The following is a 72,089-nucleotide window of genomic DNA, read 5'->3' as shown; positions in this document are numbered from 1 at the left end:
GTGTGTTTTGGAAGTAGTAAAAAACTACATCACTTACAAAAAAATACAAAAACAATTGCAGCTACAAAATTTAAGGATTATAGACTTAACAATAGACACCTAATTACAAACTATAAACAAGCAGAAAGCCGAACTACAAATTTGAAGCACTAAAGCTATTCACCAGCCATTTATAACTTTTTTACAATGCTGCTTGTCATTTTCTGGCGTTCACAAGTATTTATAGCCACATATTCAAACTAGTCAATCTATTTACCAGCCATAGATAGGACTTTCCACCTGTGGGGGCAAGAGATGAAGGTCTTTACAGTGCTGCTTGTCATAAACACGTGTCCCAGGTGTTCCTCCGGTACATAATCTCAGGAACTCGTTCCCTGTGAGACAATAGTGAGCAAACGCTAAGCCTCCATCTGCTAGTTCTGAAAGATTAGGCATTGATGCTGACTTGCCAATGAGCTTTCCCTTATCTCTACTTGATTTTGCACCATCCTTTTCCTTGTTCAGGATTTGGTCAAGCTCAGAATATTCCATAAATCTTTGAGTTGCAGCTTCCCAAGAAAGCTGATATCTTTGTTCAGGTGTGAGAGGATAAGGCTCATTTGCTAACGCTTCTTTTACTTTTGCTACAAAGTCTTCAGGTGTCTTGTAAGTCAAACAATTGGGAAATGATGTGAAGAACTCGTTTGATGGATGATCAGCACAAACTACAAATTTTCCCATGGCAAGTGCCTCTGCCGTAGCTGTGCACAGCACATCACTCATGCTAGGATTTATAAAGACTTTGTACCTTCAATGAAGTAAATAAACAATGTAAAAAGAAACGGAATCAAATTTAATACTATAAAAACAAGTTCTGTATTAGTGTATGGGTACATAAAGCATGAGCAATTATCATGTGTAGGTGAAGGTTCCTTTATACATACATGAAAAGAACTGTTTTGGAAATCAATTTTATTAACATAAAATTGATTCACTGTATGAAGATAGGACACAATGAAGGAAAACTTGGTTCCATGTTGTAATAAATGCAACTTAAAAGTTTATTTCCCAAAATCGTGTGGTATGTTTCAGAACGATGTGGGGAATCTTCAAATGAATGTATTGTAATTTAAAAGTATTCAAATTGTTCTTACCTGTGAAGAGAATCATCTGCGTGATCTCTTCCTTTCTGAAAGTTGAGATTCAAATCCAACCTTCTAGCTGCACTCTGAACTTCATGAGCATCCTCTCCATTCCCAAATACATCTAACTTGAAGCCATCAAGGTCAGCCTTATGCTTTCCTAATAAATCTATCAACTCCTTATATCCCTTTGCCCATACCATCTTTCCCAAGAAATATGCCCCATTTGTGAAAGCCTTCTGCCCTAGCTCCCTCTCTTCAGCAATCATTTCTCCGATTTTTAAGAACTTGGGATTCACACCATGAACATTGCAAATTACAGACTTAGGTAAATCCTGAGTAGCAGCCGAGAGACGAAGAACCTGAATATAAATCATAAATAATTTAGTCCCTTTTGTCTTGTTCAGTTCTCTTTTCATAATAAAAATCCATGACAAACTTATCAACCAAAACACAGTAATCATTTCTAAATATCTAATTATCTCCCAAGTTAATTCAACCTTAAATGCCATGATATAAAATTAACATACCTTATCACAGTACGCTCTTGTAACCCAGTTGTTGATGTGTTTCACAAAGAACGCCTGGAGTGCCCCGTTTTTCTCCCTCTTGATGTATTCTAAGTAATTTGTGTGCACAATGCCAACAACATGGTTGAATTTATCCGTCCAGCGCCTCCCATGATGATACCAATTCAAATGCTCTGGTTCTTCCAGGATAGCAATGTCAGCATCCCTGGATGGTATAAATTGAGAAGTATCTCCAGCGGGCATTATACTACGTCTTTCCTTTGAAAACTACACCCGAGAAGGACGAAGTGTTAGAATGGACAATAGTGATATGAAACTTGATAGAATATAGCTAGCTACCAAGCAATTCTTACGTGGTGCAATGCCTATAGACACAACCAATCAAAAGCTTAAGATGTTATTACATTAAATTAAACAAGGACTCTCCCTTTTTAACATGATTTGAATATATTTTGACCTTTTAATTGGCTGTGCTTATAGGCAATGTGGTCATGCAAGAATTATTCCACAGCTAACAATATCAGAAAGTTACCTTCCCAGGATAAAAAGATATTTTGAAGTCTGCCTTAAATCCAATCCTTTCCTCAAGCCAGTTACGTATATAACCTTCCTGCTCCTCAGGTGAAGTAAAAGTGAGGTTGCTGGGATAAACTAGTTCCTGATCCGATTCACAAAGCCATGGAACCAGCAGAGTGACTTTCTGTTTTTTAGTTTGTGATAAATATGCAGCTCGAAATAGTGGATTTACTGCTGTTCCCGTCATCCAAGGAAGACTAGCGGTTGTAACTATTGCAACATGTCTTTCATTGTTGGACAAATCATGCTTTGCTTGGTCTGTCCAAAGTCCACCTTCATACCGGTGCCCTGTGCTCTGAAGGACACTAGCTATTCGTAAATCCAATTCATCATTTATGTTTCCATTCTCGAGTAAAGAAGGTTCTTCGCCTGAAAGAGACTGCAGTAGAAATTGGTTCTTGCGTTTGCTATACAAGCTTTCAACTATCTTGTCACATGTATCTGCAAAACAATCACATTTGAACTAATCAACAAAATTGAAGGGCGGATAAAGTAAAACGAACACTTGTAGACTAACTAGAAAGCTGCATCGACGATGGAAAGACATACCGCCTACTCACAAACATTAATGAACAGTATCAGGAAACATTCAATTTTAATATGATAAATGGAGTATAGAAAACAATATTGAAATAATGGGAAAATTTATATGCGAGACGGTGAAGTACATTTTCAAACCAATGGTAGATTTGTAAACTAGGCATCCCCTCTACATAATCCAACAGTTGAAATATAACTGACTAACTAATTATACGGATATCAGATGCTTAATATTTTTATATTAAAGGCTATGTTCTCTGCATTGCTTAAGGTATTTTGAAGAGTAACAAGATGGTCTTGGATTATTGAAATTTATAAGCATTGTTATGTTATACACATTATATACTCTAAACCCAAAAACAAATTTTATGAAATATGAAATTATATAAAGTTATCGACTGATAGATTTTACGAGAAACTGCATGGTAAACAACTATATACTGAGTCGTTTGCAAAATCTACAATGAATTGAAAGTATAAGTTTACTCTGCTAATGTTTTTTTAAGCAAATGAAAATATTAACTCTTTATCACGCGCTTGAAGTTGTTTGAAACCATTGCATTGGTATGTTTCATATAGCTAATATATGGAAATTTAAAAACAATGTATATGCCAGGAGTTAACTGCAAAGATATTCCAGATTCTTAGCTCACATTTTATTATTCTACGAATGGAAAGTAATATAATTGTTGAGAGTCAAAGAAGAAAAGGGTGAGCTAACTTTTTTATTTTTTAAGACAAGAATGTTGAATCAGAAAAACAGTGTCCGTTGCAAGAGAAGATGTTGCTAAGCAGCATACATACTTTTAGATAAGATATGTAAAGCGGGAAAGCAGGGGCTGCATGCATGGCAATGAAATCCAATATAAGTTATGCATAACAAAGTACCTTTGCCGACTCCAATTTGATCCAAAAATGGCCCAGACTGTTTAACAAAGTAGGCCAGAAGTTCGGGTACATCCAGTGGCGGCACTTCCTGCAAAAGATGTGTGGAAATGTTAGCTACAGTCCATTCAACATTCAAATCAAGGTCCCAAGTTTAGAAGATACAAGAATTAGTGTACACGTTGATGACATGTATAGAATTATATCATCCTTCTCATGGAACAAATTGTTTAAATATAGCATTCATATGTCATGCTTGAGCGGTTTAGCCCTTATTTCTTTATCATATCTTACATTCAATATAATTCTATGTCCCAGCTAATTGTTCCGATCCGATGTCAAAATCGAAACATAACATTAAATGAAAAGACTATACTAAATAAATAAAAAAATATGTCTTAATAGAAGAATTTTCATGTCGAAAGGGGCCTAAGGATGCATGGACTGGTGTATTCACTGTATTGTATAAGGTATCAAATGCAAGCGTTATGGCTCATGTGAATTTACAACCTTCCAGCTAGGTACAAGTTTTGCTTTTTTTTTTTTTTTTTTTTTTTCACACAGATGCCCAATATTCGATCGGCATGTTCATATATCAACCAAAAAAAACTAAACAAATTACATAGTAAATACACACCTTTGACTCTTCGGGTTCTTTGTACATCGATCTCTGCAAAAAGTGAAAACGAACATGTGAATTCTTTGAAAGAAAGCACATAACAAAATTATGCACAAAAACACGTTCATAAAAATGAAATAAAACGGAAAACTGAATACTCATCACCAATATCCACATAAAAAACATTTAATAGTACAAAATCGCATGTATGAACTTGACATACAATTCACTAAACATAAACAGAATAACAAATATATGAAGCATAACATCCACATGACCAACCAATAAATCGACTAAAGACACTTCAGCTGCACCAATGAATCATCCCCAAATTATGATTCACAGAAAGATCATGTCAATTATTATTTTTGACAAATCATTCCATTCGTTAAAACAAGCAGCAGTAGGAGCAGCAGCAGCAGCAGCAAACAAACTCAAAAAACAAGTATATTACTACTGATAGCTAATTAGTGTCTAAAGGAACAAAAAAAAATATAAGACTCTGGCCAAGTCAAAATAAGAAAGACTCCCTACCTATGAATCATTACCATAAACACGAACAGCAGACACAACACTAATACACAATTCAAGAAAATAAGAGTGATTGAACGTCAGTGTGTCGAGTGCATGTCAGACCCAAGCATCTTCAATCATAACTTTCGAATCAAATTCTACTTGTAATACCACGCACATGAAAAACCAAAGAAAATATTAATTTTGCTATGCAACAACCAGCTATGAAGCTCAAACACAGACACCAGTAAAAACTTGAAAAAATGAATTAATTGATCTTAAGTGCATGTGTTGAAAGAATGCGCAGTCACTAAACAATATAACTACTTAACTTAAAACCAGAAAATTGTCAAAGGAGGAAGAATTACATACCAAACTTGATTTAAGCTTCTCGAGAAATTCACTGTTCTTGAATCCATCAAAAGAACTACGCTTCTCAAACTCTTTAATCCTCGTTTTCAAAACCCTAATCGGTTCCCAGTCCCTAGTTTCACTCTCACCTTCACCTTCACCTTCACCTTTCAACCCTTCCCAAAACCCCAACCTCCTTCCCTTAACTCCACTCTCAAAATCCACAAACCCTTCCTCCGACACAATAGCGTTCTTAATCGCCGATAAATCAATCCGAATCTTCGCTCTCGGCGTCCACTTCTCCAAAACCTTCTTACTAAAATCCGGCGAAGAATAAGCGCGTCGAATCTCCGACAATTTCGGCTGTAATTTCTTCACGAATTCTATCTCCGCCGCCGGCGGAGACCTCATCGCCGGAACAGAAAACGCCGGTGCGGCAGAATTGAAGAAATTCTCGAGTTCACGGTCGAAGGAGTTTGCTAGGTTTTTGAAAGAGTTTGCTCTATCTTTCATCAAACGTAGATCCGCGTCTGCTGAATCACGAACTTCGCGCCAACCTTTGGAGATGAAGGAGAAAGCGCTTGAAGGTGGATGCTGTGTAGCCATGGCGTTCGTTTCTATTTGGAGTAAGAAGAAAGAAAACACGAAAAGCGAAATGAGTTTGTTTGTGTTAAGAAGAAGAAGATGATGATTGCGACTTGGGAATTTTAACGGCTGAGATTTTTTGTGGAAGATTTGAATTCCCACGTAGGATTAATTTGATTGGATGAGACGGATATGTCACGTGGTGGTAACTAGACGATGTTGGACCACGTGAAATTGTAGATGTTAGCGCCATAATTCTGGAAGGATGGAAGAATATTCGAGTGATATATATACGACTATAATAAGATAAAGAAACACGCGTTTGGTTTATGAAGAAATCGTAGAGGAGGTGGTGGATGGAAGTGAAAGAAAACTACTATTTGGCAGTGGGAATTCCAACACCTATTGTCTGAGTCTCACTGCTTTTGTCCTATATATCAACAATCATCAATCATACTCCGCCCGACTTCAATTATATAACTCAAATACACACACAAAACAAAATAGAGTATATTCTCATTTTAGGTTGTTACTTTTGTTACGTTGAAAATAATGAAATTAAAAAATGTACTATAACATTTTAGGATCCTCTCCGGTCACGGGAGGGTCCAGTGGAATCTCAACCATTGATTTGGTCGACCTAGATTCATTTAAAAGCATAAAAGATCAATTGAATGATTATGATTGAAACTGGACAGCCTGCAGTGGTATTCTCAGAGGAGAGGATCCCTGCCCAACATTTTATGTATATTCTTTTGTTACTTGATTCAATCTCTTTTGTAACCGACCTTCCTTCAAGTTGTTGATTTCGCTCATTAAACACCACACATATGCTTAGTTGTACACCTATGTGTACATCAAATCACTAATTAGGGTCGTGTAGTCTCATGACCTTCTTCATCTTTGTCTTCCTCTATGTCGCTCTCTCTTCACTAATTATGGTGAAATGAATATAAGAGAGGTAGAGATCATGAGACGGTCATCATCCATAAACACATTATCATCTCTATTTCTATCATGTTTGAAAATCACCATGTTTTGCAATACCACGACACCCAATTTCAAATCACCACTAACTCCTCGCGTTTTGAAATATTTCATGCCTCGTCAAATAGTAAGGTGATCGTATTTAACCATTGTCATCACTCGATTTCAAATAAAAAAAAAAACAATAACGTAGGTCCAAGAGACAGCAACATATGTTGTGATCATCGTCCACAGTGAAAAGTTATTAATCAATAAATCCAAAAGAATTAACGAGTTCATCATAGAAGTTGTCTTGTAAAAAAAAAGACCAACAACACCAACCCTAAACAGTGGCAGAATATAAAGAGAAGTAAAGACGAAAAGGGATAAAGAAATTGAATGATTTTGATTTAAAATTACACTTTATTTCAGATACTGAAATAAGGGTTTACTCGACCATAGTAAACCCATCATTTCTGCCCCTGGCTGATGTGGAATTATCATGTGCAACTCACGAGAAAAGTTGGAGAACACATCAACACATTTGGCGGAGGATTAACAAGTGATTAATGATTTTGAGGTAACTAACTAACTAACATAAGAAACATTTTTGGAGTTCTTAATAATTTACTCAATCCATATACTAGTTTGACAATACACGATGCTTTCAGTGAGACAAATAATGTTTGTAGATGTTTAGCATATAAATAGCAATCCCTCTTAGTTCTTCTTCAATGGAAGTAGCTATTAAGCTTTGCATGTTGTGATAAGTTACAAGTATGTTTGTAGAAGTTTTACATCTCAATGGCGAGCTCTCTTATTTCTTCTCCAATGAAAGTAATAACTAATAAGTTATACATGTTTTCAGGCAAAATACCTCCAATTAACGATGCATATGTAATGGTGGAAATCACTTAAGCTACTTCTAAGTAAGAGTGTGTCATTAGCTAATAGGAGCGTCGGAAATGCCCCCTTTTTGTTTGTAGTACAAAAAATAATATAATTTTATTACCTTATTAAACTATTCATTCTTTTTAAAGATTTATCTATCATATTACTTATTTAAATATGTTGACGTGCTAATAAATAATGACAAACACTTCCAAAATTAAATCTATAAGACTATAACTAGGCACAAACTTCATTTAGACCTGGATGTTGTGATAACAAGGACCACAAAGAAAATAAAATGCCGTCTGTGAATTGATTAACTAAGACTAGATGTTGTGATAAGGTACAAGTAATGCGTACAAATAACTGGATGGTCTAGTAACAGTAATAGTGCATGACAAAGCTATTGATACCAACAGCAACGGCAAGGAGAAAAACAACCATCCACGTTTCTCAGCTTTTCAAAACATCTAATAAATTGCGTCAAAATAAATAATTCAATGAAGATGATTATATATTTGGGAAACACCGTACGTAAAGACAACTCCAACCAATGCAAACAAACATCATCGCTCAGATAGATGTGTGTTGACTTGTCTACAAAGCAAGTTTGAATTTCTCCATTTCTTTTGAGAGAAGAAAAGGATAGTATTTAAAAATGTCTATTGCTCCAATTTTATAGGATATCGAAGGGACATAGAGTATTTAAATAGATTGATTTATTTTAAGGAAATAAGAAGATCACATCTTCTCAAAGTTAAATAGAGTCAGATTTTGTAAAGTTTAAATTTGATTTAATAAAAAAAAATTAAGGTTCAAATCTCAAGTATGTCTTTTTTGAAGGAACAGAACTAGTATAACATGTTGCAATGTCTTTAAAGGATCTTGCTAATTAATGCTCTTAGGGCACTAGTTAACGATTCAAAAATAGAAGTAATTTATAAATTTTATGTAAAAAAAAGTTACTTTTTAAATTTTCAATGTATTGACTACATCATTCTCAAGATAAAATTTCCTATGTAAACTTCTTAACATTTCCCGTCTTTAAATAAGTAATTTGACTTGCTAATTTTATTTTAGGGTTCTTACATTGAATTCAACAATATTTTAACTTTTAAAAAGTCAAATTCATCACTTTTCACTATCATGTTGGACTTTTAAAAAGGTCGTGTCATGTTTAAAATAAAACATTTGACAAGTTAATAGGTTTAACTTAGGCTTTAGATTTTTCAACTAAGTTTGACATATTTAAGTAAAGTCTGACTTGACCTGACCAATTCCTACCCCTAGATTTAGGTAGACCGTAGCTCATGTCCACACCCTTGAATGCTTGGCCTATTTTCATTCATATTTGTGACTATAAGGGTGTGTTTGGTTTGCAAAACAGTAAGTACTGGACATAACAGTATAAGATAGAACAGTACAACACAAGGCAGAATAGTGCATGACAAATTTTTTATGGCATTGAGTAATTTGTTGTTTCATACGATTTTTGGGGGGACAAAATACTATTTTGGTATTCTAGACAACTTGTACGTGGGATAAAAAGTTGTGTTGTGGTTTGGTGAGGGACAAAAATATGAGTTTTTGTCATGTCCCTTACCTCCAGTTTGTCCTGTACCTGAAACATTTTTATAAATCAAACACTGGACAACTAGAGTTGTTTTGTCATGTCCTCCATTTTTTAGCAAATCAAACGCACCATAAGGCTTTGTTTGGGAGTTTGGATGGGAAGGGAGAGGAGGGCTTTGGGGGGTTGGAAATATATAGAAAAATGAACAAAAAAATCACATTTTTTGAAAGAACAGTTTTTTAGAAAATGATAAACTAATACTTATGATTAATATACTTTTAATTTTAAGAATATTATAACAACATAGATTGAATTTGAAAAATTCATATAAACCCTCCATAACCACCCAATACAATATTTGAGTTCCCCCAAATGAGGTGAATTTTTTATTATGAGTAAAAAATTAACCTCCAAGACCCTCTCCTCTCAATGTTTCATATTTCTTCCCCTTGCTCCTTCCTTTTTTCCAAAACCCTCCCCTCCCCTCCAAACTCCCAAAAAAAGCCTGAAAGAATTTATCCTCCACCCTCTACCGCCACCATTATCGTACATATGTATGGTTTGCTTCTTCCCCATCATTATTTTTTTTTTGGTAGATAGACGAAATGACAAAGTCATTATAAACTCACACACACACAAGTGGAGGTATTGGGGTTCGAACCCTAGTCATGGCATGCGGCCTAACAATTTCGGCATTTTTGCCACTTGAGCTAGTACTTCTGGATTTCCCCATCATTATATTATCATGCTTTTGTAGACTACCACGAATTTGAACCCACTATATTTTGTGCCCTTGTATTTTTTTTTCTTTCTCGGTTTAGGGCCATTCAGTCAAGTTCTAATTTTCTTTTCTCTTGTAGGATAGGATGATATTTCCCTTTTATCCTTCAATTCTATAGTCCTACTCCTACCATCTCATTGTCAAAAATCTCATTTCACCATTTTTTAAATGATAAATATTTTGGAAAAGTCAAATTTTAAATTTTCTAAAATATATTTATTCAAAAATCGAAACAATTTTTTTCATTATTTTCAAAACGTTTTGAAAAACTCAGTTTTAACTTTTTTTACTCTAAAAATCTCAAACTTTTAAGTTTGCCGGAATCTCTTGAACGTCGGTGTGGGGATGGGAGACTTATGTTTTTTAAATTGTCACCAACGAATTTGAAAGTTTGGTAAATCTGTGAGATAGAAGTTCAAGTTGGACTATTGGAGGTAAGTAGTGAAAATTTTCTATCTTACAATGTGTTATAATAGCTGTTCTCTAAACACCTCAAATTCGATTTTAATGGTGTTGTAATTTTTTATTATCTATTTTTGTTTGTAAAATTTGATTAAATCATAATTTCCGACTAGATTTTTCAATAAAGCGGGCATATATCTTATTATTTTTAGGAGGCAAAAGAAAAATTATCTTTTTCTAAGCCCCTGATTGGTTCTACGGTGAAAACCCATAAACGTACGTTTTGCTCCTTAAAACGTGATTTTAAACTGTTTTGAGATGTTTGGCATGCAGCTAAAAAACGTGATTCTTGCTTTTAAACTCGATTCTGGTGGAAGCTCCATTATGTAGCTTCTGCGTCCGGCTAAGGGGGATGTATTGGATCGAAATTCTAAGAGATTTTAAAAGACTTTTTAATTATGAAAGAGTCTTGTGGTATTCAATCAAGACTCTTTGTAATTTAAAAAAAGTCTTATGGTATTCAATTAAAACTCTTTGTCATTTTAAAAAAGTTCAAAAAATTTCATCACTTAAAAAAAGTCTCATGGTATTCAAAATCATTCAAATTTTGAAGCATTGTTTAATAAATTGGATTTTGATGAATTTTGTCGGATTTTCTAGTGAAATTTTAACAAGAAAAAGTCTTTCATGAAGACATGAGATTTTTTGGGATTGTTTTTCTTTTAAAAGTTTACTATCACTTTATTCTCCCTTCTCGCTCTCTCCTCTCTCTCTCTCCTCTCTTTTCCCCCCTCTCTCTCCCTTCTCTCTCTCCTCTCTTTTCTCCCTCTCTCTCTCTTCCTACCTCTATCTCTCATAAAAAACAAAAATTAAAAAAAAAAAAAAAAAAAGTCTGTATTGAGAATATTACGATAGAGAGTGTGTTGTAATCATTCATTTTCAATGAGTCTTTAAAATTCATAAAATCTTTTGAAATCTTATGATGTAAATCCATTGAAATCCAAATTGAAAATCATAGTCTTTTAAAATCATGAAAGTCATTAAAATCCTCTAAAATCTTTAAAAATCTTTGAGACTTTTTTAATCAAAAATTGTCCTCTAAAATCCTAGTTTCCAGCTTTACCCCTCATATTTTTTGTGAGTTTTACTGTTGCTCTTATCTTCAGGTTTAGAATGAAAGAAAATAAAGACACGGTTTCTAATTAAGCCCATCGTTTTGAGTTAATTATTTTTTATTTTTTTCTTTAATTTTATTAACTTATTTTTCTGAACTGCAGTACATGTCAAAATTGGAAAACGTAATAGAAATATATCATTTTTTTTTCAACACAATTATAACAATTTATTTACTAAAAAAAAGTCAATTTATTTGTTGTAAATTGTATTAAATGGAATATATTTTAAATGCATACTTATAAAAAAAATCCATTTTGGTCATTTACACAGCCAAAATCAATTTTAATCAAAATCAATTCTATAGAATCAATTATATCAAAATCAATTTTATCCACCGCACAACCAAACACACACTAATGAAGGTGTTTTTGTCATGTTCTCGGCCCATATTGTAATAGTTTTGACTATTATTTTTCTCACCTACCCATTTCTCGCGCGCCATGTGAATTTTACAAAAATGTCTATGAGTAACTTGGATTTTAAAATCTGAAATCATTTTTCACTAATTCGAATTTTATAATCCGAAATATGTTTATGTTTATGTATAATCAGCAATCAGAATCTCTCTCATTTCAACACTTTTGAATTTTGCTTTTAAAAACAACCAAAAAATAAAGTAAAAAATGCTAAAAACCTATCAAATAAAATCATAAAAATACAACCAAAAACTTCTAAAAATCAAGAAAAAATTGGATTTTTCTGAGAATATGAAGAAAATAAAATAAAATAAAAAGGCCTAAACGATGGAATTTTGGATTTTTAGGGGCGGAGTCCCGTAAGAAGTCCCTTCTAAGGGAGTCTTGATCCTTGATTTTTCTTCTTCTGATTTTCTGTGAAAATTTCAGAGCAATCGGATCAAGTAGCGCGGATATCGTTCTTTTGATTGGAATAGCTAACAATGACCTAAAATATAAGTATGAGAGTTAGGAATGTTAATATTGTCCAAAAAATGATTATCCATGTTATAAACATGTTTAAAATTTGTGCTGATACAGTTTGGATTATATGTTTTTCCTTGAAAATGGGTGTTTATAGGATGTTCGGATTCTATAATCCGATAAATCAAAGAGCGCACCTATTTTTTGAAGTTTTCGGATTATAAAATTCGAATTGGTGAAAAACTCTTTTTTTTCACCCTATAACAAAGGAAAAACTCAGATTGGATTTTAAAATCTAAAAATCACAAGAGAATTTTCTGAAAAAGCTAGTAAGACGTAGGGTGGAAAAGGTAATAGTCAATAGTTTTTCATAAAAGAGGGCCCAATGTAACATGCATCCAAGAATTTAGCATTTTTTTTGTGGTGAGTATTTAGTATTATTTTGACCTCAAGAAAAAGTATTTTGGTATTAATATATCTATGGGTTAAATATGTTTTTTATTCCTATAAATATGTCAACTTTTTGTTTTAGTCCTTCTAAAAAAATTCTTCAATTTTTAGTCCTCCAAAAGTTTTTTATCTTCATTTTTTATCCCTCTTTTAAAGTAAACTCATATGTAGAATTCATATTTTTGAAGGAAATTTTGCAGAAAAATTTATAATATTATAAGAATCTCTTCCAAAAAGAATTAGATTTTATTAACAAAACATAAATTAAATATGAATTTTTATATTTTTAGCGGTTAAAAATTCATATTTAATTTATGTTTTGATAAAAAAAATCACATTTTTTGTGTGTGATTTTTACAATATTCTACGCTTTTCTATACAATTTCATTAAAAAATACAAAAATTTACTTAAAAATAGGGACCAAAAATAGTGATTGAAAATTTTATAGAGACTAAAAGGTGACGGAAAATTTTAGAGGGACTAAAACCAAAAGTTGGTATATTTATAAGGACCAAAAACATATTTAACCATATATTTATTTAAAAAGTCACTAAATTTATGTTAGGAGGCACGACAATAATTGCTTGGTCACAACTCTAAATAAAATACTCATAGCCATGTATCAAAAAATCGGCAAAGTTTTCTATTCAATGATCAACTTAACTAGAAACTCAGCTTTAATTTGAAAGTAAGCTTCAACTGGATGGATAACTCCAAATATTCCAACCCTCTTCCAATGATTCCTTTCCTTTTGTAGAATTCTAAAGCTCCACCCTTGATGACTTCTAATACATGGTAACGGGTGCTTTTGTAGGGCATGTATTTTTATTCTTCCCGTTTGTGCTTTGTTGAGAAGGAAAGCATACCAATGGCAATCACCGAGATTGAGATCGGTGAATCTCTGAGGAACAGGGGCGGTTTCACCGCCCGGCGATTCCGGGCGGTCGCTCGGGCTCGATCGATAATTTTTACGCATCAGACTTAACCCAAAAGCCAATTAACATACTTACAAAAAGAAAAATTTGGGCAATCTGAAAATTCTCACACGCAAATAGGTCTCTGAATTTTATTTAGCACACTATTGACGGGTTCATCTCTCTTATTTTAACGAGTTAATTGTTCAAATTGACCCTGTAATATACCTTATGTCTGAAAAATGACCCTTAAAAATACAAAACATATATTCTAGCATTGTAACTTGAATTTCTTCTTATTTTTGACCACCCTGTAATATACGTGTAGTCTAAAAATGTGACCTACATGTTGAATTTTTTCATTATTTTTTTCATACATGATTAGCACGTTAAAATATAGCTTTACATAAAAATTAAATTTCTTCGACTAGAGATAAATTAATTATGAATTTTCATTCCTCATAATTATGAATTTCTTAAACAATTTATAATTAATTTGTATCTCGTTTAAAGACTACAAAATTTCACTGTGAAGGTTCTTATCATGTTCTAGTCATACCTACAAAATTAGGGAACTAAATTTGACTTGTGAGTATACGCTTACGCGGAACAAAATTTCAATTTTGCACGTTTTGGTTGAAAAATCATAATAAATTTAAACGACTTCGAAATGCTATGAAACTTTACATATCCTTTTTATGTATTTTTATAGATGTCTCTGCAAATAATGAACTCAAAATTCGATTTATAGGTCGAGATTCCATTGTTTTGTTTTTTGAGCTTTTGATACTTTAAAAATTCATAATTAATTTGTCGTTTGTTGAAAATTTATAAATTTTTTGTGTAAAGCTGTATTTTAACGTTCTTAACTCGCCTCTAACAAATCATGAAAAAATTCAATCTCTCGGTTGTTTTTTTGGACTTCGCGTATATTACAGGGTTATAAATAATAAAATTTTTGAATTACATGGTCAAAATACATGTTATTTAATTACATGGCCAATTTTCAGACTTCACATATATTACATGGTCAATTTTAATTAATAATCCTATTTTAAATTGTAGTTTTATTGACAAAATGATAAACCTCTTTTATTTTAATTTTTTTAATTATTAAAATTTAAAAAAAAAAATTGATTTATGACCGTTGATATAATTTAGGATAAATTTTTCGCCCAGGCTTCATAAATTTTCTGGCTCCGCCACTGCTGAGGAAAGATCATCATTATATATATAGTTGAAACAAATGCTGCACTTGCAACATGGTTTTAATATGAACATGAAAATGAAGAACAATAAGAAAACGAAGAAGAGGAATATGAAGGTTAAGAGATTCACTTGAAGTTATAAATTTGGGTGTCAGCTTAGCATTAAAGGAAGTTAGTGTTCATATGCTAACTAACCCCAATGAATTGTTACTCATTTGTTGAGTTAAGATCCCCTAATTTCTCTCCATTTATGATCTTTTATATTTCTTCTATTTGAAAAGATGAAGACACAAATAAATTTTAAAAAAAATATAAAATGATTGATGATGGTGTGACTCGCTTAAAGATATGACTCTTTGTTTATGTGTCCATCTCTTTCCAAATTGCATACTCCATTTATTTTGTTAAATAAAGAGATCATTACCTCATTTGTCAAATAAAGAGATCATATCATTAAGCTTGTTGCCAATTTTCACTTATTTTATTTTTTTACTATATTAAAAAATTAAATGAAAATTATGGTGGGGTATTTATTATGTAAGAAATAATAGAGAAAATTTTATTTTACAAAAAATACGTTTTTGTCCTAAAATTATAAATAAATAAAAAATGAGGGGAAAATATCGACTATTTATGTGTATTAAAACAAACTAAAACTCGTTATTCTAGAAAAACCAAATAGGTTATTTCAAAAAAAAAAAAAAAAAAACCAATATGTTGGGCTGCTAGCCTCTTTATTATTATCAAAAAAGAAAATGACGGACACAATTGAACCTCATTGTACATGTTTTTACTATATAATATCTATGTTATATGATCGTATCTAAATTTTAAATCTAAATAAACTTGCCCACATCTTTCATTTGAGGGTTTATTAAAAAAAATAAGAAATGACTAATGTTTTGCACATAATGTGTACATGTGTGTATGCGTCACGGTGCGTGCGTGCGTGTCTGTGACTTATAGGTCAAAAAATTCATATTTCACTCAAACTCTCAAAGACGACCCTAAAAATGTGCACATGTGTATATGTTTTTACTATATAATATGTCTAAACTTGCCCACATCTTTCATCTGAGGGTTTATTAAAAAAATAAGTAATGAATAGAACACACAAAATAATATATTTATAAGGATTGAAATAAAATAAAAAAACTTTATTTTTAATTTACAACATCAACTATCCCATTGACAAACATATCATCACTTTAAAATAATGAAATTTGTGTCCATCACTTTCTCTTTTTTAACTTATAAATAGTACTTTCTTTGCTTATATGGATTTATGTATTTAATTATGATCGTAAAAATAATGTATTTAATTCAGTATTTAACTGTTTTAAACTTGTTTTAAAAGTTGTCAAGTATGTATCACATCAATTTCAGATTTAAAATGAGAAAAGTCTCATACCTAAAAAAAATTATTATGATATTATTTATTTATTTTGGTTTGTTCAATATATATATATCTGAATAGACTTCTTTATTTATTTTGGTGCCCTATACATCATTTGCAGGTGCTGGAGGTCTGACTTCTCTTCAGTTTTGCAAGCTGAACATGCTTCGAACTGTTGTCATAATAGGCATCTCCATGATATTGGGCTTTTCTGTGCCTCATTACTTCATGGAGTATAAAGCAGTTCATGGTTTTGGACTAGTCCACACGGGCAAAGGATGGGTATTGATAAGATATATACACTGCTATATTATAATAATAAGATTTAATTTATACGCACTTTATATGTTATAATGAAATTTAACATATCATTGATGTGAAATTGGTAGGATATGAGTAAGTACTATAATGGAGCCACGTATAATGTTTTGGGGTGAACTCAAGCATGCTATAGTTGGGTGATATGGATTCACATCATCGTTAGATATGTTAAATTGAAAATGATGAAAGAATTTAAAAAAAAAATTGGAAGTTGACTAAAGACGCTATTGTTGGTGGTTGGAATTTTGATTGACGAATGAATGCTTAAAAACATATGACACATCTTGCTAATATGTAGAGAAAAGTAACTTATTAATTTGGTAAGAATAATATTTAAATTTCACAATAAAAGAGGATGACAAACATAAAGGTATATTATTGAGACATTGGTGGAGGTGGAAGGAGTATTTTTTTGTGTTTGCTCAGAATATGATGAGAAGCCGGCAAATGAGGGGATTGTCGTTGTTTAATTGCATACTGTAACTACAACGATAACATTGCCTACAATGGAATCATTACCAAGTAACTTGTTCTTGATGTGGGGATTTACAAGCTCTTCATACGTTGGACATAATTAAATCCAACAGGGACAAGATAAAGAGGTGGTGGGTCATATAGGGAAATTATTGTAGTCTTGGTTTATTTGTAGGGTGGGTAGAAATGAAAACTTTCTCAAATTGATGGATTAGAGGGTGTTAGGGGAAATATTATGTATTGTATTGTATTGATGGATTAGAGGGTGTTAGGGGAAATATTATGTCTTGGTTTGTATTTCTAAAAATGATGATTTTTAGTTTATTTTAATACCCATAAATAATAAATTCTACCAAAAAAACTTATGAATAATAAATACATTTACAATTTTCGCACAAAAAAAAAGTGAACATATTTGTAAAATCAAATTTATTCTTATTATTTCCCACACAATAGACCTAATTTTAATGTTCGCTTTAGGCTTCCAAATACATTAGATTAGTTTTGCATGCACGCACGCACACACGCGCGCACGCACATACCCTCATACCCTCACCATGATATGCTAAAAATTAGTATTTAATAATTGTAATACAATTCACTAAACCCTAATTCCAATCCAAACTCAAGTGTTTTTTTTACAAGAAATTTTTCATTGAAGATAAGCAAAATAACATAAGATGTGCAAACCCGCTCCACATTCAACGTACAATTATAGAGATGTAAAGAGAACTGACACCAAGTCAACGTATAAACCACATGAAGAGAAAACCAAGTTGCACCCACACACACGACTCTCCAAAACTTATACAAAACAATAGAAAACCAAATTGCATCCCATTTTTAATAAGATTTGAAATCATTTTGTTCAGTCACGCCTAAAACAATATAACTTAGTATGAAGGAGCTACTAATATTATGTAGAATTAGTTCCCCTAACGCCTGCAACAACAATGCAATACATAAATTTCCCCTAACTCCCTCTAATCCATCAATTTGAGAAAGTTTTTGTTTTTGGGTACAAATAAAACAAGACTACAATAATATCCTTATATGATCCACCACCTCCTTATTTTGTCCCTGTTGGATTTAGATTAAGTCCAACATATGAAGAGCTTGTTAATCACCACATCAAAAAAGAGAACCTTAGTATTGCTAAAAGAAGGGACGGCCCTAGGCATAGGCCGGGGTGCAACGGCTCAAGGCCCATGCTGGTAGGGCCCCCTTTTTTTTTAATGGCGTGGGTGCATATAGAAATATTTGGATTTTGGGAGGTGTGTATAACAAAGTTCACTGAAAGGCCCTAAAATTGACATGATGAAAGACTGGGCCGAAACCTGTTAGTGTTTTTGACCCTTTTGACACGATTTGCTATATAAACCCGCGTATATCACAAAGATTTCTATATACACCCTGCCTATAATCTTTTTTGTTGTTCTTACTAATGTGTCAAAAAAATTATTATCCAATAAATTAGTGATATTTTTTTAGGCTCTTTGTTCCTAATAATGTACCTCACTAATATTGAAAATACTGGTGATATTTATTATCCAAGAAATTGGGATAATTTTATAACAAAACAAATTATATTTTAGTTAAAAATGAGTCTATTAAAAAAATTAATCTTAATCTTATCTTTCAAAGGTTCTCAAAAATTAAATTATACGGTAGTGCTATATGTCGCGATCATGTTTCTCACAAATGTATCGCAAACATAAAATATAGTCGTAGCAAAAAAAAAAAAAAAAACATAAAAAAGGACCCATTTGCCATGCATGGGAAGTGCTACAATAAAAGGAGTAGCGGTCAGGATGGTTTAGGGAAAGTAATTTTAGTTGTAAGCATAATTCTAAACTATATCATTATAATAATGTCAACTTTATTGAAATTAGTAATGTAAAATTATGCGAGCATTCATGAAACTGATGTGAGACACATTTATGATCATGTGGTCCATTCATCTTTTATTATTTTGTTGTTCTTTTTTTTTTTTTATCAATAATTGAGTTTGACATATGATGTTTTGGGGTTCCAGCATAGCTGAGATATAAAATGTCAAAATTAATGTGTGTCTCATCAATTTCAATGAGATAATTTCTTATCATAAGTGTGATAAAAGTATTGATATAAGTTATTAAGTGTGTTAAAATTAACCATTGAAGGTACACATTTAACAATAGTCTAACATTGATTTTGTATCATCATAATGAATTTGGTAGAGATACTTATATCATATAAAAAGAGAAATGATGTACTTCTAGCATACAAAGGAGTTCTTGTATTTGTGATTCCTCTAAAAAGTCTAACACTAATTTTGTATATGTATTATTGTTATGAGTTTAACATTGGAGATTTTTTTATCCAAAAGTTTAAAATTTAATTAATTACGTGTTGATATACTTGTACTTTTTTGGTGTTATTGTTCTTAGGTGTTAAAATTGTAGTTTACTTCATAGGTGCTATTGTTCTTTACTCCTACGATATTTTATTTTGTCCTGATGTTTATGAAGTATTTAATTTATTTTCATATATTATTTAAAAAAAAAACATTTATTTAATTGACAGTGAAAAGAGGAAAAATACGAAATAAAAACCTAATAAAATCTCAATAATAAATTAAAAAGATTTTACGATGTGTTATGTGAGGGGCTCTTTTCTCGTCTAAAGCCTATAAAATTCTAGAAACGGCCTGCCTAAAAGACCCTTAATCCACTCATCAAACTATACAAGGCCTTCCAACTTTTGACCCTTTGTTCCCAATGAATAAAGTAAAGTACTTTCGCTCGCCACCATGCATTAGAAACAAAAGGCGGTGCATTAAATATACGGACCCCCCAACTTTGTCTGCTCACTACAAAGCCAACTTTGCATCGGTAGGGAGAGAGAGACTCACACTCCATTCTTTTTACTTCATTATTGTTCCACCTGTGTGCCTTACCTCACATATATAATCAGAAAAAAATTACTAAATTGCAACATAAAAACAAATTAAGGTGATGAATAGACTGACCCACATTGTTGGTATGTTTGTTACACTATAATGATTAATTAAACATGTAAGTTGTAACTGTAATGATTTGTATCATTAATATATACACGAATTCAAGTACTCAACCAACTATTAGTGGCTTTTGAAGAGGTTGATCATTAGGTACTATATAGTATAATGCTGGTTTCTCAATTTTTGGAAAAAGAAGAAGAATCAAATCTATACAAGGACGATGATATAATAAATTGCTGATACGTATACTTGTTTATTCGGATACAACCCAAAATGTCGAATTAGTTGCAAATACAAAGTATCGAAATGGAAGAAGGATGGGAGCAAATGTTTGAGGAAGCTTCTATATTATTAAAATAAGTTTTACATAGCATTTGATACACAGTTAATATATAGTATATTGTTAAGGGTTGTTGAAGGTTTTTTGTAAAAGAAAAAAGTTGTTAAAGGTTTATGAGATTCTGTTTATTATTAAAATAGTTGTTTTTATATTAGTTAGGGCAAAACTAAACTCAAATAATTTAACGTATCAAATTCAAAACTTATGGATGAAAAAATATGGTTGAGAGACTCAACTAAAGGTGTGGTTATCAACAAGATTAGTTGTTTATTAAGTTGATGGATATTTCACACAAATGGTGTTAAAAAAACATCGGCTTTTCACAACATTGATACATAATTTGATATGCAATTTCAAACAGAACAATACTAAAAGATTTTTTTTTTTTGGGGGAAAATACTAATTGATTTTTGTTAATATAACATAGAACACGAAGAAATTTTAGGTTTAGTCACAAACTAAGTTGCTCTCTTTAAGATTTTGTCTTCTTGATCACGTGGTCATAAGTTCGTTAGTGACTCATACTTATGAAGAAATTAGGCTGGGACTAAAAAATTCATCTTGTGTGTCATGCCATATAGATTTTTCAATGAAGACTAATCTCCAATAAACTATGATGTCAAACTCGTACATATAACATGGTAGTAAAAAAAAATGGAAGGTTGATATCATTTAATAATGTATTTACTAGAAAACTATTGAATATCAAATTACATATGTTTTTACTAAAATCATCTTAGAACATCAAGAAAAAGTGAGAGAAAAATTGTTAAAACTTTGTTTATTTTATGAAAACATTTTCTATTTTTATTTTAAAAAATTTGTGTTTATCTTAACTTACTAATAAGATGTAAGAGTCTTTAAGTGAATCATTATGTAGAGGAAATGAAATGTTAGTCAAAGATGACGAATTTGCCGGCTATCATAGAATTAGATAAGTAGATTTAACTTTCTTGTTATCATGAAGTTTAAAAAAACCATAATTTTTTGAACCTTAATTTTTGGCCTACAAGCTTCTAAATTTGAGGCCTTAAACTTTTGACAATATAAAATTTTTGGTAATATAAAATTTTAACTATAAAAATATTCATTGATAACCTAAAAAATGAGGCAATATGTGATCCCACACCATAAACATGTTTGGTGCCTTCTACTACATGTGATAAGATAAGACTCTCTAAATGATAGAGAAAACAGATAAGAGAACTACGCGTTTGCTCATAATGAAAAGCAAGTAATTACAAACAGAAAAAAGTTTGATTATGACCTTTGTCCATTTCTATAACCAACTAAAACACCGATCACCTTTAATTTAGGAATTAAGAGCTTCATTAATTGAGTAAAAGATCCTCACAATCTCATCTTACTTTCCTTTTCCCTTTACTTACGCAACCATTTGAAAATTTTAAACCAGTTACTTCCTTCTTTAAAAAAAGGTATCAATGTTGGTGTTATAATTCACATATAATAATTGAAATACTCATATTATATATTATACCATTTTTGACCAAGCAATTTAAAAAAGAAATACAGCTGGATTGCATGCAGTCTTGGTGGTGACTTGAATTATGGGAAAGTAACAATTAATTTTTGTAGAATATAAATGAGACACACAATCTTCCATAAATTCCTATTACCACGAGTATTAGATAAATATTATTTCTTTTCTTGTGATTATTACTGGTCTATTTTATGGATATAGAAGAACCAACCTTTCTTATGAAGTGGAAAATAAGAATCACCTTTTGGTCGTATCTGATACCCAGCCCATTTTACCATATTTTGCATCAATTAGAGATATTGTTCCCAATTTGATAATAATATAAATAAGGTTATCATTGATGTAGAAGCCATTAATAATATTTCTGTAAACTAAACTGGTTACACTATTTATTTATTTTTATCAAAAACTGGTTATACTATAGAAACAATGTTATGAGGAAGCACAAATATCTTCATCATTCTTAGAAAGAGAGTGTAGTATAAATGCACTAGCATGTACTATGTGACAACTTTGAGGATGGTCCAAATTCATTATCAAACAAGAAAGGAAATGGGGATTCTAATTTGTCATTTACACCAATACATTGTTAGCTATGCTCCAACACCCATTAATCGATTTTGATTCCCCTTTTTTTTACCAAATCATAAAACCACTACTTCAAAGTTCAACTATTCAATTATATTATATGCCTTATTCTTCATGTATTTTATGTTTTGTTTTGAAATTCAAAATCTCAATGTTGGACTTTTGATACGTAAGCAGGGGCTGTGCATGGCTGTATCACATGTATAATTTGTTTAAAAAAATTGGAAAATGATGACGGTGGACAAAATTGAGTTATTAGTTATTACAGCTATATATATGAAAACTTTGGACGATATATTGTTAAAAGATATTAATGGAGACTGCCTTTAATTGAAATGTACTAAAATTCGTGTAATAGTTCGAATTCAGGTAAATAGTAAAATAGATATTCATGAACAGGTAATGGACCAGTAAAAAAACACTACTAAGGAGTGTTTATTTCAAAGACATTTTCGGAAATACATGGTTAGGAAATGACTATACCCATGTTTGTTATGAGATTGAGAAAAAAATATTTTTAGATATAAAGGTTCCTGGGAATGAAGTAACTTTCCATAACTTTCAATATTCCCATTAATTTTTTCCTATATAAAGAGATGGGAATGTGCATTTCCATGATATTCTGCATAGATTTAAAAAATAAAAATTTTAACTTCCAATTTTTTTTAACAAATATCTAAGAATCAAATTTTTATAATTTCATTCCCGAGTATGTGCGGTAGGTGTTGTTTATGCTATATATTTAAAAATACGACCATTTTTTTTTTTAAGGAATACGACCAACTTTTATTTTCCATTCATTTTGATTATTACTTAAAAAAATGCTCAATCATTTAAAACGACTATGGTTCTTTCTTTTACTTTTTTATTTTATTTTAAAACTACTCCACCATTTCATTGTAAAGTTTTTTTTTTTTAAATGTTAACAAGTGTTTCCGGGGCGCTTTTTAAGACCTTTAAAAGATAACATTTTTTAAAATTCATGTAATCAATGCATTGGAAAATAAATCATTTAACTTTTTTTTATGAAATAATTTTTCCTTTTAGAATGCTTAAAATGTGCACCGGAGGCATTCATTAACAAGACTTTTTTTTTTAACGAGAAAAGGAAAAGAAAAAAGAGAATGAAAGAACAAGGAAAAAAAGAGATCATGTTTAAAATGACATATCAATGTCAAATTTAATACTCCCTCCGATCCTATTTATAAAAAAAAAATTTACTTTTTTAATTCATTTCGTAAATGATGTATTTAGTCTAGACAAGATACATCAATTATTTAATTAATCTAAAAAGTTAAAATTTTCTTATAAATATAACCAAAGGAAATACTAAGAATGAATTAGAGGAGACTCGTATACGTAGAGCATAATCAAAAGGATCTAAGTTGGTAATTCTCATTTTAACTAGAGTATGTCCATTCACAAACAAAATAATAGGGAGATATGATCTAATCTTTCTGTAAAGATTTTAAAAGGTTAAATATGTTTTTGCTTTTTCTAAATTTACAAACTTTTATTTTACAAAAGTTCATGTCAAATGTTCCAAGTGGTAGTCTTTGATGACATGTTATTAATAAGATTTTAAAATATCGTCTTAATAATTTAACTACTTAATCTTTAATCTTTATTAAATTATCAATAACTTCAAATTAAATATTAAATTTTTGAATTAAAGATGAAGCGGTCGAGAACAAATTGATAGAATACATCAATTAAAAATAAATTAAGATTTACAAAAACAAAAAATAATGAATTTGCGAACAAACTCACACAAACATAACAATAAAATGTTTATAAATATGACGAACTTAAAGTGTCTCCAATGCACATGCATCCAAATCTATAGCGTGAAAACGTAAAAGTCATTGTTTAATTTGCACTAGATCGAATCTAATATGTCGATTTAAAACGAGTGTGGACCGTCATAATATTCTTAAGGACCTGAAAGACCTCCAAAAGGGCTTTTAGACCCCTTAAAGAAGCCTTAGCGCCCTTCAAAAAAGCCTTAGGGCCCTAGGCGCACATTATCCATGGCGCCGCCTCGATAATCTCTAGAATCTTATAGAATCCGCCTAAAATACACAAATACTCCTATTGCTTAAGGACCAAGCAACCGAAACCCAAGCTCATAACAGGCTATAAATACCACCCTTGAGAGCATCCTCAAGGCATCCAATAATCAGTCTAAACCCTAGAATACGATACTTAACCATAATATCCCTTATTGTGCTTTTTGCTAGTACAGTGTGAAAACTGCAACAAGAAGGGAAAACAAAATAACAACACCAATATAACAAACAAAACAATGCCTCGCATAAGCCGATGACATCACAATATAAAAACCAAATATATATGAAAATCAAAAACATAAAAACATGCTTATAAAAAAAGATTAGATTGTCCTCACGAGTTTAACTCATTTGGTAGGGACAATGCATATTTTATGTAGGGACCAGGGTTTGAACCCGATCACCACACTTCTTCACATTTAAAACATGAGAACTCCAGACACTAGGTTATTTGACCAACAAAAAAGACTAAATTAAAACAACAATTTAGATAAAAGATTGTGAGAATAATTTTACCTATCAGGGTCTACGGTAGATTTATATGTTGAAGGATTTTGATATTGATCTGTCCGGTGAGGATGGATGAGAGGCAACAATAACAAAATATGCTTCGGCACGGTGATGACGAGTCTTCCCGGTGGGACGAAAGGTGTTTAGAGGCACGTTCAAGGTTTTACAACTCGAGAGTTTACCTCAACTCATTTTGCCTAGGTAAACTCGACCCGTAAACTTGAGTCGAGAACTCGTACGAGATTATCTAAAATAAAAATTATATAAAAATTATTATATGCATGACATATATAAGCTAAAATAATATTGTAAATTGGTCAATAATTCAAAATATGACTTAATTACAAAGGAAAATTATACCAAACTACCATAATAAAACGTAATGTTCAACTTAACACCAAAATACAAAAATTAACGCACACAATCATAAGTTTCTTAAAGTTTCTTAAGTCTCTAAGTTTAAGTCGTTCACAAAACCATCCAAAAAAGCAAGTTTCACAAGTTCGTAAAGTTGTTAATAAAACTATCTAAAAAATAAACTAGTTAATTTCTTCAAAAGGTCAACAGACACCACCACCGCAACCCTAACCGGTGTCGCAATCATCGGCGTCGAAATCTGAATTTCCATCGTCAGAATCGCAACCCTAACTGGTATGTGCTCCCCTATTCATGGATTGAGAACTTAGAGAAGAAAGAAAAGGAAACATTTCATTTATGGAACAACGTGTTACTGTAAACGTTCCAGTCTTTGGGCTTGTAGAAAAGGAATTGAATTTTTTTAGATGTAAACTCATAAAACTCGGTAAACTCAATCGATTTTACCAGAAATCGAGTTTACCTCCGAGTTAACATGATTTTGATACCTAAAAATGTAAACTCGGTAAACTCAGAGAGTTAACACTCGATTTGCGGAACATTGGGCACGTTAGCACTCCAATGCTCAAGTCAATAATGGAACTGAGAAAGTGAGTGTTGTGAAAAGTGAATCATACATTGAGGGTGAAGCAACTTCACCCTTATATAGGCGCGGATTGAGAATAACTGCCTCCGGGTTTTGCGGCATTTGATTAGGAACAGTTAGAGGACACGGGGAGGGTGATCCTCGCACAGGGGAGTGTTTGTATGCTATGCGGTGTATTAAAGTTGATGTGTTCCTTCAGGTGCAGGGTCTTAAGGCGGTGTAAATTTGAGCCACATGTCAACGTGTGATTAGTCTTTTGACCGACCCAAAGAAGATATAATTTTTTTTTTCTTGAATAATAAAGTAAAGATCATTTTTGTGAATCAAAAGTCATTTGCAAACTTTTGTACTTCAACAAAAATAATTCATAGAAAAAATATCATTTCGCTTTTATTTTTTTTTGGAGATCGTTTCATTATTTATAAGTATTATACAAATTTTACATATTTTTTCTGTTCTCTCTCTTACCATCATACAAATATCAACTATTATATTTGAACATTCAGAATTTTTGTGCACTCATTCAATATCACGTTTTTTCTCTGTTAAACTTTTCCCATCACATCTTCAATCCTTATTCCTTATTCTATCACATGACTTTCATTTGTTTTCTCTTTATCAAGGTGTTTAAGAGTTTGTTTTTATGTTGGATAGAAGAAATAATAAACAACAATTGAAACTTACACACAAGTGAAACAATCAAGTTTGAATTCACATTACAACGTCTGATCCCACAATTTTGCATTTTTATTTGTTGAATTATGACTTGTGGCAAATTCTAAGAGTTTTAAGTGTACACAAATCATTTTCGCAAAATATATCAATTATAAGAAATGATATTTGTACAACCATTTTATGACAACTTTATATTATTTTGGTTTTCGTGTCAATTTCTAATTTTCTTTATAAATTTATGGTTGTAGCAAAAATTATCACTTGTTCAAATAACACAACTTTATACCATTCTCCCTTTTTTAAGGTGTAAAATAAATAAATGTTATCGATGTCTATAAGTCCTAACTCAACTGACAAATGCCGAAATTGCAAGGCCGGACGTCGTAACCCAGGTTCAAATCGGAGACTTCCCAGTTGTATGTGAGTTTAATTTCAATGGATTACCACGTCATCTAAGACTAAATAAAAAAAAAATGTTATAGGTGTCCATAAATTATTTTCCATATTATATACCCAAAAATAATTATAAAAAAATACAACATAAGAATTGCTGAGAAAGGAGAGATAATAATTTAATTACATAAAAAATTGGAGAATATAAGATAGATTAGGCAATATTGAGTAAGGTCCACCATTACCACATTACCATTACTAGCAGCAACACCCATTTTTTCATTCATTCTCATCAATACCCTACCCTCTCACTCTCATCCTCACCCCCACCCCCACCCCAAACCAAACCTCCATAATTTACCCCTCAAACTCTTTACTTCTCAGATTCAACTCAACAATGCACTCTTCTTCTCCATCTCATCAACCACACTCTCTTTTTCTTCTCCTTCACTCAGTTCTCACATGAATCACCACCACCATAACAACCATGTACCACACAACACTTCTTCTCTTTCTCTTCCTCCTTTCACCTTCCTTAGTCCTCACAACAACCAACCCAGACGACCTTAAAATCCTCAACGACTTCAAAGACAACCTAGACAACCCAGACATCCTACAATGGCCCAAAAACAACAACGACCCATGTGGTCCACCTGCTTGGAAATTCATCTTCTGCGACGGTGATAGAGTTTCACAGATTCAAACCAAAAACTTGAACCTTTCTGGAACTTTACCTCAAAATCTCAACCAACTAACCCATCTCTTCAACTTGGGTCTTCAAAACAACAAACTTAAAGGTCCTTTACCGTCGCTAAAAGGGTTATCTAATCTCAAATACGCTTTTCTTGATAACAATGAATTCGATTCCATTCCTATGGATTCCTTTCAAGGGTTAACCAGTTTAGACACTCTTGCATTAGATAACAATAATCTCAATGCTTCTAACAATGGTTGGAATTTTCCTTCTTCTTTGCAGGATTCAACTCAGTTAAGAGATTTATCTTGTATCAGTTGTAATTTGGTTGGCCCTTTACCTGATTTTCTTGGAAGAATGAATTCTTTGGTAAATTTGAAGCTTTCTGGTAACAGTTTAACCGGTGAGATTCCAAAGACTCTTAACAATTCAGGGTTGCAAATGCTGTGGTTGAATAACCAGAAAGGTGAGTTGTTATCTGGAAGTATTGATATTGTTGCTACTATGGTTTCTCTTACTAGTTTATGGCTTCATGGTAACCGGTTCACTGGTTCGATTCCGGAGAATATTGGCGACTTGGTTTCTCTTAAAGATCTTAATCTTAATGGAAATGAGCTTGTTGGACTTGTTCCTAGTTCTTTAGGTGATATGGAATTGGATAAGCTTGATTTGAATAATAACCGGTTTATGGGTCCGATACCAAAGTTTAAAGCTTCTAAGGTGTCTTATAGTAACAATGATTTTTGTTTAAATGAAACTGGTGTTCCTTGTTCTTTTGAAGTTATGGCTCTTTTAGGGTTTCTTGGTGGGTTGAATTATCCTTCGAATTTGGTAGATTCATGGAGTGGGAATAACCCTTGTTTAACTTGGTTGGGGATTAAATGCAATGCTGATGGTAAAGTTTCTTTGATTAATATGCAACATTTTAATCTTAGTGGTACTTTAAGTCCTTCTGTTGCGAATTTAGGTTCTTTAGTTCAAATTAAATTGGGAGGTAATCATCTCAATGGCGTTGTACCTAGTAACTGGACTAGCTTGAGGAATCTGAATTTGTTGGATCTGAGTGACAACAATATTTCACCTCCTTTGCCGGTTTTTAGTAATGGATTGAAACCTATGGTTGATGGGAATTCTCTGTTGAATGGTGGAACCGAAGGTCCTTCCCCAGGTAAAAACAGTCCATCAGGTGGATCTGGGAACACTGGTGAAGATATGAAGGGAGGCTCAAATTCAAGTCCAAGTGATTCGGTTGAAACGAAAAAATCAAAAAAGAAAAGCTTGGTTTTGATCGTAGCTCCTATTGCTGGTGTGGCGGTTGCTGCTTTTCTGTTGATACCGCTTTATGCGTATTGTTTCAGGAGGACAAAGGATGGTTTCCAAGCTCCAAGTTCACTCGTAGTTCACCCTAGAGACCCGTCTGATACGGACAGTACCATAAAGATAGCTATTGCTAATAATACCAATGGAACAGGGAGTGGGACTGGGAGTAGAAGCAGCAGTGCAATCGGGGACTCTCATACCATTGAAGCCGGAAATCTTGTGATATCAGTTCAAGTTCTAAGAAACGTGACCAAGAATTTCGCCCCTGAGAATGAGCTCGGCCGCGGTGGGTTTGGAGTTGTTTATAAGGGAGAGTTGGATGATGGAACTAAGATTGCCGTAAAAAGAATGGAAGCAGGTGTGATAACCAATAAAGCCTTGGATGAGTTTCAGGCTGAAATTGCAGTTCTGTCAAAAGTTCGACATCGGCATCTAGTGGGCCTTATAGGTTATTCTATTGAAGGCAATGAGAGGATTCTAGTGTATGAGTATATGCCACAAGGTGCTCTCAGTCAGCATCTTTTTCATTGGAAGAGCTTTGGACTCGAGCCTCTCTCTTGGAAGAGGAGGCTTAATATTGCCTTGGATGTTGCTAGAGGAATGGAGTATCTTCATACTCTAGCTCATCAGAGCTTCATTCATAGAGATCTTAAGTCCTCAAACATTTTGCTTGCCGATGATTTTAGAGCTAAAGTCTCAGATTTTGGATTGGTAAAACTTGCTCCTAATGGTGAAAAATCTGTAGTGACCAAGCTTGCTGGAACCTTTGGATACTTGGCTCCAGAATATGCAGGTAATTTTTTTCTTAAAATTATGTATACTCTTATTTAATTACTCTATACCTCTTTATAGTTTATAACTTTTATATTAATTGTATATGAATTTGTTGGAAATTCCGCCTTAATTGCGGTCCGCCCCTAGTCGCCTAAATTGCGACCTTTGGTTAGCCTTCATTGCAGCCTCCAACACCTTCATTGTGTTGGCTTTGAGGGGGTGGATTTAGTCCCAAATCGGATAGATAGCACTCTTGAGAAGAGTTTATAAAGAGGAGGCAATCCTCACCTTATGAGCCGGTTTTGTAAGGATGAGTTAAGCCCCAAATTTCAACAGAATTGCTTTATACCTACCGAAGTTTCTGCATATGGTTTTCTGAAAATAGTGGTATGCATATAGCCGAAAGAATAAAGTTATGCCTTGTTAATTATTTAAATGTCTTTTTTATTGTATTTTATGTTGAAAGCCACAATCCCCTTTAAAGATCCGTTTATAATTAAGATTCTTTAAAAAAAAAAAAAATCAATAATTTTTTTTTTTTTTTGACAAGACAATAAAAATTATTTAAAATGTGTTAAAAAAATATTTGTATATACAATTAAATACCAAGTAAAAATAATAATTTTAGTTAGAAAAAAATAGTATCTTGGATGGCCACCTCTCCCGCTCATGCTCAGAGCCACATTTGGCATTTAGTAGTAAAAATATTCATATCTGCACTATATATCTATCTTGTACCACTCATTCAACTATTTTTCCCCTGTTACTTCAAGAGCTTTGTTGATTGCGTTTGTAAGCCTTTTGCATGAGCAACTGATTCCTAAGCAAACAAACTTTAATTTACTTTTATGCATCATTTAATATAGTAAAACTTTCATTTCTGCATTTTATATCTGGTATCTTAGACATTGACTTTTTTTATATGTTCAAATGTTATACTAATCCTGGGTTTTTTTTTTTGGTTAAATATATTCAGTGACAGGAAAAATCACTACCAAAGTAGATGTTTTCAGTTTTGGGGTTGTGCTAATGGAGCTGTTGTCTGGAATGATGGCACTTGATGAGAGCAGACCTGAGGAAAGCCAATACTTGGCAGCATGGTTCTGGAATATAAAATCAGATAAGAAGAAACTAATGGCTGCTATTGACCCAACCCTCGACATAAATGAAGAAACATTCGAAAGTGTCTCAATTATTGCTGAGCTAGCTGGACACTGCACGGCCAGAGAACCAAACCAAAGGCCAGAAATGGGTCATGCTGTCAATGTTCTCGCACCACTCGTTGAAAAATGGAAACCGTTTGATGATGACCCCGATGAGTATTCCGGCATCGATTATAGTCTTCCCCTTACCCAAATGGTCAAGGGATGGCAAGAGGCTGAGGGAAAGGACACAAGTTATATGGACCTAGAAGACAGTAAGAGCAGTATCCCTGCAAGACCTACTGGATTTGCAGATTCTTTTACTTCGGCCGATGGCCGGTGAAACAAATGGTTTGTTGCTGTGTTGAGTGTTTCTATTTATTTATTTTTCCTTTCACCTTCTTTTTATCTTTCATTAGGTGTAGATAAGCATGCTTTGCTCTTTCTGTCTAAAAATGCCAAGGCAAAATGTGAGTACCAGTGGTGTAATAGTGGTTGAGTAAGATTTCATATGCACTTGAAATCTCGTGTGTATGCTTTGTATTTTCAACTATGTCTACATTTAAGTGTTGATGGTTGTAGATAGTAGAGCCACAATCAATGAGAATGCTTGTAATTTGTTCATTCATTTATGCCTCAAAGTTCATTGCCATATGTTATTTGGTTACTGTTGATACCTGTTTGTTTTATAAGAAGTTTTCAACCAACTACCTTTATGTGTAAAAAAATACCATTTCTTGAGCACGATGGACAACAGACTGAACTGAAAATGTCATTTCTGCATTTATAAGGTTACTGAAAATGTCATTTATCAAGTAGTTATATGATGTGTACTTTTTTTGCATTAAACTTTGTTTTATTAGAAAAATACATATATTAAATCCCTTCTAATCATAAACTCAATGTATATTTTTGATAGACAATAATGTGTTGTTTAATGTAATTATTACAATGAGTTCAAGCACTATCGATCGTGTGCACCAGTTATAACACTAATATTGGACTCAGGTCACACTCACAAGGTCCCGATATAGCTGTTTATAATAAACATTAAAATTTAACAAATCTTATAACTGACTTTATAGACCATTATTTGTTAGTTAATTATTATTAGTTAGTGTGTGGGTATCGTATCAAAATTTTCTTTCAGAATCATACTAACGTGGCGTATGTAATGTCGACAACGATCTTGACATTGTCCAATGAGTAATTGGTGGACCATGCTTTGCTCGTGATTTCCTCTTACATAAGCAGAAACTAAAACCAAAACCAGCCAGGAAAGGATGTTGTTATTAGATGTGTATGTGTGGATTAATAATCTCACATGGCATAACTTATCACCACATGACATAAGTGGAGTCTTTCTTCATGGAGCTGTCAAGTCAAGTCAAGATAGCCATCAAATAATTTTTTGCCTATCACTTTGGCACTAAACATAAGTTGCATTAGCAAACATAAACAGGTGTGATGATGTGGTGTGGCACAGTGGTTGTTCGTTTTCATTTGGGAAAAATAATGACACCTCAAATTTTATCCAAATGCCAAATATCAAACTCAATTCGTACAATGACCCATTTTTTCCTTCCTCCTCATAAATATAATAAATAATGACTCAGTTTTTTCTTTCCTCATAAATAATCATAATAACTCAATGACTAACTTTTGCCACGCACGTCGACCCAATGACAGCTGGTCGTGCTTGTCAGAAATTCTTGTACGTATTCATGGGTAAATTAAATTATTGATTAATTAATTATGAGGGAGGTGCCAATTAAGGATTAATAAGAGATTGATCAAGAGTCCCTATCATCAAATTAAGAAGAATCTAATTTTCTATTATTCTATTCTATGGAAGTGAGTGGCTGTTTCCCATGAATCACGGTAAAAAGTTTAGTGGCTTGACACTACTGAAAATTTAGGAACAGGTCAATGGTCGGAAAGTTCACTTTGGTGAAAACACTCCGACAAGCTCACTTTTTATTCTAAACAATCGTTTAAAGGAGCACGTGATTCTAGGGGTATTAATAACTTTTTATTAGTTCAAACATGGCAAAATACACCATCATTCTTTAAACAGAATGTTGAAGTTAGGATTTTAGCTTGGATAACAGGTTCTTTCCAAGTAAACAGAATGCTTTTGATCTTTGATCGTTTTAGGTTTATCTGTTCCGTATGCTTTGAAACACATAGCTACTGGAAAAATTCACTGAACAAAACTTTTCATTCTTGAACCAAGAAGACAAGGGGCATAGGATGTAAGTGGCAAGTCAACTGCAATAGAAAGTTAATTGGAACTTCGCTTGATTAAGTTAACTAATGTAAACTGATACAACTTTTGCAATTAAATAATGATAATGTGTTGCTATTGTTTTTGAGCATAAGTCCATCATCATCCTCCATCAGAATCAGAATACTTACATACATTCAAAGGACCACAAAAGCAGCTTTCAATACTAGAGCAGCATTTGCATCCACCACTCTTTTAACTTTTTACATGTGCCTCAGTCCTAGATTCTCAGTTGGCCCCCTTGAACTATTTTCTATTGTACATACATGGATGGAGAAACTAGTAGTAGTTACAAAGAAGATAGAGATGTGTAGGCAGCATCATTCTAAAATCAGAAATATTGCTATGTCATAATAGTGTTTCATATGCTGACAGATCCTTTAAAAATTACAATCAGCTGGCATTTTCATCCAGCATGCATAAAAGGTCATAATGTTCCTATCTTGTACTCTTCTGGTTTTGTTTTGTCCTGTGGCAGGCAATGATCAATGTCAGGGTGAGAATAACTTCCCAGCATCCAAAAAATCAATCTTTCAATCCATGTGATATGCGCCATTTTAAGAGAATAGATGCAGCCACTAGATTTACACAACAGACCATGTGCTAATTCATTTCCTGAAGATTAAAATTAATTAATTATAACTAAGAAATAACAAACATAAAACAAATATCAGATGAATCACTACACCAGTGATAAAGGAGGAAGGGGGAACTATTTATGAAGCAGCGACAAAGACCCGGCACTAACATGTAGACATCAGTGATAATTTGAGAAAATGCAAGTGTCGGACACAGACCACATGTCAGCAACTTGGACACAACTTCAACTTGAAGTGTCGGTGCTACATAAGTAATGCCAATGAAATGGAGAACGTTGCTCCTAGAAGTTCCACAGCAATTATTGCACTTGACTTACCTAAATAATTGTCGGTGTGATCATACTTCCTCGGAGATGCAGCCAATATGATAAGCCATAGTAGTATCTGAATTCTGGTCCTTTGAAGATATGGTTGACAGAATTTTTGAAAAGGAAAACTTCCAATAGGGCCGGTGGACTGGGGCTAACAATAAATTTGATTGCTTATCCATGGCAAGTAGCTTTTTACATTTGCTGTACATCCAAAAAAATTGAGATTAGTAACTGAACCACATGATATAGAAATTTTTGATCTGGAAACTGCAAATCGAACCTGCATGGTCTTGAAAATAAAGTCTGGTAGCTGCAAATCCAGTGCTACAGGGAAAAGGAAAAAAAAAAAACACAGAAAGCTAAGTAACCTCGAGCATGTCAAGAATGATGACTTCTAACCAAAATAGGTATCACGATATGCAAAAGCAAGATAATTTCAGTACCACAAGAGAATACAATGATGTTTCAGCTTGGTTACCAAGAAAATACTGCAGAGCTATCGTTGCATATTCCTGCAGTGTAGGATAAAAAAACTATAATAATCAGAACACTTCAAACAGTCACTCAAAGGATATAAGAAGCTAGCAACAGAGACCATTACCGTAATATGTCTATACACATGATGAACTGAAACCCCCCTTGCATGCACATAGCTTCCACTCTGTTAAAGAAGTACACAGTAAATTGATGTGAAATTCAAGTAAATTTACAATGAAATAAGAAATGAACAAATTAAGTCTTTCTATTATTAAAAATAAGTTATATTAGAAATAAAATAAGTCATAAAAAACAAGGGAAAAAGATATCCTGCAAAACAAGGACAAAACAAAATGAAAGAATGAAACAAAAAATATGGAACCACTCTGTCTAGTCTCTGTAAATCAGAAATGTCAACTCCCTTCAAACAGCCATTAGTAGAGAACCAAAGAACAGTGAAAATTAACAGTGCAAGATGAAATTTAAGTTGTATGGCAGCTGAATTAGATATGGGATTCATACAAGCTTCATTTAGAAAAAGCCAATCGACACTTCAATCAACTAGGGCTTCAAAAGAGAGGAAAGTGAAAATATTTTTAACCACGATGTTACAGGCCTGGCGCCATGATTCAAAATAACTAAAGTCTATGGGAGGAGAAAGAAGAGATGTGAAGCACTAGATCAAAAAATTTCAGAGGGGATAAGAGTTGCAACTTTCTGCCAAGATGGTCATTGAGAGAGAAAGCTACAAGGCATGCATGGCAGTTATGCAGAGTGGAGGTTGGGAAACAGTTAGACTTGGATGAGTAAATACAATCACATTTTCAATTTCTTAATTTTCTGAGATTGTCAGTTACCTGATACATAAGCATCCCAAAACTAACGCCGAGTCATTATTTATAATACGATATCCAGAACAAATAGTTCACACCCCGTAATGAATATTAGGAAAGACAAACCATGGTAAATATAAACATACCTCATCTGGAGAAAAGAAAGCGACAGCATCGGGATCAATGGAACCAGCAGGATGCAAGGATATAACAACTCTGAAGATAGAAGGGCACAGCAATTCTATGACTGCAACCTTCTCTGGAGCAACCATTCCCATTGATCCTAACTTTCGCTTACTAGAACCACGATAGTTATGTTCCTCAGAACTCTCATTTGGTGAAGAGGTGAGTGTGGAAGCACATTTTAACCAGTCCAGCCTTTCAAAAGTTGAAATTTTCACATTTGGCACTTCCTTTTCCAAGGACTGCAGAACATCTGGCAGCGTCCTTAGAAAACTCATTACTTCCTTAGGTTCAAATGTGACTTCTTCAGACCCACAACGTTTCTTTGAATCTGATTCATTAGCTTCAACTCCATCATCAAGATGGGGGAAAAAACGTCTTTTCTGATCAGTAAAAGCTTTGAGAGCTAACCTGAAATCATTCAAAAGCCTAAGTGAGCAGCTAATGTAACATGGGTCAGCAGCATTGAGAAGTCAGTATGATAAATCCGACAAATCCCAAGAGTATTTATTATCTACTGACTAAACTTAACCACCTGAATCAAATCTGAAATAAGAACCTAATTTAATATTACTTAATTCCAATAAAATATGAGACCCTTTCTCGCTTTCTCTTTCCAAAACTTCAACCATGCATAGGCTTATTTGTTGGCCATTCGTGCTCCTTAATAGAATTTCTTTGGCAAAATTACACAATTTGTCCCTTAACTTAATTTCAGCTAATACTTTCGTCCTATATTATCTTTTTTTTTATTAAATCCTTTATGTTATAAAATGTAAACACCATTATCCTTTTTAGATTAAAAACAAAATACATAAAATTCATCAAAAATCCATAAAAATCATCACAAAACTCACAACTTCGTCAAAAAATGCAAAATTTCATCAAAACTTCATCTTCTTCATTTTCTCTCTCGTCAATCAACCTAGCACTCCAACAACATAAAAGGATCTTCATCTTTTTTCACCCTTTCTTCTTCGATTTTCTTTGTTTCTTTTGTTTGGGTACGGAGTTGGAATTTGGTTATGGTTGTTTTTTTCTTTTGGTTATGGCTGATTTTGTTGATGAGTTGGGAATAAATGATTAAGGTTATGTAGAAAATGGACTCATGGGTTTAAGGGATTTTTTCAATTAAATTTGGATTTCTAGAATTGTATGATGAAGATAAAATGGGTTTGTTTATGAGTTTGGTGAGTTTTTTTAATAAAAAAAGAAATAATGATGATGACATTTTATAACATAAAGGATTAAGTCGGAAAAAAAAAAAAAAAGATAAAAGGACGAAAGTATTACTTGAAGTTAAAGAGACAAATTGTGTAATTTTGCCAATTTCTTTCATTTTAAAAAAAAAAATGTATAATCAATCCGGTAAGTGCTTCCTTGAAAAGATCAGCACACATTCATGTGACTGGACCGACTAGAGCTTGAATATGATGTGTGAGCTCGCATCACCCCAAGTGGCATTGTTATTCATGTTCTTATCATATAACCTTGGCCCTTGCATCTAACAATCTACAACACTAACCTAGCATACCTGTACTAATTGTATTTCCACACAACTCAGGCACGTATGAGGCAGTTATCTGGCAGCATAACTTGGCTAAAGCTCATATCATGTATAACTACTGCTTGTTATGAATTCCGGAGGTAATACTACGATTCGAAGAACTAAAATATCCTCTTAACTCTTAAGTATGCGCATATCTTCGTAAAGGAAAAAGAATATTTTCTAACTAAAAATGATTAATTCCATTGGTTCTTTTTTCTTTGGATTTGATTCCTATCCATAACATTCATCAAAATGAACCAACTACAAAAGGGAAAATTGTAAGTTGCTTTGTAGTACCGACACATGTGATTACATTCAATTATGTTATTTTCTTAAATTACTACAACCGTTTAAGAGTTTGAGTCGTGTTCGGTGTCTGCTAGGTATGTTGACAAGGAACCAAAAGAGCGGAAACAAACCTAGTCCTGTCAACGGCAGAAGCTCCAGCTTGACCGGCGAGTTGTCGTTTCCAAGCATAGGCAACAACGGCACCATCTGGACAAACCAGCGGCATATGCAATCCCCAAAAATCCTTCCGTGACCGTGCAGTTTCACTAAGAACTCCAGCTTCTTCAAGCTCCTTTCCTATCAAATCGAAAAAATCAATCAAACAACACCGACGATACCAAAACCCTAATCGCGAAATCAAAATCAATCAAAACGCAACGAAACTGAAAACGCATACCGAGGGATCGAAGGTCTTTAAAATGCTGTTGCATAGAAGCATTCTCTTTGACGAAAACTTGAAGAGGCTTATTGCCTTGATGAGGTTGACCGGCGGCGATGAATAGAGCTTCGAGGAGACGATCAGCGCCAATTCGGATGTCGGCGATGATACGTTCGGCTTGACCGAGTTTGTCCATAGCTAGAGCAACCTGCTTCGGAGGTGCTTCGGCGGTGGAGGAGGGAGGAGGAGTGGGGGTTGAGAAAGTTGCCGCCGTGGCTTGCTGAGTTTGTTGCATTTGCACTGTTTTTGGTGCTGGGGATGGTAGCAAAAAGATAGTGGGATCCTCCTCGGTTAGTATTTTTTCGTACAACTCGGATTGGGCCTTCGTTTAACGGTAAAGGCCCATCAAATAATACAAACTGTAACCACTGCTTAAACTCACTCACTATGACATAAATAAATTTGTACGGTTAACACCTAAAAAAAACAACTCTAAAAATAGATATTAGTATATTTGACACGAGAAATGATATTTGAACAACCATTTTTTAACAATTTTTGTGACAACTTTCTATCTCATACTCGTATTATATTTTTACTTTCTCTCTCTATTGCTTTGGTTTTGTATCAATACCTCTTTTTCTTTGTAAATTTATGGTTGTCATCAAAGTTGTCACCTAAATGGTTGTTCAAATAACACAACTCATTTGACACATATGTATAATGTGTTAAGTTAAATTATGTTTGTTTTATCTCCATAAGATTAGCTCTGGTATGAACAATACATAGTATATGCCGATCAGGGTTCAAACCCCGAACATCTCATTTCTCCACATTTAAAATGTCTGAGCTCCAGTCATTAGGTTATTTAAAAAAAAATTACACTCGTTTTTTTTTTTGTTACAAAATTACACTCGTTTTAGAGAATATGAGTTTACATTTTGCATAACACTTTTTGATCGAATTTTATTTACCTTACAAGTCTCGTCCCTTTGAAAATCAAAAAGTTAACGAAAAAAATAAATACATTATTTTGAGAGGACTTAATTTTTCAAGCCGAAAACTATAGAAAATAAAACATCCAGTTTGAATATTTTTATTTTATTTTTTGTGGTGATCGAAGTTTAAACCCCAGACCTTGCATATGTTATGCATTTCTTTTTTAAATGGGATGTAACAATGAAAAAGAAAAGTTATATGGAAATTTGACATATGCGTTTACAACAAATTAGAAAATTAGATACATGAGAAGCTCTCTCAATATTGTGTTTGGTTTGCAAAACAGCAAGTACTAGATAGAGCAGTACAAGATAGAACAGTACAACACAAGACAGAACAGTACAGGACAAATTTTTTATGGCATTGAGTAATTTTTTGTTTTATACGATTTTTGAGGGACAAAATGCTATTTTGATGTTTTAGACAACTTGTACGTGGGACAAAAAGTTGTGTTGTGGTTTGGTAAGGGACAAAAATATGAGTTTTTGTCCTGTCCCTTGCCTCCAGTTTGTCCTGTACCTGAAACAGTTTTACAAATCAAACACTGGACAACTAGAGTTGTTCTGTCTTGTCCTTCATTTTTTAGCAAATCAAACGCACCCTAGGGTTGTGTTCGACAACTCATGGTTCAAACATAAGTCCAATACCGGCTAAAGCTCATAAACATGTCCAACAAAACCCAAACACTAAATACATTTTCCTTCTCCGTCAAAGAGAGACCTCGAGAGACATGATATTATGTTTTGTAGAATATGTAACACCTTTTGCATCACTCGTTGGATCTTTGCATTTTGGTCTATAAAAGAAGGGACTTCCAACATCCTTCGATGTACGATTCATTCCACGTAAACTCCTTTTTTGCTCAGATACTAAGGTTGTGTTTGGTAACACAAAAAAGTTAGCTTATATCTCTGTTAGATTAGTTTATAAGCTCGTTGGATGAAAACGTGATGTGTTTGGTAAGAAGCTTTTCTCACGAGTTTATAGCTTTTTTTTAGAATCTATTTCCAGTAGCTTTTTAGCTTATGGCTCTGTTTGGTAAAAATAAGTTATAAGCTAGCTAATAGCTGATAAACTAGTTGATAGCTGAAAAGCTAGTTGATAGCTGATAACTTATAGCTAAAAAGCTTGCTTATTAAAAATAATGTGTTTGGTAAAATTAGTTGTTGAAGTGACTGATAAGTATAAAATGACATATTTATTTTTTTTAATATACATATAGACACACACATTTTTTTGTAATGTATTTATTTTTAATATTTTTAATTATAGTTAAATATGTTTTTGGTCCCTATAAATATTCAAACTTTTGGTCTTAGTCTCCATAAAATTATTCTTCGACCTTTAATCCTAAAAAAAATTCACCGACAATTTTGATCTCTGCTTTATGAATCCCAAAAATAAGAGAAAGGTGGAAACAAAATGTGAGCTAGAATATATAAAATTTTAAAACGTACAATAGACTAGTTATTTTTTCCTTTAAAAAAAAATAGGCTAGTTATTTTTTGTGTGGTGTAGAGCAGGTTAGTTATAGCAAAATATAAAGCATTTCCTTAAAAAAAATATATATATATAAAGTGCTCCTAAAAAAAACGTGGTATTTTTTTAAGGGAAAAATGGGGCGGTTATAAAGATGAACATAGGTAGTTGTTTAATTAAAAAAATAATTAATTTTAATTAATAGGGTTAAAGTTGGAAGAAAATATAAAAAGCTACCAGCTATAAGTTAAAGGCCCCGTTTGGATAAACAACTTATATAGATGCTTATAGCATTAGAGTTTACATCATAAGCTCTTATACTTGATAAGCTATTTATGTTTCGATATGTACACTAAAAAGTATTTACATAAATTGAAGTGTTTGGATGTGACATTACATAAGCAATTATTGAAATTTTAAATATTTTTAATTTAACAAAAATATCAGAGAATCGAACCACAATTATCAAGACTTTTTTTGATAAAATTAATCAAGATGTAAAAAACAATATTATAATATATTAATTATAATTATATATATATAGTATAATCAATATTCGTCCTTAAAAAAATATCAAGTTAAGTTTGTTTTTTTTATTCAGTTTTCATTTTGTTATGTAACAAAAAAATAATAAAAATATTCCTTAAAAAAAAAAAAATCTTAGTTACATGTGTTACTTTAGTAAGATAAGTATATAGGAATTTTGTTACTATGCACCGCCAAAGATAACTAATATTATAATTAAAATATATGTTTTGAAAAGTGGATCCGGAGAGAATCGAAGGAGGTTACATAAATTCATAAGTTCTTTGTTAAGCCGGAGGGTAAGCTGAAAATTTAGGCTTATTGAAATTTGCCATAAACAGCTTATGAAACTATGATAAGCTATTTTTATTTATTTACCCAAACACCTTTAAAAAGGCTTATGGGAATAGATAAGCCCACATAAGCTCAAAATAAGCCAATCCAAATGAGGCCAAAAAACTACTTGAAATAGCTTTTCAGAAAACACTATAAGCTCATGAAAAAAGCTTGTTATCAAACACGCCACATTTTCATCTAACGAGCTTATAAGCTAATCCAACAAGCTATAAGCTAGCTTTTTTGTGTTACCAAACACAGCCATATGATGTGTTTGTTAACGAGCTTTTCTCATGAGTTTATAACTTTTTATGAGAAGCTATTTCAAGTAGCTTTTGAGCTTGGAGCTCATAGCTTTTTATATTTTCTTCCAATTTTATCCTCATCAATTTAATTTAATTTATTTTTTAATGAAAAAAACTACCCACATTTATAAGTAACTACCCACTTTTAGGTACCGTTTGGCCAGACTTTTTTTCGGTCTAAAAGCTACTTTAAAACAAAGTTAAAATAAAGCTCTTTAAGAAAAAGGTTAAAGCTGTTTGGTTTCTTTATTTTTTTTTTAGTTCTAAAGTTATTTTTGAGTTAAAAGCTATTTGGCAAAATATTGTACAAAACTTTGAATTATTATTTTTTGGTGGTGTTTGGGGTTCGAACCCGGGACCTTGCATATATTTATGCATTGTCTATAAATAAAAAAACTTTGAATTCATTATGAATTAACATAATTAATAAAAAAATGTCTAAAATATTTTTTGAAGGGAAAAAATATTTAAAATATAAAATATATATTTTTACCAATACTATATTTACTCAATGACGTTTATTTTGTGTAACATGAATACAAATTTGTATCATCATATAAACGACTTGTTAAATATTTGAATAGGATAAATAATTTAAGGAGGCTCAAATAATAACATAAATAATATCATAGTAGTTTGGAAAATTAAAAACAATAATCATTTTTTTAAAGACATAAATCATCACAAACTCAAATATTTCTACTCTCCATCAACGCAACTCCTATTTGATTTCTAACTCTATTCATGTAGCCTCCATCTTGCACTCTTCCTGGATTATATGAACTGATTTCTTCATTTATATTGCTTTCTTCGTCACGCTCAATCATATCTATAATATGTATATGTGTGTATATATAATGAGAATAATTGGTTTTTTCTTTTCCAATTATACTCTATAACAAATTTTGTTATAAGAATACCATATTTTTAGTGTTGGTAAAAAAGATAAGAATTTATATATATAATATTATATTTGTTACATTGCTGGTGTCATTGAAAAAGATATGTTTAGTTTTTTTAATAAGAAAAAGATATGCATAGTTTGTTACAATACAAATGTGTAAATTATATATAAGTATAATTTTTTTAGGCAACTACACTTGTACTTTTAATTAAAATCAAAATTTTATAAAAATAATTATACGCATTACACAACACTAACAAAAATTATACGCATTAGCATAACAAAAAAAAAAAAAAACAGAAAGAGGAACATAAAGTATTACTCTAAACACTAATGTGTGTGTGTATTTCCGTGGTTGAAGAAAGGGAATAAAAATATTCGGTGTCATTCATTGACAGCGTGAATACAAATATTTGCGTGGTTGTGATGATCAAAAGATATCGAAATTAATATATAAGTGATAAAAAGATAATAAAATTCCTTAAAAAAATAGATAATAAACTTAAATGGAACCTCATTAAAAAATTAAATGGACCGGTTAAAAAAAATAAAATGGATGAAAAAAGCGTATTGAAAAAATAAAACAAAAGGTTGCCGACGGGAGTTGAAGAGAGGTGCTTGTGAAATAAATTGGGAAGAAATAGTTTTTTGAAGTAGCATTCAACAACTTTTGGTTAAAGCTCATTCCATTCAATTTTATGCATTCTAAAAAAAGTACTCTTTTTCGAAGGTACTTTATTGATATTGTGTTTGGCCTAACTTCTCCTTAAAAACGTAGAAAAACTGAAAAAAAAACCGGACCAAACGGTACCTTATTAAAAAAAACACCACGTTAGTACACTGTTACCACCGCTCATGTGGTAGTTTTTCTTTATTTTCCTTGTTCCTTTTCTTATTACCTTGCTCTAAATTTATATAATATACTTATAATTTTAAATAAAAAATACAATAAATAGTGAAGCAAATGTTTAGTAAAAAAAATGTTAATTGAATTCATAAAACACATTTATAATTTTGAAGATGAAAGTAATTTGAATATTTAAAAAGAAATAAATTAAGTAAAAATAATTATGTATATAATTTATAAAAAAAATAAATAAACATGTCATTTTATATGTATTAATCAATTCAAACGCTAGTTTTACCAAACACATTATTTTTAATAAGCGAGCTTTTCAACTATAAGTTATCAGCTATCCGTCATCAGCTATAAATTAGCTTTTCAGCTACAGACTAGCTTATCAACTATCAGCTAGTTTATAACTTATTTTTACCAAACAAAGCCTAAGCTTGAGCGTCTAGATGTCTTTTGCAGGTACCCCTCATTCACAAACAACACCGCACACAGCTTGTCGGACACCGTGCTCATGATCACCTAGATCATCTTGAATGAGATATAGAGATTGAGATACAAAATAGAATGGTTGTTATCGTTATCATATCCAATAGAAAGACTAAAAAAGACGAAGAAGTACAAAATTTGTGGGTCGTGAAGTAAGTGCAAACCATGAGTCACGTGAAAGTTCAAATGCATCTAAAAAGTGTGGTTGTCACTTTAAATTTAAATCATGTGAACTTCACAATCACATTGAATAATATTTCGGTATGACTATTCAAATTGAAAACACAACGAGAGAAAACTTCTAAAAAGATCTCACACTTGCCTTTAAGTTTCAGTTTTTTGACCATCCGTTGGTCGTGTATTTTTTGAGAAATTTGTTTTAATTTATGAAAATGAAAGTTATTTTGTATTAACCGATGCATGACATTGTGATTGGTCAATGTGACAAAAATCTAATGTCACACATAAGTGCTATCCCACACCTAACCCGGTAAAAAAATGTATTTTTGTAGTGAATTTCTTTTCTGCCATAAATTTTAAAACAAGGTTTTGTTAATTTTCTAAACCCGATTAACGAACTCACATGGATGAAAGGTAAATCCAAACCCTACAAAACTTGCTGTCAATACTCTCTGAAATCAGTGACAAGTTTAACCGCAAACTACACTGTTACACACGCCTCTCTTCTCCCTTACGGCCTTTCATCAGCTTCCGGTACTCCCACTGTTAACTGCAAAAAACACCGCCACTGCTTATACCTTAAACTCAACTCTGCTGAAAAATTTAAACAAACCTTTTGCTTCTTCTTCTGCTTCTCCCACTTTCAAGTCTCCGCAAGATGACTCGTCCCAAAGCCAAATCCAAGAAAAAGAGCGGCGTCGTTGATTTTAAGGTCTATCACGATTCTCTTCTATACTTGTATGCATATTTAACCTTGTTTATGATTTTTCCAAAGCTTTTTAATTCTCATTGGAGTTTTTTCTTGCTCTAAATTTCAGAAAAGAAAGGTTAAGATTGGAAGGAAATTGCCACCGCCTAAGAATGCAACAAATACCGAAGTTAAATCTAAAGGTTTATATCCTTTTCGCTACAAAATTGCCCTACGTTTTGTTTTTCACTAATTAAATCGTTGTTTAAAAATACTGCCCTAGTTTTCCACCTCAGAGGACGCATTTATATGTAATTTAGAAATGTCCATAAGCTTGCGAAATTAGGTCCTGTTTGCAGAAACAACTTAACATATGTTGTATAAGCTATTTCTATAACAAAAGATAAAATAAAGTTAAATTGTTTTTCATACAAGCTATAATAAAGTTAAATTGTTTTTCATACAAGCTATAAGCTGTTTGCATAAGCTATAAGTTGTAAGCAGCTAATGAACTTGTCAGTAGATAAGCTGAAATGGTCTAACAAGTACTTATGGCAGTAGACAAAGCTCAAATAAGCCAATCAGAGCAGACCCTTAATATTCATTGAGCATAGTCTCTTGCTGTCACTCACATAACAAGTGCAAGCAGACACGCACTATAATTTATGAATGGATTTTTTAAATGCTTTGTTTATAGGTGAACTAATATAATGAAGTAATTTTACCAATGTGTTTCCTACAGCAATTATTCTTCCGGAGCAGAGTGTAGCAGCTGATAAGGCAGGTTTAGCCGTAAACAAGAAAGGTTTGACTTTAAAAGAACTTCTTAGTCAAACATCTCATCACAATGCAAAAGTTCGAAGAGGTATATTCATTTTGCTGGATATGTTGTCATTGTTTAGATGCCTTTATGTGTGGATATCGGCATCATTGATTCTCTATGCAGTAGGAATTTTGTATGGTTGAGACCAGTATAATCCTCAGAAAAAGTTATTTTCATTAACTCTTTCTAAGTTGTTGGTTTGGGATGCTTCTTATGTTGTTTTGATTAATAGAACAATGCTATGAATTGAAATACAATACATTGTCTCTGGTTTAGTTTCTAAAGTTTAAGGAATGACAGAGGTCAATTTGGTTCAATTTTAAACTTCCAACCAAATAAATTTGGACCATGAAATCTATTAATAATTTAATATCAAACATTACTTTGAAATCTATTGAAAGAAAAATGAAGTTGACTGGTAATCATGGCACTTCATGATTACTTGAAGGGTTGGTTCATATTATACTCGTATTCTTTTTAACTGTAATTCTTGGATTGATGTTGTTTTTTACCCAAGCTAGTCAAGCATTCAAATTTCACACACACACACACACACATATATATTTGTCATATCCTAATTAATAATCTATTTGTTATATCCTCCTCCCAAATACAGATGCATTGATGGGTATTAAGGATTTATTCAGTAAACATCCAGAAGAACTGATGTTGCATAAGTATCGTGTTGTAGAAAAACTTCGCGAGCGCATTGGCGATGATGATAAAGTGGTTCGCAGATCATTATATGATCTTTTTAAACTAGTGATTTTACCTAGTTGCAAAGAGGTACTTTTTGTCTCGTTTACTTAATTTTCTCTTCTTACACGTTAAAATGTTGCTCCTTTATCATTTCGAAGAATAAAATATTGTAGTCCCCCCCCACCACACACACACACACACACAACTTTTGATATATCATTAGTGTTACAAACCAGAAAATGATACCATACGCGAGGATCAAGAGTCCTATTAAAGTTGCATAGGTTATGATAGAAATGAAAAACATGAAACATTACATTGCCTCAAAAAAGCAGTGCCATAGGTTTACTTATTAGACCTAGAGCCAACCTTAAGAAGTTTATGAGCAAAAATCTATGCAGGTCCATAAAAAACCAACCTTCAGAAGTTTACTAGCAAAACCTATGCAGGCCCAAAAAAAAATGGAGTTGAAGAATCTGTGACGTATGGTTCCAGAATTATGCCGCTGCCAAATCACCCACACTTCAACATAAAGAGAAGAACACAAAGCATCTTATTACTCACTTATTGGGATGCTATGTTTTTCCTGGAAGATTTTATCACTTGTACATCTTTCCATAATTTTGGTGGGGGCCACAAACAGAATCTAACTTTCCTGTGGGGTGGGTGGTGCATCGTCACTTCGTCATGCCTCTCTACGAGGGATGTTGAATTTCTTTGTTGGACACTAATGGTAATAAAGGAAAAAGTGATATTAAAATATACCATCAAGTGGATGAGTTTGGTACACATACAAATCACTGTGTAGATTACATGATCTAGTAAGGGGGTATCCATCCATTGATATTATCTAGATCTTAATCTCAACCTACTAATACTTAAGGATGAATAAACCGTACTTGCTCACTTTAAAGGACCATTGCCCTTTTGTGCTGACAAAAGTTTGTTGAAAAACTGATGTTGGCCGTTTTCTCTCTTGTGATGAAGTAATTAATGTTTTTTTTTTAACTTTTGATTTCTGTTCTGTTATTTTGGCTTCTGGTTATTGTGTTCGGCTGCAATGCACGTTCTCTGTTTTGTTGATTTCTTCAGTCATTGATTTCCGAGGATATAGTTTGGTTTCAATTGACATATCCTCTAGTTTTTATACAATCATATCAACATAGTAATGATTACTCTCTCGTACACTTCATTCATCTTATTTTGTTACTTTGTTCTCACTAAATTTTGTAGGATAATCAAGAGCTGATCACTTCTTTATTGATGGCTTACATATTTAATGCAATGACACATTTGGCAGCTGACATTCGGTTCATGGCATTTGATTTCTTAGACCTTACTCTTGAATATTATCCTCCTTGCTTTTCTTCTTATGCAGAAAAGGTAGTATTGTCTGTCCATATTGTAAACGTTTTCTTAATGTTTTTGTATTTGATAGAACTTTGTTATGTGTTCCCAGATTTAGCAATAGTTTAACTTTACTAAAAGGCAGTTTACTAGTTTTTTTTTAATATTCTTGTTTCCATTTTCGTTGTTATTCTTATTTTGCATTAACATACGGTTAATGATGGGTTACTGGGCTTATTTGGCCTTCAGTTGGAGGTAACACAGTTGAAGGTAACAAGTAAAGAAGAGGAGTGGAAGGGTAGGATGTGGGATTGGAAGGAGAAAAAGCAGTTAGAAGGGGGCATACAAAATAGGACAGGTGGCAGCAAATAGATGAGAGGGGGACGTGGGATTCTTGGAGGGAGGGGGGAGAGCTGTATGTTCAGTAGGATAACGAAATGAGAGAGGTGTGATGACTGTTAAGTGGAATTAGTGGGGCTGAGTATTGGGGTGGTTCCAATCTCATCGGGGGTGTTCTCACTTTGAGAGTATCATTAACTTTTTTTTTGCCAGGAGGTTCATCTCCATTCCATAGTTCAGGAGTTATTTTCTTCTGTTGGATCATACTTTTCCATGTTGCAAGGAAGAGATTCATCCCCAGTTTTCAGTGGATATATTGCAGTACCGTTAGCAATTTATATTCTTTTTGTGTGCTTGGTTTTATCAGTTAACAAAATATGTATATTGTTATCTGGTTTCAACATTTCTCTTCGAAGGCTTTTAAAATTTCCTTCAGAAAATGTTATTACAATTAGTTTCTTAGTTTTGTTTGTGAAATGCAGACTATGAATGTGTTTCAATTTTGCATGGTTATCTGTAATTGGTTTATGTACTGTCATCTTATAAATTTTTGAGCTTGTTATTTCGATATGTTCTATTCAACTGGATACTTTATTCTGTAAATCTACACCGAGCTCTATTCAACTGGATACTTATTCTGTAAACCTATACTGAATTTTTGTTATATCGGTCCTTAGATTGTATTTGTTGTATTTTTGTATTTGGAGCTAAGAATTCTCTGTAATTTTGGTTGCATGGTTAACAGATTTTTCAGAATTATGAGGATATCCTAAGGAAGAACCAGTACCATTTACAGGACAAAGAAAAACTAAAGGATGCTCTTACCGGATTGGTTCGCTGCCTGTCACTCTTGCCATGGAACATAGAAGAACCTGATTTGCAAAATAAGGTATCTTTGGTTTCGCTTAATTGTGAATACTAGTTAGTCTCTGTGACCTGGATCGACAATAACATTGCAATAGAAGTTTTAGTTTCTCTTAAGCTTTCTGTATCTTATTAAAAAAAAAGTTTTTATATCTATGCAGAACATAAAACTCTTTCGACATTTTAGCCTTGTTCTTTTGTTTCCCCTTTCAAAATTATGTTTAGACAGGTTGAATTATATGCACTTGTAGTCGGAACTCAGGAAACATATAGTAACCAATAATCTTGAACAGTTGGCATATTGAATGCATAGAATGGAAATTCAATGCTTGTCATTAGATTCAGGTCGCTTTAAAATCATAATACATGAAACTAGGTGGATAAATATGAGTATCTTGTTAGGTATATGATTAAATTCTTGGCTTTTCATACCATAACATCTCAAGACTCAAAGCACCTACTTTTTTTCCCACTGTGATTTAAGGAGACTTTGTTTTTATGCTGTTGCCTTCTCCAATTGATTTCTAATGCTTTATCTTATTTTAATAGGATGATATTGGACAAAGAGTATTGCATGCTTTTGAAGCTGATAACTCTATGAGCTCTACTGGTACGTTACATGAAAAATACAGTGTCGTTTTTTAATGAAAGAACAAACAGAATGTTGTTGCATCTTGTATTTGTTTGCATAATTTATAAGTATCTAAAAAGGTTTGTTAAGCTTTTATATTGTTGATAATTTTTTGACTGTATTGTTCTATGCTTTATTTTGTGTAGGTTTTTCTCATATCATAATGAAACTGAAGGATCTAGTGCCAGTATTAGTAAATAGTTTTCAGGAATTTACTACATTGTTTAATGCTAGGGAGAATCTTGAAGGGAAGTCTTTTGGCTGTATGGCATCAATTCTTCATAGCATAGATCTTATAGTCAGGTCCTTCGTTTATGGGATTGATAAGAAGTCGGAATGCACAAGTTCTCAAGGTGGAGGCGATGTGGCTGTATGGGATGTATCTGTATCTTCCACATTCTTGAAGAAATTATTTCCTCTTTTCCCCCTTGATCCAGGGCATGGTCTTTCACAAAAGGTAGACACACATCTGTTTCTTTTACCTTCTGTAGGTGACTAGTTAGGAGAACAATAATTCTAATATTTGAAGTCTGAAAAGAAACCAGAGCTATTTAGATTAGCTATTTTCCTCCCTCTTATAACCCATTCAAAGCAAATCTGGATCCATTTCATCAAATATAATGGATTGCTAAGTTATCTACTAAGTTGCTTGTTTTTATTCTTTAGAGTACACTTATCTCGAGAATATAGTTCAAGGAACAGCTCTCTAATTTCCTTGCATGCCTACCAATGAAACGGCTGTCCTTTTCCTAACTAGGACTTAGGATTGTGTATCTTATTGTATCCCCTGTTTAGGAGGATATCTTAGTACTGCAAGATTGAATTAATATAATATTTACTATGTTTTTTTCTAATTTCCAACTGGTATGCTTTCGTGAAATGTTTTTATATCTAACTAGCCGCTTCTATCCTTTTATTTTGCCAAGTAATTTGGAGGTTACATGATGCACCTTTGTCTAAGTTCATCTTGGTTTGTCTGTTTGCTTGGGACATCACAACTCAAATTTGGTTGTCACTTGTTACAGCCAAGTATATTAAAAACATATAGTTTACCCCCTATAAACTATTCTCTGTAGCGGGTTAAATTAATCTGTTGTGTTATAGTGATCCGTTACTCTGTAACGTAGGGTAGGGAATAACAGGCGGACTGTCTCAAATGTACTAACTCTTTCTTCCTTTGTTTTGCAGGATGATGGTAGATTGCTTGATTTGAACATGATGATTGCAAAAATATTTTATGAATTAAATGAATGGATCTGCCTTCCTCCTTTTTTGTTGGAGAAATTTCTAGAATTTCTTGAAAATGCACTTCTTGGGAAGGTTTGATACATGCACCAATTAAATCCTTTTGAAGTTTATAAAGTTGAAAATAATTGTCATTCTACATGTGAGTTTAACTCAGGGTTTTAATATGCAGTTTGGCTCGACTGCTCAGTCTGGTAAGACTGTCTGGGAAAAACATTTAGTTCAACTCATTCCATTTATTCCGAAATTTATTTCACGTGGAGCAAGCGTCTGGACGTCTCGTCTTCTTTGGGTTTGACTCGCCACATGAATTCTGATTTTTTATTTTATTGAAAGCTATTGATTAGATATTCTAATTTATATAAATGTTCCAAAGATGCTATTCTTACGTATAATTTGCAACCCATGCAGGCATTTACCCATACATTCAAGGAAAGCAAGCCAAGTTCCTTATTAAAACTGGCATGTCTCTCTGCAATGGAAGATATGCTAACTTCTGTAAGTTAAGCTTAATCACTATCCCATGAGCTTCCTTGAAATTCTTGACTTTTGGATACTCGTTTGGAATATTGATACCCCTCTTCCGCTCACTTTTCTAAATGTATATCATTTTTTCGTTATTCAAATCTAGATCCAAAAAATGCTTTCCCCGGAGACAAACAATCTAGGAAATGTAGAACTTCAAGAAGCTTTGTGTGCATGGATCACAGAGCTTCCTGTGTTGCTTATCCAGCTTGGTGATAAACACCCAACATGCTCCTCGGTAATCATCAATTTGTAATTTCAATAGCAGTTCTTTATGCTAAATTCCTCAGACATAGTTTGTAGATATTAACGTGCTTCAACATTTATGATCTTGAAATTGTATATCTCCCTGTTCTTAAAATGTTCAATGTTCAATGTAGGCTTTAGTAAGGCTTCAGCTTCGTATCGGACAACGTGCTTTGTTGAACTCGGCACTTGTTTGCGTTTATGACAACATGCAAAATTCGTTGCAAGAATTTTATTCTACGTGTCAAGGAGGTAAAACGTCGATATGTTGTTAACTTCAGCATGGATAACATTCCACCCAAAGAGATGCTATTTTGCTTCTAACTGCTTTCCATTTCCTCTTGCAGAAAATATATGCTATGGTCCTTTTCTCAGACTTCCTAGAGAATCTCAAGAGCTCTCATTATGCTGCCTTTACTATTTCTCTCATTTGGACTTGCCTTTTTTGAAGTCATTAGCTGGCTGTTGCCTAAGTAAGTTTTTCATGCTTGTTTAACATAGTCCTGAGTTATGTTGGAGAGACCAATAAAAAAACCAATATTATTGAGACTTATCTTGATAGGTGAAAAGATAAAACAGTGGCGGAAACTTGTAGATAATTCTTCATCACTTCCAGTACAAGTGCTTTTAATGTGCAATATAGCTAGATCCATTTGAGCAAGATTTGGATGCTAGTGATAGTTAAATGCTGTCAATGTTTCTGGGTTAAAATTTATGTATATTAAGTGCTTTTCTATGCTTATTGCAGGTCCTGATCTAGATCCCTATGTGTTATTTCGGACCATAGAGATTCTCAATTCAGCCTATAAAGATGGACATATAAATATTGCAGATTACTTGAGTGTCTTCATCACCTTGGCCTTGCGTTTCAAAGTTTCATCCGGTAGGTTACAAAGTTTTATATCGAAAATTAGTTTGGACTGGTAACTTTGATAACATCCATTTCTTATTTTGCCTTTTGAAATTAGTACTTCTGTCTGTTATTCTCAATATGAATGATCAGAAAGAACTAAAAAAGGGTTAAAATTATCAATTCAAGACAATTGACCCCATGCTTGCTTTTCTAAGCTTCATCATCACAAATGCACCCACCTTCAATCCTATATCTTTCTTCTTATTAACTACAAGGTAACAAAACTATATAGCATTTTTGAAATGTTCTTCAACTAGCGAAGGTACTGAAACGAGGAATATACGTAGTCATTGATATGTATGGATTGTATAACTTGCTAGGTAGGTTTTGTTTGACCCTTGGCCAGGACAAAGTTTGATCTTGTTGTTTATGATGATTGCATTAGCCATGCCTGTCAATTTTTTGTAATGATTGAATTAGCCATGCCTGTCAATTTTTTTATACTACCTTTTGTAGTGTCTTGGCATCAGAAAGATCATTCTTTTTAAATTTGCAGAAGTTGATGCTGCTGGTTTGAAGGGTGATGCACTCTGCAATACTTTGAAGTCAGTGACATCCGTTCTTTGCTCATACATGGAACAGATCGGCAATAATTCTCTTGTTCTACAGATTATAGAGAAAGTGATAATTGATCAAATAGTAAGTTTATTCTCAATTGGGTGTTCTCTTTTCTTTTGCAGTGTTGTCATTTGTGGTCCATGGTGGAGAGCCAAAATCCCGCCATATCGGCTGAAATTGGGCATGGCAGAGAGCCCGAAAACCGTCACTGATATCTGCCATGGCCGATATTTGATAACTCTGCTTTTGCATTGAGATTTTTTCATCATTTATTTTCCACTGTTACCTTTCTCTGGTTCTAGTTGGTTTTTTCAGCGACTTTCTAGAATAATGATTTCTCATTCTGGTTTTTTGTGCCGCAGCTGCTAAAGCCTTCTTTGGATAATAGTTGTTCTCTCCTAAGAATGCTTGTTACGGTGGATTCCAAACCCACAAGACTTTCTGAACAAAGCATTATCACTCTTGGCCCTTGTCTTTCTGAATATATAATGGATGCTGTGCAGGTGATTACTGATTATACTTTCTCGAATCTTTTTACCGACCAAAAATATATTCTTGATTTTATGCTCTCGTCCATCATTTCACATGCCTCATTTAATTTTTTGGATGTCATGTTTTAAGTTGAAAGTAAAAAAAGTTAAACCTTTTGGTATCTTCTTTTTCCTTAATTTTTTACGAAAGTCATTCAGGACAACTTTGAAATATTATTATTGTTTGGTGTGATATCTTACTTTATAAAACAAAGATTAGAAAGAAATGTGGCATCTAGCAAAATGTCCACAAGACATATTAAAGATGGCTAACAGTTTCTAAATTCTATGTACTTTTCAAATAGTCAATTTTTGTTTCTTGCCTATGTTGATACAAATGTCAATTTCACATTTTTAACCATAGTGACTATTCAATTAGAAAAATGGAAACTCGACCCTTCTGTGGATGCTTACCCATACTATTGGTCTTGGACTTGGTTCCTTGTTATGTTCCTTGCATTGAAGTTATTATTTTGCAGCTGAACTTTACATATAGTACAAAAATACAGGGGTATACGAAACTAGGGAAATTATACTATGATCCATACGAGTTTTGGTTCACAATGGACCAACTTTTAATAATTGTTGATATACATAAATTAATTACTGATGGTTATTTTATAATATTTGAATGGTGATTAGCACCTTGTTCATGATAGACCGAAACTCATTTTGATAATTCTGTACAGTCAAGACACAAATTTTGAACTTCAATGGTATCGTTTTTAACAAGTTATCAAGTGGATATTTTGATTTTCTCATCCTGCCATGGCTATTTATAATTTTAGGAACATCTTTCTATTCAAACTTTTTGTTAGATCCCTAGTATGTTTGTTTTCTGACTAGTAGTTACATCTTGTAAATCATCTTTAGTTTTCTTTATTTTTTCCTCAAGCAATGGGTCTCAACTGTTGATCATATATTTCACTGTCCCACAGCACATTCCGGAAGATGGTGAGGAGCAGCGCATTTCCACCAATTGTTTAAGTACCATTTATTATCTCCTACCTTGTTTTTTCTTGTTTGATCGGTGCCATAAACTTATGGGTTATGTATTGAAGACAATGGAATCAGCTATAACTGAAAGTAGTTTGTCACTGGAAAATGGTAATGGCACTCAACATATGGGGAACTGCTTGACTAGGGTAAACACTGTTGCATCTGTACTTGTGTTGATGCACAAGGATGCAAAATTGCAAGGAATTATGTCTGAATTCAAGGAAGATATTGATAGCATCATACAAAAAGTTCGTTTCTTACAGGTAATTTATCCTTGATGAGCAATTATGAATTGGTATTGAAGCTTCCTATTCTTAAATATTACTTATCTGCAGGTGTCTCCTTACATAAATAAAATGTGAGTGATGATTAAGGTGTCTTTATTGTGATTATTTACACTCCAGTATATAGTAGATATTAGCACCCTCTTCTTTGGGGCTTATGCTTGTAACTTACTAGGGATATTGTGAACCTCAGAATGTGCATCTTCTGCACCAAACGCACTTGGCATTGAATCCTCAACGTTATATTATTTTCCTACCCTTATGGGCTAGGCATGTTTTCTGGAGGTAGTTTATGGTCAGACATGAAATGAATTCCATGGAAAAGTGATTCTGTATTATTGTAGTAGTTTGTAGTTGGCTATTATAAGACAATATAATTCATTGTCTTTGAGTATACAAAGTTTCGCTTATGGTGTTGACTGTTCACCCACCCATGATAATGGCACCAAAGTTGCTTCTGAAATACCTAGCTGAAATGTGCTAGGATGCCTTAGGTACAATTATTTTGTTCAAACTCAGGAGCTCTTCTAGGAGATTAAGTTCATATCACAACAGCAGTGGTAAAACTTGGCATTTTTAGAGGAGTTAGGTCAGGTGTGGTGAGTGGTAAGCAGGCTAACTTGAGAGTTTCAATAGTTTGATAATCGCCTAGTACTTGGTCAGTGTCTGACAGAGATTGTCCGTCAAGCAAGTAAAATTGGCTGGAATGAAGTCTAGTCCAGGAAAATTGCAATGTTCCTGACTAACTGATGCTTTATTTGATATAGCTCTTATAATGTTTTGAAATATTGTCATTTTTACTTGTCTTATTGTTCTGTTGCGACTTATTTAGTTTTTCAAAAATTGTTATAGTCATTCTTTGTTCATTTTCTTTTCTTTGATTTTTTTTTTTTTGCAGTCTTCAAGGCAAATTAGTCTGACAATTGAAGAAAGGCCTAAAGTACAACTCACACTTGATCAATTGAATATTTTAACAAGATAACAATGGTCAAGAAGGGTGTTTTTGAGCGAGAAACTTGTACACGTGAGTTTCTCAAACTTTGATTGCTATTAGGTTCTTGGCCTATATTTTTTGATATATTATTTATCTTCATGCTTGTTATGGATTTGTCTTTTCTACAGTGAAAGGTTGGATAACCCTTGGTTGAGAATCAATGATTAAGATTGTGATAAAATACATGTTTATGTCTAGCAGGTCATAAAGTTGTTGAAATATCAATAATTAATTTTCAACCAAAGGTTATAATTCTGTATTTTAAACCCTAAAGTGCATTCCTAACATTAGAGGTGTCAAATTTGCTGGAAAAATAAATAAATCTGCATTCACTTGCCCGTTTTATTATTTAACATGTATAGCTGTACGTATGCAAAAAAAAAATGTATAGCTGTTGAAATTTCTTATTTAATTATCTAGTGGATACTACACGTTTGAAGGAATTTCAGAATGATATGTGTTTTTAGAGATAACAACTGTACCTGCACTGTTGAACTTACACCAGATGTTTATATTATCTTTGCCTTCTTCCCTCTTTTTCCCCCGTTTTTTTCATTACGTGAAATACCATGTATATCATCTCTATATTGATTGATATTTGACTGTTTGTTCAGAATGTTCTTGCTGATAAATCTTTTGCTTCATTAGTTTGCATTCAAACCTTCAAGTGAATCATATTTTTCATGACGGCTATGTTCACCAAATTAAATGAACAGAAATGTCATTGGTTTCTTAATATATCCCCATTGCATATATTTACTTAAATACTTAAATACTTTGACCTGATCTTACAGACATTGTGGCATAGAAGCAATTCCTCTATTGTCATATTGACAGGCAAGACTTAAACTGAGCTTTGTGGTAGACAAGATTTAATTACCATGTTCACTCTATGCAGTCATATCTGAACTGACTTTGTTTTGTTGCCCTCTTTATCTTTTGGATAGCTTTTGAGTTATCTTTTTTACCCCTTGAATTTACTCTACTCAGTTTCTGAACAGGTTGATATGGTGGAACTTGGGAACTGTTTTATGAATCTCAGTGGAGTATTCATGTAATTGTTAACATCTAACCTTTTCCGGAGTTTATTCTGCAAGCAATTTTGAGGTCTGCTAACGGCGGTTTGTTATACGGTCATGAAATATAAATTTTGCCCCTTTCTGCAAGCAATTTCAAGGTCTGCTAACAGCGGTTTGCTATATGGTCGAGAAATAGAAATTTTGCCCCTATAGTCAGTAACTATGTATAGTTCCATCAGTTAGCCTCTGATGATGAGCGTCTGTGATCTTCCACTTAACATGCCATTATTTGCGTTATGTTTATTGCCCATAGTTAAGTGATATGGATATTTTGTTTTGCATGCATATTTGTTCAAGGTTTGATTAATGAGTTCGCAGTGTCAATATGCATTTTTAAGTCAAGTTGGCCAATTTTTGAAATTCTATTTGTTTTCTTTGAAACCCTGTCAACAAACTGTTTACATAGATGGGGGTATGGAGGTAAAGGATTTAGATTACTTTGTATGCTTGATCACATGAAGATGAAAAAGAGGAGAATAAGATGAAGAAAACGTAACGTTTTGAATTAAAACTAACAGAAATGACCAAAATATGTAACAGAGAGGAGTTAAGAGACCAAAATAAATCAAATTTTAATTAAGGGACCAAAGCGATACTATCTAAATAGTTAAGGGACTAAAAATGCAATTTAACCTTTTTTTTTATATAAACTTAAATTATAAGTATAGATATTTGTGATTTTCAAATGTAACAAACTCCACAAATCATATTTATCTTTTTCAATGATAAAATAATATAACAAATATAAAAAAATTATATTTTTTTTAATAACACCAACAATATAACATTATTATAGAAAGAAATTATTTAGGGATATAATTGAAATAACAAAATATTCGGCCCAAAATCATTCCAAAGTCCGCCTATTTTCTTTATATATAGAATAGATTATTATTATTATTATTATTATTATTATTATTATGATGATGATGATGATGATGATGATGATGATTGATCATCATCATCATCATAATTATTATTATATTTCTAGAATTATTATTTTTATTACTTTATCAAATACTTTATTTGAATTTGGACCAAATGAGACCAAATGCATTTGAAAAATATTATTTAAAATGAGATATAAGCAAAAATATAAAAAAAATAAAAAATCAAGGGTATTTGGTTCAAAATTTAGACCAAATGCATTTAACTTTTTGAATTGTTTGTAATTTTTTTTAGGAGAAATTGTTTGTACTTATATTTCATTCTAGAGTATGGTATATCATTATTACCTCACTTTTTTTAGCTAGTTTACTTGAATATTAAGAATATTTTAATAATTTTGATTTTACTAGTTTGAGGGTTAGGATCCTCTCCATTTATTTAAACAAATGGATGATACCATTTAAAAAAAACACTAATAATCATTTTACAACGGTCTCTAAGAAGATTTAAATTTAGTCACTTGAAATTACAAGGTCAGATCAAACAAACATCTCATCCACAAGTATTTCACAATATTAATCTATAGTTTATTATACTTTTTTATTTGACATAATATGAATATAAAATTGTGCGTTGATAAATATCAAATGACCCGATTCAATCAAAATCGCACTTAATTAGATCAAATATTTTTGAGTCATTAATTCAAACTAGATCAAACACCATTATGTGGGATGATCAAAGCAAAGAGAATAGCCAATTTTTAAGAGTAAACTAATAACATTATATTTGTCTCTCTTGACAGGAAGTTGGACTAAAGAGGGAGGTGAAGAGAGAAACAAAAACGACTCAAAAGGGAAGAATGGTGACTCAGAGAAGGTGAAAAGAAGGAGGAATGTCATGATCATTCTCTGCCTCCTGGAATAGTTTTACCCACGGAGTGGACTTACTAATCCAACATTTTCAAATCCATTTTAGGGCAATGAAAGTGAGAAGAATTACTTATTATAACCTCAGGCTATCTTTAGAGATTTTTCAAATAAATATAATCAAAGACAATGGCAATTACATATGCTGTGTTTTGGTTACTTTATGATCTTTTTTTTGGTAGTGGTCGGGGTTTGAACCCCGTACCTTGCATATTTTATGCATAGTCTCAATCAAGTGAGCTAAGCTCACGAGGACGGTTGTGCTCCCTGATTTTCGGGTATCAAACCATCAATTGGTATTGAACCTTCAATCTTTGAACTCTCAACTTTTATTCGTGGGAAAGGAAAAAGTGAGTAAAAACCCTTAGAGACTTGGATTCGGGGGTTGGTTACGCGAAGGGAAGGTGCTAGCATCCTAAGCGTCTACGGTATTTCGTAGGAACCTCTTGCCTAATTTATCTTATTTGAAAATTAATTTGCTTATTTCAAGAATCAGCATCTACATCATATGGAAACCAGGAAAACCAACAAGATTTTCAAACTCCACCTGCAAAAGAAACGCCAAGAAACCATTAGGAAAACACTGAACAAGATAATGGGGGAGAAAGCATGATCCCTGAGGGTCCTTTTTGCATGTATGAAGAAGAACTTCTCCAGGAAGGACTCAAACAATGCAAGAACAGTATCATAGGTAAACTGCTTGCCTCAAAACAAATCTCTAAGCAAATCCTCCATAGTTCTTTAATGGGGATTTGGTGCAATCCTACTGGCTTTAAGATCACAGAATTGGAAAATAATCTATACCAATTTTCTTTTGAAAAGGAAGTTGACATCAACAGAATCCTTAAGGGAGAACCTTGGATCATAAGAAATGTCTGGTTGAAACTCTATCTTTGGAACAGAAACACCAATATACAAGAATTGGATTTTACTCATGCCCCTCTTTGGATTCAGGTCTGGGGTTTGCCCTTACATTGTAAGACAATAGCTATGGGTCATCAAATTGGAGCACAGATTGGAAAATTGGAAGAAGCTGCTATCTATGAATATCCAAATAATGCTAAAATCATAAAGGTTAAGGTCCAATACAACATTTCTAATCCAATTCTGGCAGGTATGTACATTGACAATGAGAATGATGAAATCAATTGGGTGGACTTCAGATATGAAAATTTACCCCTATTTTGTTTCAAATGTGGTTTAATTGGTCATAGTAATGACAACTGTGAAGAGATTTCTACTAAGTTATCTACTAGAACTGTCAACACTAGGGGACCTTGGCTTAGGTCCAATGTTTATGGCAGAAGAATCCATGAAAAAAAGGAAAATAAGTTTCATAGTAACCCTATGAAATCTGTCAATGCCAAACAGTATAGCCCAATACCAAAAGTCATGCTAGAGATGATGGAAAATTTGAAAAATAAAAAAAGCTCAATCTGGCCAAGGAACCACTACTGGTACATCAACAAGCACTAATAGCAATCAGAGTTGGAGGGTCCAGAACATGCAAACTAGCAATCCTCTAAAGAGAAAATCTCTTCCAGCTTCCCACACTGTCCAAGTCCAACAAGCAACCACTCAAGACATAATAATGGCAAGCATTAATAACAAGGCTAGCCAGGAAGCATGAAGTTTCTAGCTTGGAACTGCAGAGGGTTTCTAACCCTCTGCAGTTAGAGCTCTGAGGCAGCTCTTAAAAGTCAACTGTCCTGATGTTGTGTTTCTTAGCGAAACAAAGCTTTGTGAGTCTGATTTGAATTTAAAATCTAAACTCTGTTCTGATAAATTGCCTAATTACTTCCTTTTAAATTGTGCAATTCATAAAGGAAATAGGTCAGGGGGTTTAGTTTTACTCTTGAATAATGATGTACACCTAAATATTCTAAATCATAATAACATATTCATTGATTGCTATATTGTTTGTGCTATTACTAACTTTGAATGGTATGCTACCGATTTCTATGGTTTTTCAACTCACAATGAAAAACATCTATCTTGTGATCTTATCTCTAAGATTAAGGATAATCACCACCATAATAATTGGCTTATTTTTGGTGATTTCAACATGATTTTACATGCTAATGAAAAAATGGGAGGTAACCCTATTAATCTGAACATTTTTGATCAGTTTCACAATATTATCAATCATTGTAATCTCATTGACCTTGTTTATATAGGAGAAACTTATACTTGGGCCAATAATCAACCTGATAATAATTTTATCCATGAAAGAATTGATAGATTTCTAGCCACTCCTAGTTGGATCTCTAAATATCCCAAGTTCTGTAATAATCACCTTCTTAGATATGCTTCTGACCATAATCCTATGCTTTTAGAATTTTTAGCTAACAATGAATGCAGGGTTACTAAAAGGAATCAACTGCCTAGATTTGAACAACTATGGCTCCAAATACTTCTATTTTAAGGCCTCCCAGAGAAAAAAGAAGAATACTATAAAATGCATACAAGATGCAAATGGAAGGATTTGGAGTGATACCAATGACATCAGCAACACTTTCATTCATTATTTCCACAATATTTTCTCTACTTCTAACCCTGATAATATGCAGGATACTATTGATGTAGTTAAGAACAAAATTTCCCCAGCAAATCATGATTACCCCCAACAAGAATTTAGCACAGCTGAGGTTTTTGATGCTATTAAACAAATGAAAAGCTTTGCTGCTCCAGGCCCTGATGGGCTTCCAGCCCTTTTCTATCAATCTTACTGGGAGGATATTGGTTCTGATATCACTAATTTTGTTCTTAATATTCTAAATCACAATTGTGATATTGGTAATATCAACCACACTCTTCTCTGTCTTATACCTAAAATCAAAAACCCTACTTTACCTTCTGATTATATACCTATTGCTCTATGTAATGTTCTTTTTAAAATTATTACTAAAACAATTGCAAATAGACTTAAGAAAATTCTCAATGACATTGTTAGTCCCCAACAAAGTGCCTTTATCCCAAACAGACTCATTACTGATAACACCATCTTAGCCTATGAGGCTTTTCATTATTTAAAAAATCATAAAAATAGGAAAAATGGTGTTGTTGGAATTAAGCTTGATCTGGAAAAGGCATATGACAGAGTGGAGTGGGATTTTTTAGAATCAACTCTCTTCACCATGGGTTTTCCTATTAATCTTGTCAATACTATCGTGCTTTGTGTCAGAAGTGTCTCTTTTTCTATTCTAATTAATGGATCTCATTCTACTACTTTTAAACCTAAGAGAGGAATTAGACAAGGAGACCCTCTATCTCCCTATCTTTTTATTCTATGTGCAGAAGTGTTGTCTGGCCTTATTACTAGATGTCATGAGAAGGGCAAACTTCATGACATCACTATAGCCAGAAATGCTCCTACCCTATCTCACTTATTTTTTGCTGATGATAGTATGATTTTTTGCAGGGCTCACAAAGATGAAGCCAGATAACTAATGACTATTTTTGCTGAATATCAAAGAGTCTATGGTCAAAAGATCAACCTCAACAAATCTGAGATGATTTTTAGTCCAAACATCAGTCAAAACAATAAATCAGAATTTCAGAGCTATATGCCAATTATGATAACAAACAACATCACTAAATATCTTGGACTCCCTACTCAAATAGGAAGATCTAAGAACCACATATTTAATTTTATTATGGACAGAGCTAGAAGCAAACATAAAGGTTGGAAGGAGAGGAATCTCTCTTTCTCTGGCAGGGGAGTGCTAATTAGAGCTGTCATACAAGCGATTCCTATTTATGTTATGAGTGTATTCCTAATTCCCCAAGGAATTTGCAATAGAATTGAACATACTATTTGTAGATTGTGGTGGGGAGGAAATGAGAATAAAAGGAAAGTACACTGGAAAAAGAAAGAAGACTTATTCAAATCCAAAACAATGGGAGGACAAGGGTTTAGATCCTTAAGAAGCTTCAATGAAGCTCTCCTTGCAAAATAAGTCTGGAGGTTGCACACAGATCCTACTTCTCTATTGGCAAAATGTCTCAAAGCTAAATATTTTCCTCATACAGATATACTCCAAGCTAGATTGGGGTATAAATCTAGTTTTGCCTGGAATAGCATCTAGTTTTGGAAGTGTTTATGAACATTTGGTTGAAGAATGGTGAAGTTTCATGAAGAAATGAAGATTTTGGAATTTTTGATGAAAATGGTGATTTTGGCCACTCAAAATTTCGGCCCCCTCTCTCTATGAGTTGTTGGGTACTTAGAAGGAGTGACTTGGTCACCAAGAGTGCAAAAATTAGGTTAAGGCTCTGTTTGATAAAAATAGCGGATAGCTTATAAGTTAGCTGACAGCGTTTAGCTGATAAGTTAGCTGATAGCTTTTAGCTGATAAGCTAACTGAAGTGTTTGGTAAAATTAGCGGTTCAACTAGCTTATAAACGTAAAATGACATAAAAGGGTATTTTTAATTCATTATAAAATTTGTATCAATTGATATTAAAAATATTTAAAATTTCATAGTTTAAATATATTAATCTAATATGTCTTTCATATGTTATTTTTAAATTCATAAATTGGCTAATGTTTTATTTAAAATTGATTTTATTTCAGTTTTTAGACTTTATAAAAAAATTAAACAAAACCTTTAAAAAAAAGTTAATTGTTACCCACTAAAACAAAATTAAACGTATTGACCCAAAATCAAACAAAATTTTGTTTTTAGACTTTAAAACAAAATTAAACATAACGTAATATGATTTATTTAGGCAAACGTAACATATATTTTTTTAAGAAAAAATGTAGTTTTTATTTTTGTAAACATGAGCAAATATTTTGTAAAAATAAATAAAAGCGTGAGCATATATATATATTTAGTTAAAGTGAAATCTGGGATTAAAAGTGCTATGTTTTTCTTCAACGTAGTTATTTATTACAAAGGGTAGATATGAATTTTTGTTAAATTGATAAGGGTAAAAATGAGACAAAAAATGAGAAGCTATAAGTTATAAGCTCAAACGCTACTTGGAATAGCTTCTGAAAAATAGCTTATAAGCTCGTGAAATAAGCTATAAGCTCATGGTCAAAAAGTGTTACCAAACAGAGCTTTTTTGTGAAACGAGCTTATAAGCTATAAGCTAAAAGCTAAAAGCTCTTTTTTTGGGTTTACCAAACAGACCCTAAACATCTATGATTGTTCACATATTACTTCAAACCTTTAAAAATACGTTTTTTTTTTTTTTTGAAGAGACCTTTAAAAATACGTTAACTACCATTTAAATCACTTTTGAAATAAGTTAACTAAATTGATTTAAAAAGTGTTGAACGGTTTGTAACTACAGTTCAGCACCGAATGGTAAATAACTACCACAAATTCAAGTTGACCAGTTAATCTTATTTTACATGAGGCCTTATTTAAGTGATCGGTATATTTTTTTTTTACATTGTATAAAAAACATTAAACATTGTATAAAAAACATATAAAAAACATTGTATAAAAAACATTTATTTTTTGATTAAATTACACTTCCCTCCCCCAAGAGAAACTTGAATCCCTCCTTCTTAAGTTAAAATATACACTCTCCTTTCTTGAAAAAACAAAATTTATACTATCTTTTCTTATGAGATGTTTGAATTACAACTCTCTTCCTTAATAAGCACTATTCTTTAATCTATTTTAACGTAAATAATTATGTTTATGATATCTACTAACTTAGAGTCACCATTTTTTTAAAAAAAAAAATATCTTGTTTATAATTTAAAAGCCAATGATAATTGAATTTAAATATTTTGTTATTAATTTTATAATTTAGACAATAAAAATCACTTTTAAATAACCTTATTTTATCTACTTTCTTAATTTTTCAGATATTTTATTTTATTTTGCGTTGTTTTATATTTTATTATAGGGTTTACAACTGGATACTAATGAAATTGTGAATAAAAAATAGAGAAAAAATTGCATTCAAATTTTGATTCTATTAAAATAGACCCTAGACATTATTTTTTTCTTGGAGTGTGTTAAATAGTTTTTTTTGTTAGATTATTAGAAATAAATAAATAAATTATTAAGAGAGAAAAATGTAGATTTTAACATTAGAGAGTTGAAGAATGTAATTCAAGTTTTTCTTAGGAAATGAGAGTGAAACGTTTTCTAATATATTTTGCATAAGAGTGGAGAAGAATGTATATTTTAACATATAAGATGAGGTAGTGTAATTCAAGCATCTTTAAAGCGAGAGTGTAATTTACTTTTATTTTTTCAAGAGTTTCACATGTTCTTACTAAACGGTCCAGTTAGAAAAGAAAAAAAAGGAGAATCTACAAGTCCTAGCTCAAATGGCAAAAATACCGAAATTGTTAGGCTGAATGTCATGACCGGGGTTCGAACCCCGGTACCTCCACTTGTGTGTGTGAGTTTATAATGGCTTTGCCATTTCGCCTATCTACAAAAAAAAAAAGGAGCGTCATGATTTTTCAAAGTGATATTTCGTAAAAAAAAATAGATTTTTAAATAATTAAATATTTGTAGAAAGAGTATCTAAGATGTTTTTTTAGAGGAGTGTTTAAATCTTACAAGTGGTTCAACTCAAGGTCTCAGGTTCATGAATTCTCTGAGATGTCAATTTTAATGGTCTTGTCTGACTTTTTTTTAAAAATATTACAAATATTTAACTATTAACGTTTTAATTATTTCTGCATATATATATATATATTTAAATATTTTGGTTACTATGTTCTCTAAGTAATTTTGTAAAAGAATTCAAAGTGATCTTAAAAGGCATTAAATAGGTTTTAATTTAATATTTTCTTAACATTTTTATTTCAATATTTCGTAAAACTAAGTTTTTTTTTTTTATTACAATCATTTTACAAACAAATATCAAGAAAAGAATTTCTTCAAATTAGATCATCTTCTTTCAATTACTCTCTCCTTTCATAATCTGTGTTTATCTCTTTCTTGATCTTCAAAAATATGTGACACATTTTTCATCTTTTATGTTGCGTCCACACATTTCACGATATTCCATAAACTATATGATTAAAACTTTCCTAGTTTCAAGAAATTAATGTAACGCACGCCTAAAATACCAATTTCCAAAGTGACATTTTATATTGGTTTTCAAACTAACACCCTTTTTTTTTTTAAGTAGAATAGTGACTAGAAATTCATCTCTTGAGGCGAATAAGTGGAGAATTCAGAGTTTGAACTCAGGTCCTTGCATATAAAATATAATGTCTCTACCAACTGAAATAAGACGACATAAACTACATTAAAACTTTACTCATATAGTAGTATTATTTTTTTATTTATTTATCATAGATTCTTTCCATTAAAGATAAAATTATTTGTGGCTGCATCAAACACTAAATATAGACATATCTCCCGGTTAAAATTTAAACTTAGTTCATCAAATTGTGAGACTAATCTAATCTCTTTCACTAGACCTAAATTCCTATTGATCATGATCATATATTATAAAAAAAGGGAAATGCTAACTTGTGCCCTTGGGGCATAAGTTAAGAAATCAAATTCAGAAGGTTTTTTTTGGAATTTATGCATTCAATATCTTAAAAATTGCAAAAGTTATACTTTCAATATAAAATTTATTTTCAATTTCCATTTTAAACTCCTTAACTTGTGCCCTAAGGGCACAAGTTAACATGACCCTATAAAAAAAGTCGTAACGCTTTTACACTGTAACATTCGGTCGCCACATTATTCATATGTAATATTATTAAAAGCAACAAAAACGCTTTGATGAGTATTAAAAATTCTTCTATAAAAACATACAAAATCATGTGTTTCATCGATTTTATTCTCTATTCATTTTCCCCTTCTTTGCTCGTCTAAAGCAAATAGCTTATGGCGGGGCGACCTCTTCCATCTCCATCGGCGCGGCGGCCACTTGTAACACCTGCAAGCTACGACAAGGTTAAGGGTAAGGGTGCAAAAAATTGGGCTTCAAAATGTTCAAGGCCTAATGCAGAGGTATGCATCTCTTTGCATGTCCTTACTCTCCGATTACATTTCTACTTAATTGTTACAAATTAATTAAACACCACTTGACACTAAAGGTGTTTAAATTTGAACTGATTTAAAATAAAACCGTAAACAGGTCCACAAAAACCACACAAAACCAAAAATGATAGGATGTATTTGAACGTCCTCTTATGAAAACCGCTAGAATCGAATCAAATTTTGGATTAATTTTTCAAAGTCGAACCAAACTGTAGACTTATATTTTAATATTTTATTTATTTATTATTAGTATGATATATTGTATTAATCTACTATTCGTTAGTTTTAAATTTTTTAATACTACATATTTTTTTTCGTTTAATCTATTTTTTTTTTACCATTTCACATGTTTTAAACATAATTGACTATTGTCATGTCTTAATATTAATCTTTAGCATATTATATATTATATTTTCATTAAATCTAACTTTACCGTGTTTTTATAATATTAATATTAACAATTTTCATTTTACAAATCCTCTATAAAAAATTAATAAATTGTAATTTAGATATCCAAAAACCGAACTGAACACGCTTACTTGACATAGTTATCCTTGACTTGATCTACTTATCTAATTTTCATAATTTGATTTACAGGTTCCCATTCCTTTTCCAAATCAATTTCCAACTTCTGTTGCTGGGTTTCAGAGGCCTTATGCCCCCTTTCAAGTTAGACCTTATGAATATCAGTGTGCCAGACCAACGGCACTACCTCAGGTGAATTGTGTTGTTTGTGCTGTTTAATTAATATGTTTTGTCAGTGTAGAATTATTTTACATTAATACAATATATTAATTAAATTCTTTTATATATTTTTTATGTGTACTTTCAAATGACAATACAATTTTACTTTCTTTCTGTACACTTGATCTATATTTGTAGGACAATATCTTTTTTCTTATTGATGCATGGGTATGTTGTTGGATTGTAGATGGGTATGGACCTACTGATGGTGGTGCAGTTCAAGGCTCAATTAAGTCAGCCTGGCTTAGGCAGCCGCGGGACAGGTGTGTTCCATGCTCCTCGTGAACTACTGGAATACAACAGAACCAACTGCAGCAACATCAAAGGTCAGTTATACATTTTGACTTGGAACGAATCTAGGAATTTTAATAAGTGAGGTTAATGTTTTGTCATAAAAATTCATATAAGTTTGGTCAATATTATATAAATAAAAATCAACATTTTAAATTTATTTACTAAATAATGTATATACAGTATATAATAAAAATTATATACATCATTAATTGAATGAATCTAAAACGTAGATTTTTATTTATAATAATGATTGGAAAGTGTATGTTAATAATTGCTCTCAAACGTTGATATTTCTTTTAAATATTTTTCCATTTCTAAAATATTTCAAAAATGAAACATTAATTAATTATTTTTTCAACCACTATCTTCAATCCCATATCCTTTTTCAACTAATATAATTAGTGGTTTTAAAATATCCTAAGAGTATTGATTAAAAAATTCATAAAAAAGAAGTTATCTCGAAATTACAGGTTGTTGTTTTTATCAATGTAATATTTAATTACAACATTTTTTTTATACAAAATTACTTCTTCTGATTTCTTAATCGATACTTTTAGGACATTCATATTATTTTTTTTAGTTTTATAATTTATTGTAGTGTTGTGAATAAACCCTCGAAGAACAATAACACGATATAAGTGGGGTCACATTGCATAAATATTTAAGTATTGGTTAAAAATACAATGAGCAAGTGAGGTCAGCTGACCCCACTGCCCTCACATTGTACCATATCACTTTTTAGAGAAATACTAGGAACATAACACCCTCTTCAGGATTTACTCTCTTATTGGATGAAACACCAACAAATCTTGCTACTTTTTACTTTAAAATTGATCAAAACCTAACAATTTGTAAACCGAACAATTTAGTCTCTTATTGGCCTATATCACATGTCACCATTTTCTATATTCGATCCCTTGATCCCAATTTGTTCGGTCTCAAGGAACAATTTTAAAATCAAATACAATTATCAAATTTTGAGAGTATTGATAGTAATTTTATTTTTTATTTTTTCTGGTGACAGAAACGATGACTAAACAAGGAGGTGATGATCATGGTTGCAGCTATCAGAATGAAAGTAACAAAGACAACAACAAAAATGCTGTCCATGAAGGCTCAACGAAGGCTCAGAAAAGAAAAAAGAAAAAGGGCTCAAAAGGGAAGAATGGTGGCTCAGTGAAGGTGAAGAAGGAGGAGGAATGCTACGATCCTTCACTGCCAGCTGGGATAAATTTACCCATGGAGTGGACTTACTAAGCCAACAATTCTAAGGCTCCATTTTGAAGGCAATGAAAGTGAGAATAATCTATAAGCTCAAATAATGTTTTAAGAATTATCAAATAAATATTGAAAGACATTGGAACTATACTTATGCCCTGCTATTGGTTATTTCTTGGTGATTTCTTCTATTCTATTTTTACTTCATGCCATTATTATTAGTCTTATTTCATCTGATTTTGTGAGGTTTTATTCATGTGATCAATTTTTTTTTTTTTTTTTTTTCAGTAGTTTCAAATAACTATAGGCTTGAATTACCCGGTAAATATGCTTCCCACCTTCTTAGTATACCCTTTATTTACCGTCTTTTTTAAAAAAATTCCCTCTCGTTCTTGTTCTTTTTTTTTTTTGTTGACAAATCCATAAACTACATTTTTATGGTAGAAAACTAGAAATTTGAACTTTTTTTTAATAAATGAGCATTGTGAATTTGTGGTTTACGGTACATGTGTGGTAAAAAGTTGTCGTTTATGCTGTACATTTTTAAAAAAAAAGTGACATAAACTATATGTCAACGGAACACGTTTCAAACAATGTACATATATAGTTAAGATGAAAATTACGTTGTATATTTAAAAATAAACGTGTGTGTTCAACTTAATTTTCTACAACATGGGTGTCATAAACTTATAATCTTCAATAGATGTTTTTATGAAAAATGAGTGAAGGCATTATAAAATGTGGGAAATGAAGTTTTGAGTATCCTTATCATTAGTTTTCTTTGGTTTTCGTGTTTTTTTTAATCAGTTCGAAGTCAAAGACATTTGATTAAGTTGAAAAGATCACTTATCATCTTATCTAAATGTTGTTGAATTTTGATCTTTCTCCTTTTAATTAATGAAAGTAGGCAACATTTGATCACAAAAATAAAACCCCTCTTTAACTTTTTACAAAAAAAATTGATCGCTTACAAAAAATTGAAGATGTAAACAATAAACCTAATGTTCACCCAAACAGCCCTTGATTTTGACGAAAAATACTTGCTTTGAGTATGTGTGAATGTGTGTGATTCAGAATTGAGCAAATTATGTTGAGTTTATATTACTTCAAAATTTATATCATTATAATAAATATGATATTTTTGTTAGATGAACTTAAATCTCATCAAAAAAGTTATCACAATGAGTGAGGATGTTTAAATACATTTATACACCCAAATTAAAAATGCTCAAATATGATTTTTTTGGTTAAATAAACTTTTAATTTTATTTTATACAAGGGGAGGTAAAGGTCAACCTGCATTCATCCCCGCATAATTGTCATGTCTATAGTAGCACCAAGGTCTAATCGAGATTAGTTTTATAGCCCTTTTTATAGCCACTTTCAATAAATTTTCATTTGTTTCTTTCAAAAAATAATTTTCATTTGTTTGTCACAAACTTTTGTTTTAAATTATATTGTTTTAATTTTCTTTTAATACAATCAGGGGGAGGTGAAGGTCAACCTGCATTTATCCCCGCATAGTTGTCATGTCTATAGTAGCACCAAGGTCTAATCGAGATTAATTTAGGGCCCTTTTTATATCAACTTTCAATAATTTTTCATTTGTTTGTCACAATATATATATTTTCTTAAATTGATAAGTTTTTTGAGTAGGTTCTTTTAAAAAAATATATTTTTATAACTATTTTTTTCAAAAGACTTCTATCGTGTTAAGCAAATTTAAAACATTAATTTGACTATCCTGAAAGGTTATAGACGTTCGGTTTTAGTTAGGGGTGGTAAAAATACCCATGCCCATGGGTAAAATCCGTCACGGGCACGGGACGGATAGCTAAGCGGGTATCCATGGGTATAATAAATGGGTATTTGACTATTCATTATTATATGGATACGGACACGGATTTGATTGTATCCATACCCACGGGTACCTATACCAGATAATAAATTAACTAAACTACTAAAATATCCTTATATATCTTATTTAATTATTTAAAGTTGTTATCTTATTGAAGAAAATTTTACCTCTCACCTAAGGTTCCTCATTAATAACTTATTTTTATTTTTAATTTTTTAATTCATCTTATTAAGTTCACCGTTTCCACTTCATTCACACCATAAAAGATATCCTGGATTGTGTAAGAATAATGAATTTTCTATGGATTATGTATGATTTATGAAATTTGAAATAAATTATTGTTTAAAAGTTGAAGTTCTTTGGCAATTAAAAAAATAAAATTCAAAAATTCACGGGTACCTATGAATACCCACAAATACCACAATATCCGTGGGTATCCGTCTAGTGGGTACCCACGAGGGTACGGGGCGGACACGTGTATCATGTTTATTCAATGGGGCGGAGACGGATATCATACTATCCGTACTCATGGGTATCCATTGAAATCCCTAGTTTTAGCACTTATAAAAAGAAAGCCTGTTAGCTTATCTAAGGAATGGCTTGCTAAAGTTCAGCTAACTTATTTGCTTCATTTGAGGTGGCTCCCAAGCAATTTTTTTCATTAATTTGTGTAGACATGAACTCAATGAATAGTATAGAACATACAGGTAGATAACTACTATTTAAGGAAAACAAATAAATTGAAACAGAAACTTGAGACACCTAGATTATTCACCAATTTATGTAAAAAAATGACCAATAGATTAGTTATTAAACAAACACAAATTTAAGCCACCTATCTAACTACTAATGCGTTTTCAGAACAGTTTCTAAACCTAAAAGAATGATAAGACATGTTGATATACACTAAAATAAATTACAACACAAGCAACAAAAAACAGTTACAAAATCCTTGCTCATTGTGATGAATACATGTAAAATATAATTCCAACAATTTGCACCCAAAATTAACCCCTTCTGGTAATACATTTAGTTGTAGCATCGTCAACATTTGCAACTTAACTGAATACAAACATTGATATTTAATTGCAACATCTTAAAAATTATCCAAGGCAACCAAGTTTATCATCCATTAATTAATAATTTCCCTATTTTCTTTTCTTCTTCTTCTAAGCATGTCTTTTTCATCTCCTCAAGTTGAATCCAACACCGAATTCTCACCTATCCCTCAACAAGATCAAGATCAATCCCATATTAATAACAATGATCATGGGCACATTCATGTCAATAATATTTATAACCGTCACATAGTTA

The 72,089-nt window shown here is 32.2% G+C and overlaps 5 protein-coding genes across 8 annotated transcripts in view; 3 read left to right on the top strand and 2 right to left on the bottom strand.

Annotated features, from left to right (window-relative positions):
• The window catches only part of LOC25499485 (digalactosyldiacylglycerol synthase 1, chloroplastic), a 5,879-nt gene extending 70 nt beyond the window's left edge, over positions 1-5,809 (bottom strand). The window contains exons 1-7 of the mRNA XM_013594759.3: positions 5,157-5,809; positions 4,290-4,322; positions 3,656-3,743; positions 2,184-2,668; positions 1,652-1,918; positions 1,134-1,483; positions 1-787 (exon numbers count right to left, since the gene is read on the bottom strand). The exon at positions 1-787 is cut by the window's left edge and continues 70 nt beyond it. Coding sequence (XP_013450213.1) covers positions 253-787; positions 1,134-1,483; positions 1,652-1,918; positions 2,184-2,668; positions 3,656-3,743; positions 4,290-4,322; positions 5,157-5,741 — 2,343 coding nt within the window. The 5' untranslated portion in view covers positions 5,742-5,809 and the 3' untranslated portion in view covers positions 1-252. The remainder of the gene's footprint in view (positions 788-1,133; positions 1,484-1,651; positions 1,919-2,183; positions 2,669-3,655; positions 3,744-4,289; positions 4,323-5,156) is intronic.
• A 21,625-nt stretch (positions 5,810-27,434) lies between these two features.
• LOC25499483 (receptor-like kinase TMK3) lies at positions 27,435-31,773 on the top strand. Its single transcript, XM_013594757.3, has 2 exons — positions 27,435-29,996; positions 30,954-31,773. Exons 1-2 carry the CDS (start codon positions 27,677-27,679, stop codon positions 31,460-31,462), a joined length of 2,829 nt encoding a protein of 942 aa, XP_013450211.1. The 5' UTR covers positions 27,435-27,676; the 3' UTR covers positions 31,463-31,773.
• Positions 31,774-33,396: 1,623 nt separating this feature from the next.
• LOC25499482 (mediator of RNA polymerase II transcription subunit 27) lies at positions 33,397-38,390 on the bottom strand. Of its 2 annotated transcripts, none has more exons than XM_039827719.1 (8): positions 38,044-38,390; positions 37,778-37,943; positions 35,773-36,220; positions 34,918-34,977; positions 34,760-34,828; positions 34,597-34,640; positions 34,322-34,517; positions 33,397-33,869 (listed from the first exon to the last, which is right to left on the bottom strand). In XM_039827719.1, exons 1-7 carry the CDS (start codon positions 38,318-38,320, stop codon positions 34,343-34,345), a joined length of 1,239 nt encoding a protein of 412 aa, XP_039683653.1. In that variant the 5' UTR covers positions 38,321-38,390; the 3' UTR covers positions 33,397-33,869; positions 34,322-34,342. The 2 variants fall into 2 exon arrangements, with proteins under 2 accessions (XP_039683653.1, XP_013450209.1); XM_013594755.3 differs by having other exon boundaries at positions 33,404-34,021; positions 34,323-34,517; positions 38,044-38,388.
• A 6,092-nt stretch (positions 38,391-44,482) lies between these two features.
• Positions 44,483-57,210, top strand: LOC25499481 (testis-expressed protein 10 homolog). Of its 3 annotated transcripts, XR_003007150.2 has the most exons (21): positions 44,483-44,807; positions 44,914-44,986; positions 45,526-45,648; positions 46,223-46,392; positions 47,539-47,688; positions 48,737-48,880; positions 49,405-49,465; positions 49,633-49,943; positions 50,675-50,806; positions 50,904-51,023; positions 51,143-51,229; positions 51,363-51,494; positions 51,637-51,754; positions 51,850-51,975; positions 52,251-52,385; positions 52,912-53,054; positions 53,336-53,476; positions 54,442-54,765; positions 55,685-55,810; positions 56,575-56,617; positions 56,782-57,210. XR_003007150.2 is itself a non-coding variant. In XM_039827604.1 (20 exons), the coding sequence occupies exons 1-19, from the start codon at positions 44,754-44,756 to the stop codon at positions 55,766-55,768; spliced, it is 2,628 nt and encodes an 875-aa protein (XP_039683538.1). In that variant the 5' UTR covers positions 44,483-44,753; the 3' UTR covers positions 55,769-55,810; positions 56,771-57,210. The 3 variants fall into 3 exon arrangements, 2 of the variants coding, with proteins under 2 accessions (XP_039683538.1, XP_024626442.1); XM_039827604.1 differs by lacking the exon at positions 56,575-56,617 and having other exon boundaries at positions 56,771-57,210; XM_024770674.2 differs by lacking the exon at positions 56,575-56,617 and having other exon boundaries at positions 44,484-44,807.
• A 10,386-nt stretch (positions 57,211-67,596) lies between these two features.
• Positions 67,597-69,089, top strand: LOC120576800 (uncharacterized). Its single transcript, XM_039827293.1, has 2 exons — positions 67,597-67,731; positions 68,724-69,089. Exons 1-2 carry the CDS (start codon positions 67,599-67,601, stop codon positions 68,954-68,956), a joined length of 366 nt encoding a protein of 121 aa, XP_039683227.1. The 5' UTR covers positions 67,597-67,598; the 3' UTR covers positions 68,957-69,089.
• The last annotated feature ends 3,000 nt before the right edge of the window (positions 69,090-72,089 follow it).

The sequence above is a fragment of the Medicago truncatula genome, chromosome 7, assembly GCF_003473485.1.
Source record: "Medicago truncatula cultivar Jemalong A17 chromosome 7, MtrunA17r5.0-ANR, whole genome shotgun sequence".
Taxonomy (NCBI): domain Eukaryota; kingdom Viridiplantae; phylum Streptophyta; class Magnoliopsida; order Fabales; family Fabaceae; genus Medicago; species Medicago truncatula.
This window is presented reverse-complemented; position numbering and strand designations above follow the sequence as displayed.

What these genes read in the sequence shown, in the direction of transcription:
- LOC25499481 (XM_039827604.1), top strand. Translation starts at nt 44,754, where the DNA reads ATGACTCGTCCCAAAGCCAAATCCAAGAAAAAGAGCGGCGTCGTTGAT. An exon ending in TGGAAGATATGCTAACTTCT is followed by an intron (nt 51,230 to 51,362) that starts GTAAGTTAAGCT and finishes ATTCAAATCTAG; the next exon opens with ATCCAAAAAATGCTTTCCCC. An exon ending in ATTAGCTGGCTGTTGCCTAA is followed by an intron (nt 51,976 to 52,250) that starts GTAAGTTTTTCA and finishes TGCTTATTGCAG; the next exon opens with GTCCTGATCTAGATCCCTAT.
- LOC120576800 (XM_039827293.1), top strand. Translation starts at nt 67,599, where the DNA reads ATGGACCTACTGATGGTGGTGCAGTTCAAGGCTCAATTAAGTCAGCCT. An exon ending in CAACTGCAGCAACATCAAAG is followed by an intron (nt 67,732 to 68,723) that starts GTCAGTTATACA and finishes TTCTGGTGACAG; the next exon opens with AAACGATGACTAAACAAGGA.
- LOC25499482 (XM_039827719.1), bottom strand. Translation starts at nt 38,320, where the DNA reads ATGCAACAAACTCAGCAAGCCACGGCGGCAACTTTCTCAACCCCCACT. An exon ending in CTTTCTTTTCTCCAGATGAG is followed by an intron (nt 34,978 to 35,772) that starts GTATGTTTATAT and finishes CTTCTTTAACAG; the next exon opens with AGTGGAAGCTATGTGCATGC. An exon ending in ATGTGTATAGACATATTACG is followed by an intron (nt 34,829 to 34,917) that starts GTAATGGTCTCT and finishes CCTACACTGCAG; the next exon opens with GAATATGCAACGATAGCTCT.
- LOC25499483 (XM_013594757.3), top strand. Translation starts at nt 27,677, where the DNA reads ATGTACCACACAACACTTCTTCTCTTTCTCTTCCTCCTTTCACCTTCC. An exon ending in CTTGGCTCCAGAATATGCAG is followed by an intron (nt 29,997 to 30,953) that starts GTAATTTTTTTC and finishes AAATATATTCAG; the next exon opens with TGACAGGAAAAATCACTACC.